General features: G+C 43.3%; 1 long non-coding RNA gene across 1 annotated transcript; it reads right to left on the bottom strand.

The window, feature by feature from the left end:
- Window positions 1-15,548: 15,548 nt before the first annotated feature.
- Window positions 15,549-67,111, bottom strand: LOC117368160. The gene is made up of 3 exons (XR_004540912.1): window positions 66,948-67,111; window positions 63,909-64,010; window positions 15,549-15,724 (listed from the first exon to the last, which is right to left on the bottom strand). It is a non-coding gene; the product is annotated as an uncharacterized LOC117368160 (long non-coding RNA).
- Window positions 67,112-72,089: the final 4,978 nt, after the last annotated feature.

Below are 72,089 nucleotides of genomic sequence, written 5' to 3'. Positions count from 1 at the left end.
AATCAAACAGAAGCTGTTCCGATTTTCCCCAGGATGTTCCCTTGGGCATTTGCTTACTGTAATTCTTCCCACCTTGCAGTTCCAGTAACATTATAGCTGAGGTTTTCCTGGCTATCTTCAAAGGATGCCAGGCCTGGAGCTCCTCGGTAAGAATAGGATGTTTCCACGCACCACTCCGTGTATATAGACTCTTGTTCAGCTTCTCTAAGCTTTCATTTGATGGCATTCACATTGTTGCTTTGAAGCCAAGTGCAAATAAGCCCGCCCTGCTGTAAGGAAATTTAAAAAGGAATCCTTTTTGATTCATTTTGCAAACTGTTTATGGGTTGCTTGCTCTCTCTCTACAAGACAGCAGAGACTGTTCCCTTCCTGGCTCAGCTGCATCTCAGTGTGTTAACTTTGCACCATGTCCAAGACATTTGGTTGAAAGATCTCATCCCTAAAGCATATTTTCCCTTGAGAGGAGGAAAGGCTTTGACCATTTTTGGGTCAATCTTTTTCTGTCCCTTAGGCACAATTAATACCTACTGTTTTAAGAGCTTCTCCAGAAGGGTGAAGTCAGACTGTTCATTTGTATGTATTTACATTATTACTAAACTATTACTACTATTCATTTTTTTCTATAGCGCTACCAAATGTACGTAGCGCTGAACATTAAACACACAAGAGACGGTTCCTGCTCGATAGAGCTTACAATCTAATTATGACAGACACACTGGACAAAAACGGTGAATCAATATATTGTAATTTGTTGGCTTTTATACCGCCACTCATGACTGGGATGTCAATTCAGAGCGGTTTGCATGAGCTTCTATAAAAGGTGTTACAATACAGAGTTGCAAAGAGCTTCTGCGAGGTGTTACAATACATGAGCTCTATAGAGTTACAGGGGCTTCTGTAGCAGTGTTACAATGCAGAGTTATTAAGACTGGCATAAATATGGCATAATCAGTCAATCATCTTACTTATGTTACCGGCACATCGATCGTCCTACTTATATTGCGGCAGTGGCGGTGAAAAGGGTGAACAGAATGCTAGGAATGATAAAGAAGGGGATCACGAACAGATCGGAGAAAGTTATCATGCCGCTGTATCGGGCCATGGTGCGCCCTCACCTGGAGTACTGCATCCAGCACTGGTCGCCGTACATGAAGAAGGACACGGTACTACTCGAAAGGGTCCAGAGAAGAGCGACTACAATGGTTAAGGGGCTGGAAGAGTTGCCATACAGTGAGAGATTGGAGAGGCTGGGCCTCTTCTCCCTCGAACAGAGGAGATTGAGAGGGGACATGATTGAAACGTTCAAGGTACTGAAGGGGATAGACTTAGTAGATAAGGACAGGTTGTTCACCCTCTCCAAGGTAGAGAGAACGAGAGGGCACTCTCTAAAGTTGAAAGGGGACAGATTCCGTACAAACGTAAGGAAGTTCTTCTTCACCCAGACAGTGGTGGAAAACTGGAACGCACTTCCGGAGTCTGTTATAGGGGAAAACACCCTCCGGGGATTCAAGACAAAGTTGGACAAGTTCCTGCTAAACTGGAACGTGCGCAGGTGAGGCTGGACTCATTTAGAGCACTGGTCTTTGACCTGGGGGCTGCCGCGTGAGCGGACTGCTGGACAGGATGGACCACTGGTCTGACCCAGCAGCGGCAATTCTTATGTTCTTATACAAATGTTCATACCAAATCCATTGTCCTACCTATCTTCACATCTAATATTAGGTTTATTATTGCAGCTAAGTACACAATAGAGGCACTGCTGTTACACATAGAATAACGTTTAAAATCATATTACTAATATTTAAAATTCAACAATCGCACAAGCCGATATTCTTGGATCGACTCTTAATACCTTATTCTCCATTTAGAACACTCAGATCAACACAACAAAACTTACTAACTATTCCTTCTTTGAAAATAATTGGGACCAGAAGAGCAACCATTTTTTCAGTACTAGCTCCCCAACAGTGGAATAATTTGCCAATTTACTTACGCGGCGAACCATCATTAGACAAATTTAAGTGTGCCTTAAAAGGCTTTCTTTATAAAGATGCATTCAATATGTAGATAGAATATTCAAGTAAACACAATATCTTGACCCCAATGAATTAAACGAATAGGTCATCAAATTAAAACTGTAAGCGCTTTTTAAAAACTTTTTTTCTTTTAAAAAAAAAGGCTGTTAATATATAGACTGTTCAATTAATCTAAACAATATCCTCATATTCTGACTGAATTCATTACAAATGATTAAAGCATCTTCAGTCAATTCGTTTTATACTTCTTCTTAAATGATCCCATCCTTTGTGTTCAAACCTTATATAATAATAATAATTTATTTCTTATATACCGCTATACCATGAAGTTCGAAGCGGTTTACAATAAAGATACATTTAGTCAGTACATGGGATGCAAGTGGGTTACAATAAAGATACAAAATATATGTTTCTTTTTTTTTTTTTTTTATAAATTGTAGTTCTTCCCATTACCCATTTGTACCAGTTTGTACTAATTTGTAATAGAACAAAATGATTTGTATGTAATGTCTTATCTTATTTTATTTTGTCCACCCTGCTCTCTTTTTATGTATTGGAAACATGTAATACGCATTGAAATATATGATATTGCATAAAAATCAAAATCTATTAAACTTGAAACTTGAAACATCACATAAAGAGTGCCAGATGTACATCTAACCATAACCCCCTTATAATTTAGCTGAGACCTCCAAAACACCCCCCAAACCTACTATATCACCTGTCTACCACCTTAATAGCCCTTGTGGCTGTAGGTGGCACCTATAAGGCAGTATAGTAGGATTTTGGTGGGCTCATACTTTGCACCAATAGCTTATGGACCTGGCTCCTCCTCTCTATGGTTCACTAGTCCACCCAGTTAGGGGTCTTGACTGCTTTTCAAAACCCAGCACTTTGTGTGGATGCCGTCCCAACGCACAAACAGGTGAAGGGGGGTGGGGCTGGGGGCGGGACAGGAAGGAACAAAGGTGGAACTGGGCAGGCCTGGGGGCGTGGCCAAAGGTCCGGATTTTCCAACACCCAGTAAAGTACTTAAGCCACCTGTGTGAAGCTGTACTATGCTTTCCCATGCCAAGTGCTGCTGTTCGAGATACAGATATAAACTATTTCATTCAGATCTTTGTGAGGTGGGAGGGGATCAGTGGGGGAGTATGCAATAAAGTAGACACCCTGGATGGTGTGAATAGCATGAAGAAAGATCTGGCAAAGCTTGAAGAATGGTCTGAAATTTGGCAGCTAAAATTTAATGCTAAGAAAGGCAGGGTCATGCCTTTGGGCTGCAAAAACTGGAAGGGACGGTACAGTTTAGGGAGTGAAGAACTTATGTGCACGACGGATGAACGGGACTCGGGTGGGATTGTATGTGATGATCTTAAGGTGGCTAAACAGGTTGAAAAGTTGACGGCGAAAGCTAGAAGGATGCTAAGGTGCACAGGGAGAAGAACAGCCAGTAGGAAAAGGAGGTATTGATACCTCTGTATAAGACTGGTGAGATCTCATGTAGAATATTGTGTACAATTCTGGAGGCCGAACCTTCAAAAAGATATAAAATGGATGGAGTCTGTCCAGAGGAAGGTTACTAAAATGGTGCGTGGTCTTCATCATAAGGTGTATGGGGACAGACTTAAACATCTCAATCTATATACTTTGGAGGAAAGGAGGGAGAGGGGAGATACGATAGAGATATTTAAATACCTATGTGATGTAAATGCACGAGTCGAGTCTTTCATTTGAAAGGAAACTTTGTAATTAGAGGGCATAGGATGAAGTTAAGAGGTGATAGGTCTCAGGAGTAATCTAAAGAAATACTATTTTACAGAAAGGGTGGTAGATGTGTGGAACAGTCTCCCGGAAGAGGTGATGGCGACAGAGACTGTGTCTGATTTAAAGAAAGCCTAGGATAGGCACGTGAGATCTCTTAGCGAGAGGAAGAAATAATGGTTACTGTGGATGGGCAGAATGGAAGGGCCTTTTGGCCTTCACCTGCTATCATGTTATCATGTTTCTATAACCATAAAGTTCTATGACCTCACAACGCAAGTGTAAAGAGCCTTAGCCTATAAGAAGAAGAGATGCAAATGTTAAGAGCCTTAGCCAATAGGGAGAAGAGGAGATAGTGGATGCTCTGGATGGGCCATTTGGCCTTTATCTGCCATCATGTTTATATGTTTCTAGCATTAGGGTGGTCAGATCCAATAGTCAGTGACACTGGTCATTGAATATCAGTTTCTGGCTCACTCCTGCCACATAAACTTACCTTGAGCTTCCATTGAAAAAAGGCATACGCTAAGTATAGGGATGAGCTGACGGAAAACCCACATAAAGAACTGTACTTCTGAGATCAGCAGTAAAATAACACAACACCCCACTAAACAAAACATTTTGCATTTTGGGGCATTTTGAAGTGCTGCAAAAGTGTCCTGTTTGCACTCTCGTAACACTGGCCCTGGAAACTGAATTTGCCTTACAGCTGTATTATTTTAGGATAAAGCTAATTAGAGATAGCACTTTTTTAATTGCTGCAATCATCACAATTTTTGTTAAAAACATCAAATTGCCATAATGGAGCATTTCAAGGTCATGTTTTCCACGTAGTATGTTAACTTTTTTGATGCCTATAAAGCCCCAGGTCACACAGTCTAGCCCTTGTTCTGCTATTAGAGGAAAGTTTGTTTAAAGACGTGGGGGCAAACCTGGAAATGCAAAGAGCTGCTTGGGCACATCCTTTTAGAAAGGTTTTTCACTCATGTAAGCAGCAGACCCAGCTCCTCACCTAACTCCCTCTTGAATGTTCTCACTCTGCTGGTTTCAGTGCATGCCATGGCGAGGGAGATTATCAATAACCTGAACTGTGTGGGATTAAAGAGAACGACTTCCCTAATTCCTCTTGTAAAGCCCTGGCTGAAATGAGTCCCTTTACAAAATAACTTGGGCCCTATTTTACAAAGATAATAATAATAATAACAGTTTATATACCGCAGGACCGTGAAGTTCTATGCGGTTTACAATGATTAGAAAGATGCCACAAATGGAGTGGAACTTACATAGTTGGAGATTAGTGGCTAACAGTTTAAGGCAGGGGTAGGAAACTCCGGTCCTCGAGAGCCGTATTCCAGTCGGGTTTTCAGGATTTCCCCAATGAATATGCATGAGATCTATTTGCATGCACTGCTTTCAATGCATATTCATTGGGGAGATCCTGAAAACCCGACTGGAATACGGCTCTCGAGGACCGGAGTTCCCTACCCCTGGTTTAAGGAATCAGTTGTTATGGGAGAGATTGTATAGATTCGTTACCTAGGTACTTCAAGAACAGGTATGTTTTTAGGTGTTTCCTAAATTCACCATAGTTATTTGCGTGTATAATTAGTTTAGCCAGGTCTTTGCCCCATAAGGCTTCTTGATAAGATAGAAGATGTCGATGCTGTCTTTTAAATTTACATCCTCTAACCCACAGGTGTCAAAGTCGGTCCTCGAGGGCCGGAATCCAGTCGGGTTTTACCGATGGGGAGATGAACTTCAGGTGTGCACTTCTCTTATTTCTGTTGGTTGAGAAGGAGAAGAGGTCAGTTATATATTTAGGGGCTAGACCGGATAGTACCTTAAAGCAGATACATCCCAGCTTGAACTTCGCACGTGCCTCCATCGGCAACCAGTGTAGGAGTTGGCACTCACGTCTGGGATGTGCGTCTAAATTTAGGTGGGGGCCATTTCTCTTTAGCCCCGTCTTTTACTAACCGGAAGCGGCGGTAACTGCTCCAACGCTCACAAAATTCCTATGAACGTCGGAGCAGTTACCGCTGCTAAAACCTGCTCTATGCGTTCGTACAAGAGGGGGTAAGTAAGACCGAAAATAGGACAGGAGAGGTAGAAAAAGTGAAGCACTTTGTCTATATATTTCTCCTTAATCCCTGGTCACTTCACTGCTGGAATTCGGAACAGAAAAAATAAGGCTCTCTCAAACTCATATTCAACCAATTTCTGCAGACCTGCCATGAATACTGAGTGAAAAATGCACAACATACAAATTGTTCTCTGTTTTAGACTTGGATCCCTCTGGTAAATGCTTCAGACTGACTTTGTTAAATGACCAACTGCTCGCTTTGATTCGGGCCTAGCTAGTATCCAGCCTAAGCCTTCTGAGTTTTGAGAGGCACGGCTAGACGCTCTAGGAAGGCCGAGCATGAATAATGACCAGCCCATTTCATTTTGTAGAAATGATTAAAGACCTTGCGCCACACAAGTATAATATATTGGCTCGCTTTAGAACAAATTCTAACATCTTAAATGCTCTGAAATAGCAATTAACATCGGGCACATCGTCCCAGCAATGTGAACTGAAGCTCTCCTCAGAAATGGAATTCATTATAGTCGTGTATGATGAGTTATGGTTGACGATGTCGTCAACTTTTATTTTGAAAAATTTGGACCTAATCTTTTGTGGCCACATTTCATGAGGGTTTGTCCAGCTATATCTCTGCTTTATTTTGATTTAGAATGATCTGCTTTCCCCTAAAATGCTCCAGGCAAATTAACAAAATAAACAGATATAAAACATAGCTCAAATTTAAGAACAAATAAATCATAGAATTACGAAAGCAAAAACAACAAAATATAGCCGACATAGACAAAACAAAAGGGAACCATAAAATGAAACAAATAAACCAAGATAAAACTTGTACTGGAGTGTCTTGGTGCTTTGAGTAAAAAGATATTTTACAATATCGGCTCCAAATGTTTATTTACTTAAACCCCTGGAGCGGAGACAGCTTGTTAACCACCTTCACCCGGGGCACTTAATGGAAAATGGGGCACATAAACCTGAACTCAGGGACACGATGAGATCTCTTATTTACATTTGCTGTATGAGACACTATTAGGTATTCTGACATGTTATATTCAAGGGAATGCTGAAAATTTCTCAGTCCAACCAAGAAGAGAATGACGTGGATATGGTTCAATTAATGATCTGAAACAATGTCAACACATAGAATTTCTTTTCTGCAAATTGGCACTTAATGAAATCAGATAACCCTCTTTTCAGCTCCAGAGGCAAAATAACGCTCAGAATTGAGGAAGTTGGTTGGCTGGGCTGAGAACTCTTCAGCACCCCCTCATATGTAATAAAAGTGAGCCAAGTATAGGACAATCCAGCCATTGTGACATCACTGATGAGGTTGGCTCTTATTGGTGGAATGAGGCATTATGACATCACAACTCTGGTTACCAGAGACTGAAACTCTTCAAGCTTGGAGGGGATGCTGAAAAGTTCTCAGCCAAACAAGAAGAGAATGACGTGGATATGGTTCAATCAATGATCTGCAACAATGTTGAAACAGAGCATTTTTGTTTCTGCAAATTGGCACTTAACGAAATCAGATAACCCTCTTTTCAGCTCCAGTGGCAAAATAACGCTCAGAATTGAGGAAGTTGGTTGGCTGGGCTGAGAACTTTTCAGCACCCTCTCGTAGACTGCAAATTTGTAAGAGGTTTGATGGGCAGGAAAGTCTCATAGGCACTTGCTATGCCTATTTTCTAATAGATCGGAGAAGGTTATCATGCCGCTGTACCGGGCCATGGTGCGCCCTCACCTGGAGTACTACATCCATCACTTGTCGCCGTTCATGAAGAAGGACACGGTACTACTCGAAAGGGTCCAGAGAAGAGCGTCTAAAATGGTTAAGGGGCTGGAGGAGTTGCCGTACAGCCGAGAAATTAGAGAAACTGGGCCTCTTCTTCCTTGAAAAGAGGAGACTGAGAGGGGACATGATCGAAACATTCAAGATAATGAAGGGAATAGACTTAGTAGATAAAGATAGACTGTTCACACTCTCCAAGATAGGGAGAACGAGAGGACACTCTCTAAAGTTAAAAGGGGATAGATTCCGTACAAATGTAAGGAGGTTGTTCTTCACCCAGAGAGTGGTGGAAAACTGGAATGCTCTTCCAGAGTCTGTTGTAGGGGAAGACACCCTCCAGGGTTTCAAGACAAATTCCTGCTAAACTGGGATGTACGCAGGTGAGGCTGGACTCATTTAGAGCACTGGTCTTTGACCTGGGGGCCTCCGCGTGAGCGGACTGCTGGGGAGGATGGACCACTGGTCTGACCCAGCAGCGGCAGTTCTTATGTGCTTATGTTAAATGACTTTTTACCTATTTCTCTTTATCAAATGGTCTCCCCCAAAGCCCCACCAACTCCAAGACAGGAGTAACCGTTCTATGTGTTTTGTAAATTAATGTGTAGAAAGGCCAGTCCAACCCCTGTTGTATTTATTCTCAAAGGACATATGTTTTTCTGAGCACCTTTTTGAGAACATCAAGGAGGTAATTCTATGAAGTGGGGACTAGCATTTACCCCCCAATTATGCATATAAATAATTGGAATAATGACATGTATGCAGGCATATGTACACATAGGAATGTAACTGCCAATACTGCAGGTGTATTTTACTGGTAGGTCTACACATGGGTGGAATATAGGTAGGATTCATATATACATAAGCAACGTATAGAATTGTAAGGGTATGAGCCCCTGCCATAAATAATGGTGCCCGAGGTATTGTCAATTTTTATCGTCCCTTTTTGCTCCAATAGGAAGTCCTTTGCTATGAAGTGGAATTCGGCTGAGTCATGCTTTCACTTTCAGCAGCCGGACTCACTCAGTGCGTCAACTTAGAAGGAGAATTTTTTCGCATCAGTCTCGAAAATTTTGATGACCCTATTGCCGCGTTGTTTTCCGTATTACTCTCTACATGTGATACATTGGACATCTCGGACCCCTGAGGAAGGAGTGTTTCTCCAGAACACGGACCATGTAGGGTCTTCATGCCATGTATATGAGAGCCATTTTTAAAGGATTACAAATTTATATGGTTTTTTAAAATAAAGATTCCTGTCTTTGTACGTTTTCATCTGCATTTTTTTTTTTCTTGTTTGTTTTTCACTGCAGATTTGCTGGATTTTTCTTTGTTTTGCTCTAATTAAAACCATTTACATGTTTGAACATATCTAGGTCCTTATTAAGTAATCTGAGAAAGACTATAAAATATGTAAGGCTCTTGGCCACAATAACCCTCAAGACTAGTGGTCTCCAACGCAAACCCTTTGCAGGGCCACATTTTGGCTTTGTAGGTACTTGGAGGGCCTCTTTGTGATTATGATAAACATACCGAGGGCCTCAAAATAGTACCTGGCAGGCCACATGTGGCCCCTGGGCCACGAGTTTGAGACCACTGCTCAAGACTGTTGAGCACCAGAACTTGAGGAAAGAATAGAGAATGACATCAAAAGGTTTACCACTAGTCTTTTCGGAGCCCAGAAAAGTATCAAGACTGATGTTGAAAGATATTCTTGTGATTTTGCAAACCGTAACAGACAGGACCCAACCAATCATCTTGCACGGTGTTGTCAAGACATCAGCGACAAGGTGCATAATGATGATGTCACAATGATGTCAAGATTGTACATCATACGTGTCCACTTGCTCTGAGTCACAGCCACCGTGAGTAGAGTTTCTTTTCTTATTTTCTTAAACTTTAGGAATGTGGTTTAGTATGCAAAATATGTGCATTATTATTATTATTTTTTTAAATAATTTTTTTATTGGTATTTTCATAAACATACATCTTATACATATATAACACAATCCAACATACATAATATTATATCCAATACACTACAAAATATACTATGTAGCCATACAATCATCCAGAATAAAGGATAAAACATATATTATAACTCAAAAATTAATAATAAAGAATTAAAACATGACTCTAGAACAAAATGAAAGCTGCAGTTTCTGTTTACAGAAATAGAGGAGCCTGGAGTATTATAGGTGGTTCCTACAAAAGTCATTTAGCAATATTGTTATGTTTAAAAGCTATAATTTCTTCATATTTCCTAATTATACACAAGTTTCAAGTTTCAAGTTTATTTGTATTTGATTAATCGCCTATCACAGTTACTAAGCGATGTACATAAAATATAAATATAAGGCAAACGATAACAAAGATATATAAAAAATATAAAATCTTATAAAAATAGACAAATTACAACAGGAAACACTAGGATAGAAGGGAATGAAATACATTTTGTGATAGGAAAGGAAGAACAATTAAGGGTAATATACAAAGGGAAAGGGAAAACAAAATAGTTTATTGGGAGTATAATACATAGTTGAACAAAATGGACAACCACTATAAAGAGCAATTGGCATTTCAATTAAATATTGAAAGCGTCTTTCCGCCATTCATAAAAATTGAGATTAGAATTATCCTTCCAATTGCAGGCAATATGATAAATAGCCAGAGCCATCATAGTGTCAAAACATTTTGAAAATTTTGATGGGATCGAGAAACCTGGGTTAATTTTTAAAATGCGTTATTAAGCATCTTTTTCCATTATTAGCAAAGAGGAGTCCTCTTTACACCAAAAACCAGAAGGTTTAGTACGCAATACAGTACTCCCCCGAGATTTGCGGGGTTCCGTTCCAGGAACCCCCCCCCGAATCTAGAAAAACCGCGAATATGGTTTTTCATGGGGGAGCCTTAAGAGGGCAGCAGGGGAGCAGCCTGAGCGCCCGCGAGTGCAGGAAATCACTCACGGTACGCTCCGACCGCCTCCTCCTGCGCTAAGTCGGGCCTTATCCAATCAAGAGCTGCGTGTCAAAGCAGCTCCTGATTGGATAAGGCCCGACTTAGCGCAGGAAGAGGCGGTCGGAGCGTACCGCGAGTGATTTCCTGCACTCGCGGGCGCTCCGGCTGTTCTCTCCTGCCTCTCCCGCTGCTCTCTCCTTGTCAGCGGTACGCGGGTCAGAAAATACTACAAATGACCTGGACCGCGAACCGCCGACCGCGAACCACCGGGTGAACACTGTATATATATAATGTATATATATGTTTCATGTGCTTTGATTGAGGTACACAGATGCCAAAAGATTTTTTTGGAACTGAACATGTGTTGAAGATGCTGAGGCTGTAGCTTTAACCACTGTGCCATACTCTCCCTCAAATAAACTGAACCGAACTGTGCGCTAACCCCATATTTAAACCATCCGAAAAATAAGTCATTTTTGGTCTTTTTTTTATTTTTCCTCTTTTTTATTTAATAACAAAGACCAATGAGATAGGAGATGGGGATTGGCATTTCTCATATCCCTGCAAACAAATGTCCAGCCCTAGAATTATTTCACTTCATAGAACGTGCTCCAATCAGGTGACCAAAATTTATTTATGTTCTAATATATGTTTAGGCTCACAGTCACAGACGTGTCCTTCTTTAGAAACAAACACGCAAACTATTTGTGGCTGCGTTACTTTGTCTTTGGGTGGGGGTTGGAGACCAGTGAGGGATTCTTGGAGACGAATTATTCCAGGCTTTGAAACCTAGTTCTGTGCGAACGAGTTCATGCTCGAACCTCGGAACTCAGTGACCCAGAGAGATACCCAAAAGCCAACCTGAAGTTGTGGTTTTAAACGTTACCCTATCACGAGTGACTTTGTGCCATCAAAACAGGTCCATTCCTCATCTATTATTAGGTCCTGTTTATCTGTAGGTTAATGTGGTTGGCTTTTATGGGAGTAAATAAAATAAGATTATATTTAATGGATCCAATTTATGGTTTTCATTTCTCAGTTTCCTTGTACACTGGGAAGTTGTGTGTTTATGTTAAGATAAATATTAGCTGCAGCAAAAATGCAAAACATTCCAGGACCATGGCTGGCGTCTGCAAGCAGTGGTGCAGCGAAGGCGAGTAGTGGCTGGTGCCGCCCCCACCCCCGCTCCTTCCCAACATCCCCTGCCATGCGCGTGGCGGCCCCTTTCCCCCGCACCTTTTTAATTATCCAGGCGCGAGCAACCTCACGAACTTGCTGCCCGCGTCGTGTCGGCTATCCCTCTCACGTCACTTCCTGGGGGCGGGGAGCAGGAAGTGACGTCAGAGGGAGGCGGCAGCAACGCGGGCAGCAAGTTCGTAACGCTGCTCGCGCAGGGATAATTAAAGAGGTACGAGGGAAGGGAAGGGCCACTCGCGAGCGGCAAGGGGGTCAGAAAGGAGGAGGACGGTGTCGACGCTCCTACCATAATTGCGCCCAGAGGGGACCATACTCCCCCCCCCCCGCTCCCCTTACTATGCCACTATCTGCAAGCATAGTTGGCTACCTGTCCACTAATAATAATAACTTTATTTTACAGTGGTTTACAGAGGAAGAGATTGTACGCAGACAGCGATACTACAAAAAACTCTCGAAATTACATTAGCATGTTAAGATTAATCGGGTTTATCTAGGAATGCATCGAGGCAGAAGTGGAGTCAGAGGAATTTGTCAAAGAGGTAAGTTTTGATTGACTTCCTGAAAGTTTGATAAGAAAGCGCATTTGGAATAATAAAGGTGGTTAAACGTTTGTTCCATTTCCCTGCATGGAATGATAGTGTTCGGTCAAGGAATCTCTTGTAGGTGCATCCCTTTAAGGATGGAAAGACGAACAAGTAAGCACTACGTGTACTGGTTGTGCCTGGAAATTCGAAATGGTGAGACAGGTAGATTGCGGATGAACCTGTTATGGTTTTGAAGCAAAGGCAAGCAAACTTAAAGACGACCCTTTGCTTCCACAGGCAGCCAGTGTTCGTTTTTTTGTAATACGAGCTTGCATGATCCGATGTCTTGAGGCCAAAGGTGAGACGGACTGCGGCGTTCTGGACGATTCTCAGTCATTTGATGGCTTTCTTAAAAGATCCCAAATATATGATATGGCCTCTAGAAACAGATGGAGGGCAGTTAGATCTATGTCAGAAAGCTGGATTGCACAACGCTTCTGGTACGGAATGGCTTTGTATGCTCAAATTAGATTTTCTTTTCCTAACTAACCCCACCACGCTGCACTAGAGGTTTATAGTGCCAGCTGGCCAAGTGCTCCGACACTCGTAAGAATTCGATGAATGTCAGAGCATTGTAGTGCAGCTTCGTAAAAGGACATTATACATAAAATAGATTGTAAAAACTACATTAATTTCCCAAAAGAATGGTCAATCATAATGGTGCGTTGTTTGCGCAGGCCAAATAAATTAACTTTTGCTTTGTTTTCATGTCATTTTCATTGTATTTTTTTTATTTTTAGGGGTATTATTGTTAATAGTGAACACTATCACTCAATTTGCACTCTCTTGCTCTAATAGTGCACCTTCGCACACGAATGTGCCCTGTTGCTTAAATAGTGCACACTATTGCTCAGTTTGCTCTCTCTTGCTCTAATAGTGCACCCTTGCAAACGAATGTGCCCTGTTGCTTAAATAGTGCACACTATTGCTCGGTTTGCACTCTCTTGCTCTAATAGTGTACTCGCACACGAATGTGCCCTGTTGCTTAAATAGTGCACACTATTGCTCAGTTTACACTCTCTTGCTCTAATAGTGTACTCGCACACGAATGTGCTCTGTTGCTTAAATAGTGCACACTATTGCTCAGTTTACACTCTCTTGCTCTAATAGTGTACTCGCACACGAATGTGCCCTGTTGCTTAAATAGTGCACACTATCATTCAGTTTGCACTCTCTTGCTCTAATAGTGTACTCGCACACGAATGTGCCCTGTTGCTTAAATAGTGCACACTATTGCTCAGTTTACACTCTCTTGCTCTAATAGTGTACTCGCACACGAATGTGCCCTGTTGCTTAAATAGTGCACACTATCATTCAGTTTGCACTCTCTTGCTCTAATAGTGTACTCGCACACGAATGTGCCCTGTTGCTTAAATAGTGCACACTATTGCTCAGTTTACACTCTCTTGCTCTAATAGTGTACTCGCACACGAATGTGCCCTGTTGCTTAAATAGTGCATACTATTGCTCAGTTTGCACTTTTGCTCTAATAGTCCACTCTTGCACTCGAATGTGCCCTGTTGCTTAAATAGTGCACACTATCATTCAGTTTGCACTCTCTTGCTCTAATAATGCACTCTTGCACACGAATGTGCCCAGTTGCTTAAATAGTGCATACTATTGCTCAGTTTGCACTTTTGCTCTAATAGTCCACTCTCGCACTCGAATGTGCCCTGTTGCTTAAATAGTGCACACTATCATTCAGTTTGCACTCTCTTGCTCTAATAGTGTACTCGCACACGAATGTGTCCTGTTGCTTAAATAGTGCATACTATTGCTCAGTTTGCACTTTTGCTCTAATAGTCCACTCTCGCACTCGAATGTGCCCTGTTGCTTAAATAGTGCACACTATCATTCAGTTTGCACTCTCTTGCTCTAATAGTGCACTCTTGCACACGAATGTGCCCAGTTGCTTAAATAGTGCTCACTATTGCTCAGTTTGTACTCGCTTGCTCTAATAGTGCACTCTATTAATCATGAATGTGCCCTGTTGTTTAAAGAATGCACACTATTACTCAGTTTTGCGTAATATTCTTCAATAATGTGCACTATTTGAGCAACTGGTTGCACAATTTGATGACATAGGAAAGAGCCCCCAAACTTGAGTTTTCCTTGTCATTTGAGGCTGAAATCAACAATAAAATAACATGGCCAACAGTGCTATTTCTCATATCTTTCAAACAAATGCTTCTAGCCATCAATGGTGCAGCGGACAAAGTCATTCACATGTCTCTGCCCAAAGGAGTTCAGACTCTGTGTTTCAACCCACATTTTTTAACCTTTGGCTCTCAAAGTTCCTGTTTTTCAGGAAGTCAAGAACGAATATCCGACTTCTCTGCATCCACCTGGTCCAAGAACATGTTACTTGACGTGATTTGATTACTCTGAAAACTAGACTTGCACGTTGCCCTAGAGGTATAATCTGAGACCCCCGGGTCAATGGGCTCCCTCCTCCCAGGAAAACACTGAGTGGTGAATAATGGATATGAGGATTGATGTGGGACCTCCGTCATCCACGCAGGGATGCACTTCGGCTTGAAACAAAATGAACTGTCTCGTTTCATTTTGGCCTGAAAATTGAAACAAAAATTATCAAATAAAATTCCGCTCGTGTTTTGATTTCCTTTTTAGATGACCAGCCAGCAACGGAGCTCACCTCCTGTCAAAAAACATTCATAGTGGGCACTTAAAAAGTCCACCAGGTCCTCTCCCTATTGACTCCCTCCGTCGAAAAAGACTAGGGGACACTTGATGAAGTTACAGGGAAATACTTTTAAAACCAATAGAAGGAAATATTTTTTCACTCAGAGGATAGTTAACTCTGGAATGCGTTGCCAGAGCTGTGGTAAGAGCAGATAGCGTAGCTGGTTTTAAGAAAGGTTTGGACAAGTTCCTGGAGGAAAAATCCATAGTCTGTTATTGAGAAAGACATGGGGGAAGTCACTGCTTGCCCTGGATTGGTAGCATGAAATGTTGCTACTCCTTGAGTTTTGGCCAAGTACTAGTGGCCTGGATTAGCCACTGTGAGAACAGGCTACTGGGTTTGATGGACCATTGGTCTGACCCAGTAAGACTATTATTCTGGAAATTTGCACTCAGTGTTAAAATACCACAGATTCGCCTCCAAATTATGCCTGGTTCCATGCTTTCCTTTTGCCTAAAATTAGGCACGTCCTTAAGGCATTAATGCTTCAGATGAACTCATCCTCAGAACTTATCAGCATCTCACCTTAGAGTCATATCCTGGAAGTGAGAACTGGAAGTGTCTTGTCAAGTGTTCTCAGTCGCCGATGCATTAAAATTCAAGAAAGAGCTGTAAAAACAAAAATGAATGTTACATGATGTCTTACGTTTCCCTTCAGCACCGTGGATTCCAGCAATAATATATACAGAATAAATATGAGGCTTCTGGACTGGAAAATTAAACAATCAGTGGAGAATTTATAAGGATCTATTTTCAAGAATCGATGACTGACTGGAATACCCAGAAGGTGAGTGGTTAAAAGGAAAACAGGCTGCCAGTAGCAGGGACAGCAAGAGTGGACAGGAGACGTTGAGGCACCCTGCTGAGATTTAATCCTGGTTTTCTGTCATTGCATATTCCACCCTCCCACTCCCCCCCCCCCATCCCCATCCTGGAGCCAAAGTTACCTGCGGAAACAGAACTGCACCAACTTGCGCAGGCTGCGGTCTCCACAGTCACTACCGAGACAAGTGGAGCCAGAGGGTCGATCCCAAGGCCCCAGCACACAAGCTTCCTTTCACCACCTTCTGTTTATACAAAGACTGACTTATCCGACTTTTTTTTTTTACATTACACTGAAAAGCTCTTCCGCAAAGCCTAAAATATCCAACACACACACAGACATACGCACACACGCACATACACACACATAAACCTCACACACACATGGCCACATGCATGCGCACACACTCATGCACGCACATACGCACACACACATATGCACATACATGAATACACATGCACACACGCACATACACACACATAAACCCCACACACACATGGCCACATGCATGCGCACACACTCATGCACGCACATGCACACACACATGCATGAATACACACACACGCAAGAACATGCACAAACACATACATGCATGCGCACACACAAATGCATGCACATACACACACATGCATACACACACATAAACCTCACACACACATGGCCACATGCATGCACACACACTCATGCACACACATACGCACACACACATATGCACATACACGAATACACGTGCACACACGCACATACACACATAAACCCCACACACACATGGCCACATGCATGCGCGCACACTCATGCACACACACACATGCATGAATACACACACATGCAAGAACATGCACAAACACATACATGCATGCGCACACATAAATGCACGCACATACGCACACATGCACATATACACACATAAATCCCACACACATGGCCACATGCGCACGCACAAACACATGCACACACACTCAAGCACACACACGCACACACTCACACACACATGCACATGCATGCATGCACATGCACACACATGCATGAATACACGCGCAAGAACATGCACACACATGCATGCATGCACACACACAAATGCATGCACATACGCACACAAAACCTCACACACACATGGTCACATGCATGCGTACACATTCATGCACACACATACGCACACACACATATGCACATACACGAATACACGTGCACACACGCACATACACACACATAAACCCCCCACACATGGCCACATGCATGCACACACACTCATGCACGCACATGCACACACACACATGCATGAATACACACACACGCAAGGACATGCACAAACACATACATGCATGTGCACACAAAAATGCACACACATAAGCACACACGCACATACACACATAAACCCCACACACACATGGCCACATGCGCACGCGCACAAACTCATGCACACACAAGCACATGCACATACTCACACACATGCATGAATACACATTCACGCAAGAACATGCACATGCACACACACATAAACCTCACACACACATGGCCACATGCATGCACACACACTCATGCACGCACATGCACACACACATGCATGAATACACACGCACACACACAAACAGGCATGCGCACGCACATACGCACACACATATGCACATACAAGAATACACGTGCACACATGCACACACACAAATGCACAAGCATGAATGCACACAAACACATGCATGCGCACACACAGCTGCCAGAGATGTGAGCAGACCAGTACCCAACCTCGAATGCTGATAGCCTCTCATGATTCTACCACTCAGAGATAGAGAGCCCAAGCTGGACTAAGCCTGATTTTATGAACTGTGAAAATTGGTCTGTTGAAAGTCTTCAAATTAGATAGAAGTAGGACTGGAAAAGTCTGAGATTTTTTTTTTCTTTGTGATGATGTAAGAATTTGGATTTCAGTACACTGACATTTGTCCAGCTGTGGTTTGTCATATGGCTGCTGTTGACTGATTCTGTTGCTTTTTTTTTTTTTACAGTGTGGGTTCATTCCTATCCCATGCTGTGCTGACTGTGCTCTAAAAATGCCAACTTTCTGGGGTATAGTGGGTGTTTGATGAAATTTCCTGTTTTGTTCTCTTTTATTTTGAACAAAAAACAAAAACAGGACTGGCAGCCTATAACCAGATGTGGGTTGAGAACACCTTTCTGTTACCACTCTGGACCCTTCTCTAGTATGTTAATCTAGGCACCAGCTCAGACTGGGACAGGAATTATTCCCAGTTGCTTCTGCCCTGCTACTGCTATTTTTCATAATGGTGCTAGCTAACCCCAAACTGGAACCAATGTATCATCTAGACTAGGGTTACCAGACGTCTGTGCGTGCGTACGGACGACTTTGCAAAACCCAGCACTTTCCCTGGGTTTTGAAAAACTTCCACCTCGGAACCGCGTCAGGAGGGAATCTGCCCATGCATGGATGCAGCTTGGTGACATCACATGCATGCGCGCTTACATGTGGTGTCATCATGTCACACTTACGCATGTGCCCTCCCGATGTGGCTCCAAGCATGAGAATGGGTTGAGGGGGAGGGGCTGGGGGGGGCGAGGCTGGGGCAGAATGGGGCGTGACTGAGGCGGAACAGAGCAGGGCTGGGTGGGCCTGGGGGGTGGAGCTTTGGGTCCATATTTTACAATAGTAAAATCTGATAACCCTAGTCTAGACCAGTGTTCTTCAACCACCGGTCCACGGACCAGTGCTGGTCCACAGAAATTTCCTGCTGGTCCACAGGGCCAGCACGTGCATCAGGCCCAAAACAGTGTTCTTCAACCGCCGGTCCACAGTACGATCGATGCAGCGTTATCTTCGAGCCAGCTCCCTCTTCCTAACTGATTCAGTGCACAAAGCCACGGGCAGTGGCTTCTACGGGCATCCTGCGCCTGAACTGGAAGCCTTCTCTCTGACGTTGCAATGTCAGAGGGAAGGCTTCCAGATGAGGCACGGGACGTGCAAGGTGCAATTAGTACTATTATGAGGGCAGGGTCTTGGGTGGAGATTGGGTAGAGATGGGCGGGGTCTGGCTCATGACTTAGCCTAGTGTTCTTCAACCGCCGGTCCACGGACCGATGCCGGTCCACAGAATAATTCTTTTATTTCTACCGGTCCATAGGTGTAAAAATGTTGAAAAACACTGGTCTAGTCCATAGAGTGGAGAGGAACTCTGGGTGATTTGTATAAAATTTTCGGTGGAATCTGACAACACTTTTTCATGTGTGTGTGTTCAGGGCCGCCATCAGAAATTTCTGGGCCCCTTACTGAGCAATCCTATTGGGCCCCCCACGCACCCCTTCCCCCCCCCAACCCCCCCTTCTTCCATGGGCCGAATACACACATACTTATCTCTGTCGCCGCACTCTTTGACCAAAAGATTTGTAAGCCTGCAACCACGTCAAGGTAGACTCTTTCAGCAGGGCCCTAACCTAACCTAAACTAATCTATACCTATCTATTCTAAACTAACATATGTCTAATACTGAACTAATAACAAACTAACAAACGTCTGCATAATAAATAATAGTGCTAGTAGCTATAATTCACTTTTGAATGTAAAATCTCAGTTAAGGATTTCTTTTGACCTTTGTAGGCCAGAAGTAGATCACAATTGCACAATATTTTTTGTAACAAGTATTAAATGTGTTTTTATAAATACTGTAAGCTTAATAAATATATCAGAAAAAACTACACATCTGAGCGCATATCTGAACATACACATCTGTATGATCCCATCCTCCTCTGCTTGCCTATAGCTGCATCATGCATGTTAAAAATTTACGATATGTTGATATGTGCACCTTCCTTCCTTCCCATCCATCCTCCTCAGCCTGTCCTTACACATCCACAGCTGCATGTTAATGATGATGTATATGTTATGATGATAAATAAGTGCATATGAGCCCATCATTAACATGCAGCTATGGATGAATATAAAAAAGAAACAATATTCTGTACAATTGTCAATTTATAAATCAGCGTCTTCTCCCCATTCTCTCTTCCCCATTTCCCTTCAGCGTCCTCAGCCCACTCTCTCTCCACTTTCCTTTAGCACACGCACATAAAAACAAGCAAGTAATTTATATCATTTTCATTCTATTCATTCATAGAAATCAAAGTCTAAATAATGCCAGTCACATAACAAAACATGATTAAATTCCCTGCACAGTCAAGCCTTCAAAGATTACTAGATGTCTCGGGACTCAAAGACCTCCCGTATGAAGAAAGGCTGAATAAATTGCAGCTATATTCACTTGAAGAACGTAGAGAGAGAGGAGACATGATAGAGACGTTTAAATAGATCACCGGCCGTATTGAGGTGGAGGATGATATCTTCTTTTTTAAAGGCCCCTCTGCCACAAGAGGCCATCCGCTGAAAATCAGGGGTGGGAAATTTCATGGCGACACCAGGAAGTTCTTCTTCACCGAAAGGGTGGTCGATCGTTGGAATGAACTTCCACCTCAGGTGATTCAGGCCAGCAGCGTGAAGGATTTTAAAAGGAAATGGGATACACATGTGGGATCTCTAGGGGGGTAAATTCAAGGGGGTAGGGTTGTTGGAGTGGGCAGACTTGATGGGCTGTGGCCCTTTTCTGCCGTCATCTTCTATGTTTCTATGTCTTTCAGCAGTTCCCCTCCCTCCCCCTTACCTTTGTGGCCAAGTCAAAATGATCTACCAACAATAAAATTTTAAAAACACAAAGCACGCTGTACGCAGAGAAAATGTTAATTATCATTTATATTCCGCGGGTTTTCAAAGAGGTCAAGACAGATGACTTTATGCAATGTCACCTCAGTAACAACTATACAAAAATAGACAAATATTCCCCCTCCCTTTTTACTAAAACGCGATAGCGGTTTTTAGCGCAGGGAGCTGCGTTGAATGCCCCACGCTGCTCTCAACGCTCATAGGCTCCCTGCGCTAAAAAACGCTATTGCAGTTTAGTAAAAGGGGGCCATAGTGCAAAATATAGACAGCATATATAAATTCTCAAAGCAGACACATTTTGATCACTAAATTGAAAATAAAACCATTTTTCCTACCTTTGGTAATTTCATCAGTCTCTGGTTGCACTTTATTCTTCTGACTGTGCATCCAATATTTCTTCCCTTCTTTCAGCCTCCTGTATGCTTCCTCTCCTCCAGACCTCATTCCCTCCCCAAACTTTTTCTTTGTTTCACCCTGCCCCTTCTTTCTTTTTCTCTCTCTCCATACCCCCTTTCTTTCTGTATGTCTGTTTTTCTCTCTCTCACCCTGCCCCCTTCTTTCTCTCTCCACACCCTCTTTCGTTCTGTATGTCTGTCTTTCTCTCTCTCTCTTTCCGTGCCCCATTTTTCTTTGTTTCACCCTGCCCCCTTTCTTTCTTTCTGGCTTCCTGTCCCCCCTTTCTTTCTTTCTCCCTGCCCTCCCCTATGCCACCACCATTGGGAAAATGCTGCCACCGCCACTGGGGAATAGGCTGCCACTGCCGTCATCGGGAACAGGCCAGCGCCGAGTTCGCCCTGCTTCTCTTCCCCGCGGGGCCGACCAACTCTCGCCACCCGACGTCAATTCTAACGTCGGAGAGGATGTTCTAGGCCAGCCAGGCAGCAATTGGCTGGCCCAGAACGTCCTCTCCGACGTCAGAATTGACGCGAGTGGCGAGAGTTGGCCGGCCCCACAGGGAAAAGCAGGGAGAACTTGGCGCCGGCCTGTTCCCGATGGCGGCGGTGGCACTCAAGTGACTAAAGAGCCGCAGTTTGCCGGCCTAGGGAGAACACTGGAGGGTGGCCAGCTGTGCACCCCCTTGGGACGTAAACCCGGGGCAGGGCGGACCGCCCCCCTCCACCCTGGTATGCCACTTTCTGTACCTCACTCCCTCCCTATGACCAAAAATTCTCCTTTCTTCTATTCCCCGTGTACACAACCATCTCTTTCCCTCCCTTCCTCTCTCCCAAGTCCATGCCTTCTGTGTCCAAAAACCCATTCCCTCCCCCACCTCAGCATCTCTTTCCCTCCTTTTCTCTCTCCCAAGTCCATGCCTTCTGTGTCCAAAAACCCATTCCCTCCCCCACCTCAGCATCTCTTTCCCTCCCTTCCTCTCTCCCAAGTTCATGCCTTGTGTCCAAAACGCACTCCCTCCCCCCTTTTGTGTTCCGCGTTTGCCTCCCAGCCCATCTTTGCAACTTTCTCAGCAAAACGAAGCTCAAGCCGTGAGGCTTGTCTTCTGTTTCCTGCCCGGAGCTGACAGGGGGCCCGGGCTCCCCCAGGGTCCTAGGCCACAGTCTAGGTGGAGGGGCGGTCCGCCCCACGTGGACAGGAGAGAGCTGGACGGGGGACCCGCGGAGTTCAATACATCTCTAGCCGCGAGGCTCGTCTTCTGTTCCTGCCTGCCCTGCCGCGCACAAATAGCCGACCGGAAGTATTCTCCGACGTCAGCGCTGACGTCGGAGGGCAGGCTTTGCTTAAGCCCTCCCTCCGACGTCAGCGCTGACATCAGGGAACACTTGCGATCGGCTATATGTGAGCGGCAGGGCAGGCAGGAACAGAAGACGAGCCTCGCGGCTCGAGATGTATTGAACTCCGCGGGTCCCCCGTCCAGCTCTCTCCTGTCCACGTGGGGCGGACCTCCCCTCCCCCTAGACTGTGGCCTAGGATCCTGGGGAGCCCGGGCCCCCTGTCAGCTCCGGGCCCCTGAATGCAGGACTGGTGGTACTGCCCTGATGGCGGCCCTGTGTGTGTTTGCTTGTGTCCTCCTGCTTAATATACATGAGCCAATGGGTCTTAGCATGGATTGTTCTATATGCAGACATTGAAGGCAACTCTATAAGAGGGCGCCCTCTATAGGCGCTGGTTGGAGCTACATAGAAGAGATTATTACCAAGGTTTCTATTCAATCTGTACCTACAGCTGATGAGCTGGCAGTATTTTTTAGGAACAAAAAAGACTTGTGTGTAATGATGTCAGCTCCACTACATCTGTCCATTTCACCTTCCACATCTACAGTATAAACATTATGGACTTTATGCTATACCTAGAGATAGACTCTGGGAAAAATTAACTCTTGTTGACTCTTTATTTGGGAAATTCAATCTCTGATTTAAAAAAAAAAAAAAAATTGCAACATCTCACAGTTCTTTGGATCTATGCCCCATCAAACTTTTTAAAAATTTCCAGCGTTCTATTGCATGGTTGACACTGAGGGCAGGGAGAATTTTAATATAAGGATGTTTCAGCTTGGAAAAGAGATGGCTGAGAGGAGATTTGATTGAAGACTACAAAATCCTGAGTGGAGTAGAACGGGTACAAGTGGATCGATTTTTCACGCTGTCAAAAATTAGAAAGACTAGGGGACACTCGATGAAGTTACAGGGAAATAGTTTTCAAACCAATAGGAGGAAATATTTTTTCACTCAGAGAATAGTTAAGCTCTGGAACGCATTGCCAGAGGTTGTGGTAAGAGCGAATAGCGTAGCTGGTTTTAAGAAAGGTTTAGACAAGTTCCTGGAGGAAAAGTCCATAGTCTGTTATTGAGAAAGACCCTGGATCGGTGGCATGGAATGTTGCTACTCTTTGGGATTCTGGAATCTTGTTACTCTCTGGGATTCTGGAATGTTGCTATTCTTTGAGATTCTCTATGGAATATTGCTACTCCTTGGGTTTTGGGCAGGTACTAGGGACCTGGATTGGCCACCGTGAGAACGGGCTACTGGGCTTGATGGATCCAGCATTGGTCTGATCCAGTAAGGCTATTCTTATGTTCTTATGGGGCCTGTTGACTAAAGTGTGTTAAAAATGAGCTCAGCACAATTAATGTGGGACTTTACTGTGGCCCTTATGTTGTGGAATTCTCTTCTAGGGTTGAAACATCATTTAAAAACTTCAAGTTCCAATTAAAGGCCTACAAACCCTACCAGTGGCAGATCTGTGAAGTGGGCTGTGCCGGGAGTTGTATTAAGACCTGTTTGCTGTCAGGCCACTTCAGAGATTTTTCTATCTCTTCAATTTGTTTTATTTTATTTTTAATTTTCTATTTCTTTGATTTTTGATCTTGGAAATGTATTAAACCTTTTTAGTTTAATCAGGTACTTTAGCCTTCGGGACAGATCGGGTCGTTTTTCTCAATTACCTAATTTCATTTTAGTTTGATACTTTGAAAACTGCTTACCGTACCTCAGTAAAATGCAGGCGCGGTAGATCAAATCTTAAATAAACATAAACATACTTTTTTTTACAATGGCTTTTGAATCAACAACCTCATAATTTCAATTTTACTTAATCTGGAGCAAGCTTTCTTTCTTTCTTTTTTTAATAACCTTTTAACTTTTGTTGTTTTCCATTCCTTTTTATCTATAATATTTTGTAAATTTTCCCATACCTTTTTTCCTCTTGTGTCCATTTGTTTTTGGTTTTATTTTGTTATGTATCCACCCTTTCACTGCGCGTCTTATCTTCTACCAACCTCGCTACGCTCACGTCACCCATCTCCTTAAATCACTTCACTGGCTCCCTATCCGCCATCGCATTCAGTTCAAGATCTTATTCCTGACCTCCAAGTGTGTTCATTCTGCTGCCCCTCAATATCTCTCCTCTCTTCTCTCTCCTTACATACATCCCAGAGAACTTTGTTCCTCAGATAAGTCGCTCTTAGCTTTACCCTTCTCCTCCACTGCCAATTCCAGACTTCGTTCCTTTCATGTAGCTGTCCCCTAAGCCTGGAATAGATTACCCAAGTTTGTCCGCCAAGCCCCTTCCCTTCCCTTGTTTAAAAGCAGACTGAAAACCCACCTTTATGAAATAGCCTTCAATCTGTAACCCTACTCCTCTGCCCTCCATCCCAGCCAGCTGATTAACTGTTCCCCTTAACTGTATCCATGACATCCTGTTTGTCTGTCTTGTCTGTTTAGATTCTAAGCTCTTTGGAGCAGGAACTGTCTTCTTTGTGACTCTGTACAGTGCTGTGTGCTTCTGGTAGCCATATAGAAATAATTGTGTGAAGATCTTTGGGAAACAGAATTGAGCTTGTGATGTCATAATGCCTCATTCCACCAATAAGAGCCAACCTCATAAGTGATGTCACAATGGGTTGATTGTCCTGTACTCCCCTCTGCCCTTCAACCCAGCCAGCTGATTAACCCTTCCCCTTAACTGTATCAATCACATCCTGTTTGTCTGTTTAGATTGTAAGCTCTTTGGAGCAGGGACTGTCTTCTTCTTTGTGACTCTGTGCAGCGCTGCGTGCGTCTGGTAGCGCTATAGAAATAATTCATAGTAGTTTTTAGAAATGTCCTCTCCTGGTTAGATTTAACTCCTTTTGTTAATATTTGCGGTACCTCAAATAAACTCAACTGAACCGAACTGTGCGCTAACCCCATATTTAAACCATCAGAAAAATAAGTAACTTTTGGTCTTTTGTTTTATTTTAAAAAATAATGCATGCTAACACCCTAATTCTATGTAGGGCGCTCAAAATTGAGCGCTCTAATTGCTACATGAGCCAACCTGTGTCAATAATTATCGGAGCTAATTGGAATTGATGTAAATTTGCACATACATCTTTAGGTGCCAGGATCCACAAGTACATTTTACACATGGATCTGAAAAGGGGGCCCAGCCTTGGAAGGGGCCTGGCTGGATGATGGACGTACGTGGAATTTGCACGCCCAAAGTTAAGTGTGAAATGAACTCTGAGCTGGTAGGCATTCTGCGGAGGTCATTGTGTGCAGATCACCCTTGACAGAATGCTAGCTTAGTGCATCTCATTTCAGAACCTATCTTTGAGCATTATTTTATAAAATCTAGCCCTAAGGCCCGGATTCTTGAACCGGGGTCGATTTTCTCGGTGCCAGTAGGCGCCCATACCTCCATTAGAAAACATCGTCCAAATGGTATTTTTAACCAAGATTTGAGGTGCCTACAGGCATCGAGAAAATCGGCACCAGAATTGCATCTACAAAGGCGCTTTAGGCGTGACCAGCGCTGGAAGTGGCGTTCGGTGGCCTAAAGCGCCTATGTAGGCAGTGGCGTAGCGAGGGTTGGTGGCACCTGGGGTGGTGTTGCCCCTACCCTGCCCTCTTCTCCGCCCCACTCATTCCTTCCTGACCCCCCCTTCCCTCCCCAGTTTCTTTTAAATTTTCCAGGCGAGAACAATAGCACAGACGTGCTGCCCGCGTCGTGTTGGCTATCCCAGAAGTGGCGTCAGAGAGAGGCAACACCGTGCCCGGGGTGGACCGCACTCCCGCACCCCCTTTACTATGCCAGTGTATGTTGGCACAATTCACACAAAGATAGGCACCCTGGTCTACATTTCCAGCACCTGTCTTTCGCGTCAGCACAATTACAAAACCAGTGCCCATGCATGATTGGCAGCCGCTTTTAAGACAGCTGCCGATATCGGCGCTAGTTCTAGAATTCAGGCCTCATTGCGCATTAGGGTTGGACACCCTTTGTGTTAGGAAATATTCTGTCAACCCTTTTGTCAAAAAATCAAAATTCAAATGGCAATGATCTTGCTAACTCATACTAGAAGCCAGTATAGTGTTCTTTGCAAAGATTTTAGGAGCGGGGGCATTATCAAATGTGAGCTACCAATAGCGGCTCCATGGAAAATTAGCAGAGGTGGACTCGTGCTGATTCCAGGGTGCAGAAGATCTCCCCTGCCTTACTCAGCAAGCCCAGAACTAGGTGTTAACCCCAGACTTTAGAGATGCCCAGATCAAACTATAATCAAAGAGGATAAGTTGTATAGGGATAATTTCTAATATCCTTTTTTTTTTTTTTCCTTTTCAAACATTTTTTTTGCACCAAACATATTCACAACTCTGGATCACTGCACAGAATAAAGTGTATTTAAAATAACTTGAATTAGTCAAGGGATTACTTCAAACCATCCAGACTGCCTGGAGTTGCATTATTCCCCATACAATAGGTCTTTGCAATGGTGGAAAATGTTGGGTTGTTTTTTTTTTCCTCCTGCTGGAAGAAGATAAAGTTCAGCATATTTGGATGAAATCAGCCTTTTCAGCCCCGATGAGAGTCTGGCAAGGATGAATCAGGGGTCGGCATTTAGACAGTTGCATTGGGGCATGAAATTTTATAAGAAGTGATGCTTATACAGTCTTCCAAGCCACAAAATGATGTGGGGCCGAATTAGTCATGATTGACTCATACGATTCCTCCTCTGCGCACAGTACCAGTTCGGTCTCCTCAGTTGTACGGTCCTCCCCAAGCCGTACCAGTGCCAGCTTACTGGCACCAAGACTCTGTTGCTATGACAACATCTCCTTAAGCCCTATTGGCTCCCATCCTCTCGCCTTTGTACATTCCACCCTTTGCCTCCGCAGTTGCCCCGCTGGCTCCCTCGGTGTTCTGTTGCCTTTCTGTATTGCTTGTTAATTGCGGATTCTTTTCAGACCTATTTTATGAGCTCACTTTTTAAGATTCCAGTTGTCGGGGGGGGGGGGGGGGGGGGGTTCTTGCTGGTTTTCTTTCACGCTGGGATCCGACTAATTATCAGGAGGTCACAATATCCTGTTGCATCCTGCTTCAAAGATCACAGAAAGCAAAAGGGGCATTTTGTAAGTATTTGTATCAGCAGGCCAACACATAAAGCTATGTAATGTAGACACTGCGCGGACTCTCTGATCATACAGAGCTCACTTTTACATAGGAAATTATGAGGTGCAAAATGGTAATTCTGAATATATAATGGGAAAGTCATGTTGGCTCTATAATTCATGTCTTCCTAGCATTTCCTCGAAAAAAACCCTTTGTCGTTGACAAGATAGAAACATAACGATATCAAGACATGTGTCTGCATTTGTGGCTTACACTGGTCAACCAAAGAAAAGTTTTTCTTTGCTACCGAGAACTTAAGACGTGTTCTTAGTTAATTTAATGGCGCTGCTTTCAGATCTAAACTAAACTAAATCTTGGGTTTATATACCGCGCCATCTCCACATTTGTGGAGCTCGGCACGGTTTACAAGAATTGTAATGAGAAAGGAACTCCAAGGGAGGGATGGGTGAAGATCGGAGAGGGGAGAATGTTAGCGGGCTGGGATGTCAGAAGAGGAGGGAGTGTTAGGTTTTTGAGAAAAGCCAGGTTTTCAGATGTTTACGGAAGGGTTCGAGGGCACTCAGGTTCCAAAGAGGGGAGGTTCCAAAGATCTGTAATTGAAATTCAGCTAGCATGTCAGGTTTCTGAGATACACATTAGTGATTTTTTTTTTTTTTTAGACAATATTGCGAGTATGAGCTGTGTCCCACCAAACTTCTGTTAAGGAGTTTACTCTGAAAACAAACATGAAGACAATAAGGAGACATGTTACAGCATATATTTAAGCCTAACTCACACAAAAGTGATGTCAGCATGTTCAGAAATGTTTGAGGCACTTGCTTTTACGCTTGTACTGTACATTTGCCTCTCTTTGCAAGAACCGACAATAGTCTCCCATCATACTGGGATTGAATTTTCCCTATGTGCTTTCCATCACCTTGATATGTTGATGAAATCTTTCCCCAAGATTGGGTGGGAAGAAGTCGAGGTGAGAATATAAGAAGTGCATTTTAAGTGACATTCTGGCACCCATTAGCTGATATGCTGTCAGCATGTTCTCCACAAGCTCAGCATAATTCTCTGATCTGTGATTACCAAGAAAATTCTGAACAACCAGCACGAATGCTTCCCATGCTGCTGATTCAGCTTCTGTTTGAACGCATCATCCAGGATCAGTTTATGGATTTCGGGTCCAACAAAAACACCTTCTTTGATTTTGGCTTCACTTTTCTCAAAACCAAATGTACTTCTTAGGTGCTAAAACGCATCACCATTCCTGTCCATCGCCTTGACAAAATCTTTCAGCAGACTATGTTAATCCAGACTAGCAGACAGTGCAACACACATGAGGTACCCACGCTTTATCTTGGTTGCCAGTTTTACAGCCTAAATAATGCTTGTATGCACTTTGAAGTCTGCTGGACAGATTCTTTCGCTGATCTTGTGCAGTAAATTGTCCGCAGATATAACAGAAATTAACAGGATGGTTAACACAACCTCATCTGTCCATAATAATTATAATATCATAGGCAAAAATAAACAAAATATAAAAATTCATCACTTTTCAGTATAAACTTTCAAATTACTGGTAGTCAATGCCAACTGAAAACTATGTCCTTTTCATACACACAGAACAGATACACCCTCGCCCAATATGGAATAATCACAAACTAAAAATAGAAATATGTAGACAAAAGTTAAACTGAACCACCAAGAAACTAGACTCTGCATACAATGTAACACCACAACACCACAAAAACAGTGACACATGTCCCCTAATACTGTGCAAAATATAAAGACAGTAGATGTAAATTTGACAAAACTGATACATAACAATCACCACTTTACAAATTAACAAATAAAACTAAAACAAATAAAGAGAAATAAGAAAATATAATTTTATTGGACTAATCCATTTTTCAATTAGTTTTCAGAGGCCAAATCTTTCTTCAGAACAGTACAATATACTGCTGTTATGGTATCCTGTCCTGAGGAAAGGGGTTTAGTCCCAAAAATTGCATTATTTCCATTTCCTATTTATAAACTTTTATCAATTCAGTTACAATACTACTTGATTCTAAGTAAAGCAACAAAAAATCTTTCTACCTTTTGTCGTTTCTGCTTTAATCGTCTTCTCTTCGCTCTCTTCTTTATATACAGCATTTGTCCTCTCTTCTTTCCATGCAACATCTGCACCCCTCCCCTTTTGCCCCTTCCATCCAGCTTCTGCCCTCTCTCTCTACCCCCTTCCATCTACTGCCACACTCTCTCTGCCCCTTCCATCTAGCTTCTGCCATCTCTCTCTAACCCCTTCCATCTACTGCCAACACTCTCTCTGTCCCTTCCATCCACCGTCCACTCTCTCTCTTCCATATGGCATCTTCCTCTTTCTATGTCCCTTCAATATCCTGTGCCCCTTCTCTCCTTTGTACATGATTCCTTTCAACTTCACTCCCTCTCCATTTTTCTGTCTCTACCCCCTCCCCTATGCTTTGGCATCTCTCTGTCTTCTCCTTTCCTTCCTTCCCACGCCACACCATGGTCTGGCATCTCTCTCCTATCCTTCCAACTCCCCCTTCCCCTTCATTATCTGGCATCTCCTCTTCTTCCTTTCTCTCCCTCCCTTCTTCCTTTCTTTCCCAGGGTGTTGCATCTGTCTCCTTCCCTCTCTTCTCCCCATGCCCTGGCATCTCTCCCTCCCCCTCCTTTCCTTCTTTCCTTTCCCTCCTTCCCATGGACTTGGCATCTCTAGTTCCTCTCCCTTGTCTTCCTTCTCTCTCCTTCCCTTCCCTGTGCAGCAGTTGCATTTCTCCCCACCACTTTCCTGTGCAGCAGCAGCATTTCCCTTCCACCTTCCCTGAGCAGCATTTCTCCTCCCCCCTTGCCTGTGCAGCAGCATTTCTCTCCCCCTCCCTTTCCTGTGCAGCAGCAACATTTCTCTTCACTGCCCTGTGCAGCAACAGCGTTTCTGGCCGGTTCCTTGCTGCAGCCAGTTTTCAATTCAAAGCCACGGGCGTCGACACCTCGCACAATCCGCGGCAGCGTTTTGTCGTGACATCAGAGGGAACACTTCTGACGCAGCCGCAGATCGTGCGAGGAGTCGACGGCTGCGGCTTTAAACGAAAAAACCACTTCTGCAGGGGAGCCGGCCAGAAGCTAAACATCCGCTGGAGGGAGCACAAGTTGGGCCGCGGACGCCTCTGAGTTAAAGTTTACTGCTGCTGCTGCTGGTTAAGGAAAGCAGCAGTGGCAGAATAGGGAGGGTGGATGGCTGTGTACCCAATTGGGGCATGCACTCGGGGTGGACCGCCCCCCCAAGCCCCCCCTTGGTATGCCACTGCCTCTTCCTATAGGCTAAGGGGCTCATAATCGAAAGTGAAAAACATCCAACAAATGGCCTAAGTCGGCACTTGGATGAACATTGTCAAAATATGTCCAAGTGCCGATAATAAAATCGGGTTTTGGACATATTTAAAAATAACCTAGGTCTTCACAGTGCCACTGAATGACCAGAGCTAAACAGGGCGTTTCAGGAGGAATGTCGAGGGCAGGAATTAGGTGGGACATGGGCCGGCTTAAAACTTAGTCATACTGCATGTATAACCCAACGTTTTACAACACAGCATAGACGAAACTTGGACATTGTGACTTAGACCATTTAAAACATGGTCTAAGTCACAAAAAACAACCTAAAGTGATCAGATAAGCACTGCAAACCCATAGTACAAACCCCCACACACTACCCCAGTGATCACCAACCTCCCCCCATAAAAATCGTAATCACAACTTTTAAATTCTGCCTCCAGAACATCAGCACCTGGCAGCCTGGCATAGGAAAGTCTAGTCGCGCTGCACAGAGGTGTCTTAAGTGGTCTTGAGGGTGGGTTAGTGACCCATGGAGAGGAGGACCCATGCCCATAAGTTACTGTAATGACTGCATTGATGGTGAAACATGTGCACTCCCCTAAAAAACAAAAACCCTTTTGTACTGCCCTATAAGTGGCTCCTGCAGCCATAAGGGCTATAGGGGTGGTAGATAGGTGGGTCTAGGAGATTCTGGAGGTGGTTTGGGGGACTCACCATTACCTATAAGGGAGCTGTAGTTAGATAATTACGTGGCACCCTTTTTGTGAAGTTCACAGCAGTGCCCTGTACGGTAAGCCCACTGTACGGTAAGCCTTGTGTGGGTGTCCTGTCCATCACTTTGCAGACCCCTCCCACGTCCAAAAGGTCTGTTTCTAGGTGTTTTGGACTTGGATGAAAAGTTGGACGAAAATGTGGTATAAAGATGGACAATTTAGCGATCTGGACAATCAGGCGGCTGGACATATAGATAGACGATTTCCAAAAACAAATATTTTTTGGACATATTTTTCGAAAATGTGTCCTACGCTGTTTTTTACTTTGGACGACTTGCGACTTAGATGAAAACAGACATAGACGTTCCTTTCGATTATGCCCTTCCACGGCTCTTTACACCTGCATTGTGGGGTCATAGAGCTTTTTGGTTATAAAAACCTAGAAACACGATGGCAGATAAAGGCCAAATGGCCCATCCGCAGCATCCACTATCTCCTCCTCTCCCTATTGGCTAAGGCTCTTAACATTTGCATCTCCTCTTCCTATAGGCTAAGGCTCTTTACACCTGCATTGTGATGTCATAAAGCTTTATGGTTATAGAAACATGATGACAGATAAAGGCCAAATGGCCCATCCGCAGCATCCACTATCTCCTCCTCTCCCTATTGGCTAAGGCTCTTAACATTTGCATCTCTTCTTCCTATAGGCTAAAGCTCTTTACACCTGCATTCTGAGGTCATAGAGCTTTATGATTACAGAAACATAGAAACATGATGGCAGATAAAGGCCAAACGGCCCATCCAGTCTGTCCATCTGCAGCATCCACTATCTCCTCCTCTCCCTATTGGCTAAGGCTCTTAACATTTGCATCTCCTCTCCCTATTGGCTAAGGCTCTTAACATTGGCATCTCTTCTTCCTATTATACTTTTGGAACTTTGGAATTTTCAATAAAGTCCATTTCATTAACATCGTCACTCTACAGTGTTTTTTAGTTTCTCTTGGTTTTTCTACTTCTAAGACCTGTGTAAAATGGGGTTGCACATGAAGATACGAAGACTTCAGAAAGACATGCCGCTGTGAGCATACAGGACAAATAACTTGTGCTGGGAAGGAGCAGTACAAATGATTTTCTGTAATAACTGCTGCTTTCCTATTAACCTTCAGTTTGTTTTCTTTTGCACATTCATACTAATTTAGACCACAGGCCTGATAACCTGACACATGTCTCCCACACTGAGGGGGGTTTATGTGCCAGAAAAGAATGAATAGAAACGCTCTCTGTTTCACCTTCCCCTTCCATCATCACCTGCCTTAACGCTGAAATTCTGCTGAAAAACCCACACATGGGGCTCTGTTTCCCCAGGATCCAAAACAAAATGCATGACCCACTCGCCCGTCGGTGCAATCAGCAGTGGCCGAGGGCACCGACTGCATCAGTATATCCACCCATATCACTTCAGAGATTGCAGGGCTTATCAAAAAGAAGACTGCGTTATCTGCTTGATACAGAAATCACTGCGTGTTAACAGAGAGCAGTGATTTCTGTATTTATTTGGGTTTATTAACTATGAAGAGATTTACCCAAGGCGGTGGACAGCAAGCAGAATTCACCATAAAACTTACAATTTTGATAAACAAATACGACTGAGGTAAACTCAAAATCAGCAAATTGAAACATCATAGGACTAATCTAATCTAATCTAATCTAATCTAAGGCTTGGCTTTATATACCGAGACATCAATCCAAGAAAGCTCGATTCGGTTTACAATAGTTAACTTAACAAAAAAAAAAAACCCATAAAAAATAAGACTAAGTTTCAGAAGATTAATTTTCAAAGTGTTTAGCAAATAAAATAGTTTTTAAAGATTTACGAAAAAGTTGAAGTGAACCAGAATTCCTTAAAAGGAGTGGAAGATCATTCCAAAGTTGAGAAAGCTTAAAAATCAGAGATTGAGTAAAAATCTTGACTCCTTTTATCCCTTTCTTGGAAGGAAGAGATAATTTAAATTGTTGATTACCTCTTGCAAAGTTTCAAAAACACTGTATACTTTATTGCCAGCACTGAAATTCAAATAAGAGAGAGATAATATGATGTCAGCATAATATGTTTATTTAAAATGTTTATTAAAAATATGATATACTGCTATCGCATTTTCATGACCTAAGCGGTTTACAGTGTAACAATTAAAAACAGAAAGGAACTCCATAGAACGTATTCAGATAGGAAAGGTAAAGATAAGGAAAGATACATGATATATATACATATTCTAACAACTATTCCCTACAAAAACAAAAATTACTTTAAAAAATAAAAATATAGTAAATTTAAGCAAATGAATATTACGATCCCCTCAGAAATTTTCCTGGCTCTGTATCGAAGTACAGTAAAACCAGTTGGTATGAAGTGAAAGAGATCTTCAAGCAAGGCCTAGGAGGGTAGCGTTCTCAGAGATCCTGGGCTGACGAGAAGAGGCAGATAGAGCTGCAAGCAGTGAAAGCATGGATGAGGCGCTGGTGTGAGGAAGAAGGATTCCACTTTGTGCGCAACTGGATGACGTTCTGGGAGAAGAGTAAGCTATATAGGAAGGATGGACTCTACCTCAGCGGAGATGGAACGAGGCTACTTGCAAGCAACATCAAGAGAGAAATTGAGAAGTTTTTAAACTAGGAAGAAGGGGAAAGCCGACAGTCGACCATGAGTTGATGGTTCGGGAAACGGTATACCCAGAGGATACCGTACAGGAAGATAGCGGGGAAGAATCACCGGATCATAGGCATGACAGAAATCCTGATGGATTGAAAGGGACACAAGAGGGAAGGAAATGCAAGAAAGTAACAGGCCGCAAACTCAAGTGTATGTACAAGAACGCAAGGAGCCTAAGGAATAAGATGGGGGAATTGGCATCACGGAAACAAGGTGGAATGAGGAAAACGTCTGGGACACTGTGCTACCGGGATACAAGCTATACCACAGAGAAAGAGTGGGTCAAAAAAGTGGGGGTATTTCCCTATACATCAAAGCCGGAATTGAGTCTACCGGAGAGAACACGCCGGAAATGAAATATAAGTTAGAGTCTCTATGGGACAAAATTCTGGGAACAAATGGAATGGAAACGAAGATCGGCATCTACTACCGACCCCCAGGGCAGTCTGAAGAAGCTGATGGAGAAATGAAGGACGAGATTAAACCCAACTGCAAGGGAGGCAACGCAGTTATCATGGGCGATTTCAATTATCCGGGGATAGACTGGAACCTAGGCACCTCTGGCTGCAGTAGAGAGACCGAGTTCCTGGATGCTGTAGGCAATTGCTTCCTGGAACAACTTGTCAAGGAAAATACGAGAGGAAATGCGATTCTGGACTTAATTCTAAATGGACTACGAGCACCTGCGCAAGGTGTAGAAATAGAAGGGATGCTGGGAAGTAGTGATCATAATATGGTCCACTTCAATCTGTACACAGGGGCAAAACATCGATCCAGAACGACAGCCAGGGCACCGAACTTCCAAAAACGGAATTACAAAGGGATGAGATTCCTGGTGGGGAAGAAGATTAAGAAGAGGATAAACACTGTAAAAACGCTAGAGCAAGCACGGTCCCCTTTTAATGACACAGTCCCTGAGGCGCAAAATCTATATATACCGCGTATCAACAAGGGATTCAAGAGGAAAAAACAAGGAACCAGCATGACTCACTGTAGTGGTGAAGGAAGCGATCAGACACAAGAAGACTTTGTTTAAGGAATGGAAAAAGTAAAAAACAGACGAAAACTGAAAAAAGCACAAACAACATCAAAGCAGGTGCCATAAGGCGGTAAAAGGGACCAAAAGAGACTACGAGGAAAAAATAGCCAAGGAGGCAAAAAACTTCAAGCCGTTTTTTCGATATATTAAGTGGAAACGACTAGTGAAGGAAGCGGTGCGGCTATTGGATAACCATGAAATAAAAGGAACGCTAAAGGAGGACAAAGCCATCTCCAACAAACTGAACACATTTTTTGCATCTGTGTTTACCTGGACCCCTAGACCCACCCCCAAGCCCACCTAGTTCCACCCATCTCTGCCCCATTACGCCTTAGTACCACCCCAATCCTACCCTAACCCTGCCCGACAGTGATTTCTTCCAAGCTTTTCAAACCTGTACAAAGTGCTGGGTTTTGAAAAGCCGTCCGGACCCCCAGACATGTCCTCATTCTATGTATGGCCCTATGAGTTATACACGCAAATTTGTGTGGATGCCCAATCTGAATAACGAAGAGGGAGTGGAAAATATGAAAAAGGATCTGCAAAAGTTAGAGGAATGCCTGGCAACTAAAATTCAATGCAAAGAAATGCAGTTTAATGCATTTGGGAATTAATAATCGGAAGGAACCGTATATGCTGAGAGGTGAGAAGCTAATATGCACGGACAGGAAGAGGGACCTTGGGGTAATAGTGTCCGAAGGTCTAAAGGCGAAAAAACTGTAACAAGGCGATGGCTGCTGCCGGAAAGATGCTGGGCTGTATAAATAGAGGCGTAGCCAGTAGAAGGAAGGTGTTGATGCCTCTGTACAGGTCGTTGGTGAGGCCCCACTTGGAGTATTGTGTTCAGTTTTGGAGACCGTATCTGGCGAAGGACATAAGAAGACTTGAAAAGGTCCAGAGAAAGGTGACGAAAATGATAGGAGGCTTGCGCTAGAAGACATATGGAGAGACTGGAAGCCCTGAATATGTATACCCTAGAGCAGTGGTTCCCAACCCTGTCCTGGAGGAACACCAGGCCAATTGGGTTTTCAGGCTAGCCCTAATGAATATGCATGAAGCAAATTTGCATGCCTATCACTTCCATCATATGCAAATCTCTCTCATGCATATTCATTAGGGCTAGCCTGAAAACCCGATTGGCCTGGTGTTCCTCCAGGACAGGGTTGGGAATCACTGCCCTAGAGGAAAGGAGAGACAAGGGAGATATGATTCAGACGTTCAAATACTTGAAAACAAAATCTTTTCCAGAGAAAGGAAAATGGTAAAACCAGAGGACATAATTTGAGGTTGAGGGGTGGTAGATTCAGGGGCAATGTTAGGAAATTCTACTTTACGGAGAGGGTGGTGGATGCCTGGAATGCGCTCCCGAGAGAGGTGGTGGAGAGGAAAATGGTGAGGGAGTTCAAAGAAGCGTGGGATGAACACAGAGGATTTAGAATCAGAAAATAATATTAAATATTGAACTAAGGCCAGTACTGGGCAGACTTGCACGGTCTGTGTCTGTGTATGGCCGTTTGGGGAAGGATGGGCTGGAGAGGACTTCAATGGCTGGAAGGGTGTAGATGGGCTGGGGTAGGTTTTGACGGAGATTTTGGCACTTGGAACCCAAGCACAGTACCGGATAGAGCTTTGGATTCTTGTCCAGAAATAGCTAAGAAGAAAAAATTTAAAAAATTTAAATTGAATCAGGAAGGATGGACCATTCGGGTCTTTATCTGCCGTCATCTACTATGTTGCAATTAGCGCTGATAACTGACTTCTTAACAAGCAATTATTAGTGGTGATTGGTTGTAGTTTAAACTTATGCACATAAATTTAAATCACACTATAGCGTAGGGTTAGGCAATTCCGGTCCTCGAGAGCCGGAGCCAGGTCAGGTTTTCAGGATATCCCCAATAAATATGCATGAGATAGATTTGCATCTCAAGGAGGCAGTGCATGCAAATCCATCTCATACATATTCATTGTGGAGATCCTGAGAGCCAGAGCCAGGTTAGGTTTTCAAGATATCCACAATAAATATGCATGAGATAGATTTGCATCTCAAGGAGGCAGTGCATGCAAATCCATCTCATACATATTCATGGTGGATATCCTGAAAACCTGACCTGGCCCTGGCTCTCGAGGACCGGAATGCCTACCCCTGCTATAGCTCCTTGCTATCTAGGGCAGGTCACTTCATAAAATGCATATACCCTGGTCAGCATGCCTGTGTCACAGAAAACCACACTGGCTGGAAGTGATTTTTCTTTTTGAATCCTAAACCCCTTCCTTAGGGGCCCAAGTTCTGGAAAATAGGTCTGATCTAGGCCTCTCCAATGGTACAGCGGTTTAACTTTGCTGAACGCTTTCGAATTCTTCATTTTCGTCTGAGTCACCATCATGATTTATACCAGTGGCTGCCTGAAGCAATATTCCTGTAACTGACTGTGTTCCAGTTCTCCTTTTCTGCAAATTAAGACACTCTCTCGCTCCTTCTTCCCCCTCTCACGTCAACCTCTCTCCAGTACCAGATTTACCTATAAGCTAAAGCTTCGGGCCTCACAAAAGTTCAGAATTTTTTTTTTTTAGGGCTCTGAAAAGTTTTATGCGGAGTTTTATCAAACTTGTTCAGATGCTCGAGGGGTGGAATTACTTTCATCTGTACTTTTTAAAAATGGCTTCATACCTAATGAATATAGGCGGTATTTTAAGCTTAGATGTTCTGCTTTCAGGCTTATCAGATTTCTGATTTTGCAAACAGGTTCATTATTACTTATGTTAATAAAAGTGATCCAAATTACTAATTTTGTCAGCATTTTATTAATACGAGTGTAAATCAAAAAGTAAAGTCAAAACGGCATTACCAGAAGTAACTGTGAGCAGTTGAATGTATCCCTTTTCAATTAATTAGCCTGCGGCAGTCAGTGTTTTTAAATGTTGACTGCTGCAGGCTTCTTATATCCTATCGTTCAGTCCTGGGCTGTACCAAGATATCGACGCTCAATTCTGCCCCACCAGTAGTTATCCGAGTTTGAGTTCAACAATATTCAGACTGGTACCAGGAATACCATCTAGATCAGGGGTCTCAAAGTCCCTCCTTGAGGGCCACAATCCAGTCGGATTTTCAGGATTTCCCCAATGAATATGCATGAGATCTATGTGCATGCACTGCTTTCAATGGCATATTCATTGGGGAAATGCTGAAAACCCGACTGGATTGCGGCCCTCAAGGAGGGACTTTAAGATCCCTGATCTAGATAAAGTTAGGGCAGCCTTTTGCTGTTCTAACTTTATCAGGATAGTTACATTACATTAGTGATTTCTATTCCGCCGTTACCTTGCGGTTCAAGGCGGATTACACTGTTAAATCTTGCTTTTATAGGCTACGAATGATTCGCTCGATTTCCAAATTTCTAGAGCCAAAATCACTAAATATACTTATTCACTCTTTAATTATCGCTAAACTCGACTACTGTAATTCCTTGTTAATAATCTAATCTAATCTAATCCTTAGGTTTGTATACCGCATCATCTCCACGTTCGTAGAGCTCGACACGGTTTACAGTAGGGGAAATAGGAAGGAACTACAACAGAGGGTTAGAGGTAGAAGTGTGAAGAAAATTTAGAGGACTTGGGATGTCAAGATATAAGAGTTTCCTTGATTCCTAAGTTGGAGGGAGACTTACATTTTTTGAGAAAAGCCAGGTTTTCAGATGTTTGCGGAAAACTTGGAGAGAGCTCAAGTTCCGAAGAGGGGAGGTAAGGTTGTTCCAGAGCTCAGTGATTTTGAAGTGGAGGGAGGTCCCTAGCTTTCCTGTGTGGGAAATGCCTTTTAGCGAGGGGAAGGATAGTTTTAATTTCTGGGAGGATCTGGTGGTATTAGGGTTTGAGGAATTCCAAGAAAGAGGGATAAAGGGAGGGAGGATGCCATATAGGATTTTGAAAGTTAAACAGACGCATTTATAGTGGACCCTGGCGATTATCGGAAGCCAGTGGACCTTGGCCAGGAGCGGGGAGACATGGTCAAATTTACTTTTAGCGAAGATGAACTTGGCCGCGGCATTCTGAATCCGTTGGAGTCTGTGGAGGTTTTTCTTAGTTAGGCTTAAGTAGATAGAGTTGCAATAGTCCAATCTGGAGAGGATGATGGATTGGACAAGGAGGGTAAAATGTTTTTGATGGAAGCAGGATCTAACTTTCCTCAGCATGTGAAGGCTGAAAAAGCATTTTTTTTACTAAGGATTGGAGGTGGTCATTGAAGGAATTTGTGGAATCAATGATGATGCCCAAGACCTTGCTCGAGAACTCAAATATTACATAAAAAGAAAAGAAACGTCTTTAAATAATTGAAAATACTGCTGTTAAATTGATTCATAGTGGCAAAATAATATGATCATGCGACAGTATCACTTTCAAAATTCTGCTTTTAGTATTCAAAACCCTCTCATCTAACGAACCTCAATTTATTAATAAATTACTTATCCCTCATAGTACACCACGTCGTCTTCGATCTACTAATCAAAATCTCATAGTAGTTCCTTCCCTAAAAGTTATTGGAACTCGACAAAATGATATGATCTCCGTAATGGTCCCGTAACTATGGAATACTTTACCACAATATATGAGAGAGAACATAAGAACATAAGCAATGCCTCCACTGGGTCAGACCCGAGATCCATCGTGCCCAGCAGTCCGCTCACGCGGCGGCCCAACAGATCCATGACCTGTGCAGTAGCCCACTATCTATACCCCTCTATCCCTTTTTCCAGCAGGAAATTGTCCAATCCTTTCTTGAACTCCAGTACCGTACTCTGTCCTATTACGTCCTCTGGAAGTGCATTCCAGGTGTCCACCACACGCTGGGTAAAGAAAAACTTCCTAGCATTCGTTCTGAATCTGTCCCCTTCCAACTTTCCCGAATGCCCTCTTGTTCTCATATGCTTTGAAAGTTTGAAGAATCTATCCCTCTCTACTCTCTCTATGCCCTTCATGATCTTGTAGGTCTCTATCATGTCTCCTCTGAGTCTCCGCTTTTCCAGGGAGAAGAGCCCCAGTCTCTCCAATCTTTCAGAGGGAAATAATTTGAGCCGTTTTAAAAATAATTTAAAGAGTTTTCTTTTTAAAGATGCTTATGACCTTTAAACTAAAGTCAATCTTAGCTCTTTCTTACTTTTACTTCCTCTTCCCCAGCGTTTCTTTCCTTTTATGGTTCTCTTCTCTATTCTAAAATTATTGAATTGTAGTTCTTTCCTTTTTTTTACCTTGTGTATCCATTAGTCTGTAAGTCTGTTGGTCTAACCCATTATTTTAATATGTAAATAATGTTTAACTATATATATATATTTTTTTTTTACCAAAGTTGTATCTCGCTTAGTAAATTTAAATAAGCGATTTATCAAATCGAAAATAATCTTGAAACTTGAGAGATCTGGCCATTTCCAGAGGAATTAGAGAGTAAAGAAAGTTGATACAGAAAGTTGAGATGGTTCCTGTGGCGTTAGATTGATTTCAGGGGTTTGTTCAATAGTAGGGTTTTTATTTCTTTTCTGAATATCTTGTCGTCTGAGGTCGTGATCAGTAAATTGGAGAGTTGGTGGTTTAGTTTTGCTGCTTGTGTGGCCAGGAGGCCATCGTACAGGTTCTTCCGTTTGACGTCTCTGATTGGAGGGTACGTGAATGGAGTGTGGGTTCTCCTTTGTCTGGTGGTGGTGCTAACCAGGTAACTCACAGCTGCACCCAAACACTACTACTATTAATTCTATAGCACTACCAGACGCACGCAATGCTGTACAGAGTCACACAGAAGAAAACAGTCCCTGCTGGAAAGAGCTTACAAACTAAGCAGACAAGACAGACAAACAGGATGTCATGGATACAATTAAGGGGAAGGGTTAATCTGCTGGCTGGGTTGGAGGGCGGAGGGGAGTACAGGACAATCAAGCCATTGTGACATCACTGAGGAGGTTGGCTCTTATTGGTGGAATGAGGCATTATGACATCACAAGCTCAGCTCTAAATACAGTTAAGGGGAACGGTTAATCTGCTGGCTGGGTTGGAGGGTAGAGGGGAGTACAGGACAATCAAGCCATTGTGACATCACTGACGAGGTTGGCTCTTATTGGTGGAATGAGGCATTATGACATCACAAGCTCAACTCTGCTTCCCAAAGACTGAAACTCTTCACACTACTATTAATTCTTTCTATAGCGCTACCAGACGCATGCAGCGCTGTACAGTCATAAAGAAAACAGTCCCTGCTCAAAGAGCTTACAATCTAAACAGACAAGACAGATAAACTGTCATGGATACAGTTAAGGGGAACGGTTAATCTGCTGGTTGGGTTGGTGGGCAGAGGAGTAGAGTTAAGGATTGAAGGCTATATCAAAAAGGTGGGTTTTCAGTCTGCTTTTAAACAAGGGAAGGAAAGGGGCTTGGCAGACAAACTCAGGTAATTTATTCTGGGCATAGGGGGCAGCTAGATGATAGGAACGAAGTCTGAAATTGGCAGTGGAGGAAAAGGGTACAGCTAAGATCAGCTGATCTGAGGCACGGAGTTCTCTGGGAGGTGGATAAGGAGAGAGGAGAGAGACTGGGGGGCAGCTTTCCAGGCTCTTCCCAAGATGGGATTTTCAGAGGTACTGTCTAGGTAAGTGTGGATGACAATCCAGGTATAACCCGGTGAGTGGGATTTCTCCAAGCGGGAACTGTTCTTACCCAATAAATTCCATGAAATATCAGCCCAACACTGTGAACGCAACTCTATCCCAACAGGTCATGCTGAAAGATGGCTAACATTGCTTTTTCCAAGAATTACTGGCATCCTCAGCATAAACCTTTATCAGACTCAGTTTTGCATTCACACATAGGCCGGGTAAATCGAATCGAAGACCTGGCTCCATAGAATTTTGCATAATCAGAGACAACTTTGATTTACCGTAACTTGATTTCGTCTCTGCAAATACTTGAAATATATTTGTAGGTCTCTGCCAACCACATTCGAAGAGATCAGAGGTGGGTATTTATGGGCATGCAAACTGACGAACACTAAGGGCTCATTTTACTAAGGGGGCTAGCGTTTTTAGCGCACGCGGGGAATTACCGCGTGATACGCTTCTAGAACTAACGCCAGCTTGATGCTGGCGTTAAGGTCTAGCGCGGGGGGGGCAATGTAGCAGGCGCTATTCCGTGGGTTAAAGCTCTAGCGCTCCTTCGTAAAAGGAGCCCTATGTCTGGAATTATTTTGATTCACGTCATGATCAGCCGTGATCCAAATGTGTGAGCTTTACCGACAGTGGCCCGATCCTCGGGGCAGCCGGCGGGGATGCTTTTAGCAGTCCGGACAGCTTCAGGAGCAGTCTGCCTTGCCGTTGCTGATCGTTTTCAGGCTGCAGGTGAGTCGGGTCTGCGGCTGGGAGTCCCGGGGAAGCTCTTGCTGGAGTCGGGTGGGCCGGAGGGGTTCTTGTAGTTTGCTGGGTTTTTTTCCTTCTTCCGTTGGTCTTCTCCCGAGTTCTGTAGGGAATGGAGCCGGTTTCTTCGAGCCCTCGGGGACATTTTTAGGCATTGAGGGCAGGCAGTCATGAGGTGAGCTTCCCCAAGGCAACGGACACACACCTCGTGGGGGTCCGTGGAGCTCATTTTTCTTTTGCAGTCCGGGCATTTCTTGAATCCAGGTTTTGCTGCTGGTTTTTCTGTTCTTTCTGCCATCGTTTTCTCTTCTTTTGTTTCTCTTTTCTTTCTATTCCTTTCCTTTTCTTTTTCTTTTGAATGGAGAGCGTGATCCGCCCGTTTGGGAGGGCGGATAAACTAATTTGGATTAATGAGGGTTAGCACAGGTATATATAGGGCTACCTGCACATGCTCAGATGAGGCTCCGAAAAGCCTCACCTGAGCTCTGGGTAAGCAAGTCCGAATTGGGGACGTAGATGATGTCACCAAAAGTGTGGCTGACTTATCCTGCTGTCCACGGAGAACTCCCGTTACAGGTAAGTAACTTCACTTTCAATTCTCTAAAATTTCGGGATCAGATAATTCAAACGAATAGAAGCCTTCTCATCATTTTGCATTTAGAGGATAGAAAATCTCAAGCCTCTTTTTATTAGCCTTCTGAGGTCAGCTTAGGCAAAGCCCATCACTTTGTCGATCTTTCTTGCAAGCGGCTTCAAAGTGACTCGTGCCCAGAAGCCGTCCCTGAGGTTAGGGCTTTTTCTCGATTGGATTCCAAGTTCTAATCAATGAGATGGTACAGCATCTGCCTCTGACAGAGGAAACACCATGCAGCCACCAGCCAGTCTGGAATCAGCTGTTTCCTTGCCTTTGATCTGCACGAAACTGGCTGAGGAAACCCCCAGGGGGCTCGTCCTCCGTCTCTGAGAGAACCTGAATCATGCTGATAACTGTTCCAAAGTCTTTTTTAAGCCATTGTGTTATCAGACTAGGAGCACATGTCAAAGTGAATATTTACAGCCTTTTCCATCTGCAGGGGACCTTTTTATATGGCTGTGATGGTAATTAGAGTCTAATTGAATGACTAAAAGGCATAGTAGCTTGGGTCCCTATTGACATGTCGATATTAGACCCTAAATCAGGGGTGTCCAACCTTTTGGCTTCACTGGGCCGCATTGGCCGAAAAAAATGTTTCTGGGGCCGCACAAACTTTCAAACCCTGCAGCAAGACACAAGAGGGAGCCGGCAAGATGGTAAACACCCTGGGGCAGCAGAAGAAAACACTGCATCGCCCTCGACCAGGGCCGCACAAAATACTTCACGGGGCCGCTGCGGCCCTCGGGCCGCAGATTGGACACTCCTGCCCTAAATTATCCATGGATTTATTGGAAAGTATCAATTAAAGGCCTTTCAGCAAGTATGCCCAGCAAGCTCCCAAACATGGCTTTTTAAAAGTATTTTTTATTGAATACACTACTGCATGTGTCATTTTTATAAACATGCAGAGATTTGAAATAATTTACAATAAATAAGCAACATTTCTAATGGTTGTGTAATCTGTCCTAGGGTATAATTAACTTATTTGTTAAGGTGACTCATGGTGATCTCCCCAGGCACTTGAAGCGTTTTTGTTTTTTTTAAAAAACATATTAAGCTTTATTGACTATCTTGAGAGAACTTGTTGGCAATCAAAGCATGTACTATTTGCATATGGCGTGCATTTTTCTTAAAGAATGCACATAGGTGGCATTCCATGCATGGCGCCGATATCTTGGCACCCCCTACAATTCATAGAGCACTACAGTGTTCCCCCTGTCATTCGCAGTCCCGGTCATTCGTGGTATTTTCTGACTGCGAACCGCCGACAAGGAGAGGGCAGCAGGAGAGAGCAGCCGGAGCGCTGCGAGTGCAGGAAATCACTCGCAGTATGCTCCGACCGCCTCTTCCTGCACTAAGTCAGGCCTTATCCAATCAGGAGCTGCTCTCCGGCTGCCCTCTCCCACTGCCCTCTTCAGGCTCCCCCATGAAAACCCGTATTCGCAGTTTTTCAAGATTCGTGGGGGCTCCTGGAACGGAACCCCCACAAATATCAGGGGAGTACTGTATTCTAAAAACAGCACTCCAGGTTGAATAAAGTTTATTGCAGGAGAGTGTGGCATAGTAGAGCTAAAGCCTCAGCACCCTGAAGTTGTGGGTTCAAACCCCACACTGCTCCCCGTGACCCTGGGCAAGTCTCTTAATCTTCCACTGCCCCAGGTACATTAGATAGGTTGTGAGCCCACTGGGACAGAAAGAGAAAATGCTTAAGTACCTGTATGTATAACTATAAACTGCATTGAGTGTGGTTATAAAGCTACAAAAAGGTGGTATACAAGTCCCAATCCCTTTCCCTGATGTCATAATGCCTCATTCCACCAATAAGAGCCAACCTCATCAGTGATGTCACAATGGCTCCCCTCTGCCCTCCAACCCAGCCAGCAGATTAACCGTTCCCCTTAACTGTATCCGTGTCTGTCTTGCCTGTTTACATTGTAAGCTCTTTGAACAGGGACTGTCTTCTTTGTGACTCTGTACAGTGCTGTGTACGTCTAGTGGTGCTATAGAAATCATTAATAGTAGTAGAAGACAGTAACTGAGTATTGCTACTGGCAACATAAATTTTGACCCAGCCCATAGGACACACCTGGACCCCCCTCTCAACTTATATCCATATATCTTGGCCATCTTTTGACTTATGCACATAAAATGTGTCCATTTCCTGGCAGCAAACGTTTTGTAAGCGAATTACGTTCCCAGTTGGCGCTTGACTCCTACTAATAGGACGCTCATATTTTAAATTCACGCAGCTTAAGCAACTGATGGCTCCAAAGATTCTTTTCTTAGTAATTTAATTTACTCTGGTTTTTTAAAGCACATATTCACGTATTTATTTGCATATCTTGGAAAATGTGTATTTTGCCAATCCAAGCAGAACTTGCTCTTGGCAGATTATAACTTTAACCGCAATACATCCAGCACATCAAAACAAAACCAATACAGAGCTCAACAAACAAGAAAAAAATAAATAAAACCTAAAAACTGAATGGTAAATGTCCCAAATGCTTAAATGACGAAATAAAGCGAGGTGAGGCGCCAGTGCTGCCGAACTGCCCTTGTTCTTCAATTCACCTTTTGTTTCCCAGAGGTTTATGCTGGAAGGACCTAAGTGATGGACTGGAAAGATTGACTATTAGCCAGCCTCGTGGCCTGACTCTTCCCGGCCAGAAAATGTAGCTGGGGAGGGCTTCAATGGCTGGGAGGGTGTAGATGGGTTGAAGTAGGTTTTAACGGAGATTTCGGCAGTTGGAACCCAAGCACAGTACCGGGTAGAGCTTTGGATTTATAATAATAATAATAATGTATTTCTTATATACCGCCAAAGCCGTAGAAGTTCGAGTTGGTTTACAATAAAGAAGGGCTGGACAATCAGCGAATGGGTACAATCAGAGAAGGGGTACAATCAGAAAATACAATCGGTGAATGGGATCAATCAGCAAAATAGATACAATTAATAGATGTAAGCAGGGGAGCTGGTACAATATAAGGGGTCAAGAGTAAGGTGAGTGGAAAGGAGGAGAAAGGAGATCTAGGGGACAAGGGTAGGGTAGGGGTCTTGGGCTACAAATTGGTTAAATAGATTAGTTTTTAATAATTTTCTGCAGTTTAGGTAGGATGAGGAGGGCGAGATAATATTGCTCAGCCAATCATTTAGGTGACCTGCTTGGAAGGCAAGTGTTCTGTTCAGGTGTCTTTTGTAACGGCAGGCCTTTAGAGTCAGATGGCTGAAGAGATGAGCTCTGCGAGTGGGTCTGGATGGATGATCCATGGTAAAGTGGGGGACCATGTATAAGGGGGCCGAACCATGGATGGATTTGTAACAGAGGCAGGCAAACTTGAACAGCACTCTCGCCTCCAGGGGCAGCCAGTGGAGTTTTTGGTAGTAGGGAGTTATGTGTTCCCATTTTTTCAGCCCAAAGATTAGTCGAATTGCTGAATTTTGGATGATACGTAGTCTTTGAATAGTTTTTTTGAAGGAACCCAGGTAGATAATGTTGCAGTAGTCGAGTAAGCTCAGGATGGAGGATTGGACCAGTAAGCGGAATGAGGGTGCGTCGAAGTATTTTCTGATGGTTCTTAATTTCCATAGGGTGGAGAAGCATTTTCTGACTAGTAGGTTGGTGTGAGTTTCAAAGGTGAGGTTGCGGTCTAGAGTCACTCCTAGAATTTTTATGGAATCTGTGATGGGAAAGATTTGACCGTTCAGAGAGATTGATGAGTCTTTGATTTTGTCGTTTGATTTAAATTGAATCAGGTTGGGCAGACTGAATGGACCATTCGGGTCTTTATCTGCCGTCATCTACTCTGTTACTATGTAGGAGCTGTTTTCTAAAGCGTGGCAAGCCAAGGGCTGTGTAAGGGCTTGCGAGGGGGCAAGAAAAGAAGGTGAGAGCACGAAAATTGCTACCCGCACGTTGTTTCCTCTTCTTGGCTGCAGTGCGGCGAACGGCACGGGAGCACAAGGGGACACATTGCATAGGATGCGATATCGGCTTGGTACGGTCCTGTAAACAAGTACGACAAAGTTGTGTAATCACTACCCCTCTCTTTTACTAAGGTGCGCGAACCGATTAGCGCGCGCTAAATGCTAACGCGTGCATATTAGTCTTTGGACGCATTAGCACGCGCTAATTTGATTAGCGCACCTTAGTAAAAGAGAGGGGTGCATGTTAGCCGTCAAAATCAATGCATGCTAGCTACAAAAATTGATTGGTAACTGCTGGGGACTTGGACAGCATCTGACATTTTTTAATTTATTGGGATTTATTAACTGCCTTGGATAGCACGAGATAGAATCCTACTGCCGCCACTACATAGAAAGCTAGGCCTGATGAAACAATTTGTAAAGGCTTTGAATAAAGAAGGTTTGTGCATTGAATACAGAGCGCATATGTTACTTGGACTTACCACGGAAAAACTGAAGGCAGGAATTTTCGATGGTCCACAGATCAGACAACGTATAAATGGCCCACTTTTCAAAGCATCAATGAATGAAATCGAATCATGTGCCTGGTCTTCATTTGTTCTTGTTGTGAAAAACTTTCTTGGCAACAAGGAAGCAGACAACTACACACAATTAGTAGAGGATATGCTCTTTCATTTCAACAGGCTTAAAGTCCATTAACTGCACCGTCACTTAGATCGCTTTCCAGAGAACCTGGGTGACTTAAGCGACGAGTATAGTGAAAGATTTCACCAGGACGTTGAAAGGTCACTTGGACACACAAAGTCAGAGGCGTGAAGAAAGTACAAGAGGTTTATTCACAGCATGCCGGACTCTAGTGCAGTTAACAGCCTGCCTACTAGAGTGTCAGAAACAGGAAATACGTGGACTTTTATGCCCTTTTCGCAAACTAATATATGCAAAAACTACAATTTTCATTTGTTACTTCTATAACTTTTCTACAATTATTATTGATCCTAAGCCAGCACTTATTATAGGTTCAGGGATACCAGGCTACAATTTACTTCGCCGGGACAGGGAGGGCAAAATGGGAGGAGGTGTAGCACTATATACTAAAGATGACATTAAAGTCACCAGAATTGCAGATGTCAGGTACACAGGGGAATCCCTTTGGGTAAATTTGGCCAGGGGGAAAGACAAATGCCTGTATCTTGGCGTAATATACAGACCCCCAAATCAACAGGAGGACCTGGATATGGAATTGATCGGAGACATAGAGAATATCACCTTGCGTGGGGATACAGTACTGTTAGGTGACTTCAATATGCCTGGTGTGGATTGGAACACACTTTCCTCTGCATCCAGCAGCAGCAGGAGGCTATTGAACTCTATAAAGGGAGCAAGACTGAAACAACTGGTACTGGAGCCAACAAGGAAGCAGGCAATACTGGACCTGTTACTTACAAATGGCGAGAGTGTCACAGAGGTCTCAGTGGGCGAGGCATTGGCCTCCAGTGACCACAATATGGTATGGTTCAATCTCAAAAAGGGGTTCGCCAAAGCTAACACATTGACCAAGGTCCTAAGCTTCAAGGACGCCAACTTCGAGGACATGGGGGAATTCATCCATCAAGCGCTACAAAACCAAGCGGTAACAGATAACGTAGAAGAAATGTGGTCAGCTCTGAAAAATACCATACAGGAGGCAACCAACCGATATATAAAATCAGTAAGTAAACGGCGAAGGAACAATAGGCCACAGTGGTTCTCTGTGGAGATCTCGGGCCTCATAAAAGAAAAGAAAAGAGCGTTCATTTCTTACAAACAATCAGGGAACCAGGACTCAAGAGAAGACTACCTGGTCAAGGCAAGAGCCGTCAAAACAGCAGTTAGAGAGGCCAAATTCCGAAACGAGGAGACGTTAGCAAAGAACATCAAGAAGGGCGATAAATCCTTCTTCAGGTATATTAGCGACAGAAACAGAAACACAGGCGGGATAGTACGCCTTAGGAAACCAGACGGGAACTATGTAGAAGAGGACTCGGAAAAGGCTAAACTTTTAAACGAATACTTCTGCTCGGTCTTCACCTGCGAGGAGCCGGGATCTGGCCCTCTGCTACAGACGAGGGATTGTTCAGTAGACCCGTTTAGTAGCTTCGAGTTTACGCCAGGCAGTGTCTACTGTGAGCTGTCTAAACTCAAGGTTAACAAAGCGATGGGGCCAGACAACCTGCACCCCAGGGTGCTCAGGGAATTGAGTGATGTCTTGGCGGAACCACTATCCGCACTCTTCAATCTCTCCCTTAGTACAGGTATAGTCCCGTTGGACTGGAAAACGGCTAACGTCATTCCACTTCATAAAAAAGGTTGCAAAATGGAGGCTGCAAACTATAGACCGGTGAGTCTCACATCAATAGTGAGCAAGCTGATGGAAACTCTAATCAAACATCAATTGGATACGATCATGAACGAGGAGAATCTACGGGATCCCCGTCAACATGGATTTACTATGGGGAGATCCTGCCAATCCAACCTGATCAGCTTCTTTGACTGGGTGACGAGGAAGCTGGATGTTGGGGAGCCCCTGGACATCGTATACTTAGACTTCAGCAAAGCTTTCGATAGCGTACCACACCGCAGGCTGTTGAACAAAATGAGTTCTATAGGATTGGGTGACACTTTGACAAAATGGGTTGAGAACTGGCTTGGAGGCAGGCTTCAGCGAGTGGTGGTGAATGGCACCCCCTCTGAAATGACAGAGGTGATCAGTGGAGTGCCGCAGGGATCGGTCTTGGGCCCGATCCTGTTCAATATCTTTATAAGAGACTTAGCAGAAGGGCTTCGAGGTAAAATAACGTTATTTGCAGATGACGCCAAGCTATGCAATGTAGTAGAAAGGAGTGTAACGATCAAAAACTCAATGTCCGACAATATGACGCACGACCTACTCCTATTGGAGCGCTGGTCTAGGATCTGGCAACTAGGTTTCAATGCCAAAAAATGCAAGGTCATGCACCTTGGCAACCAAAACCCATGCAGAAGTTACACCCTTAATGGCGAGATCCTAGCAAGGACTGTAGCAGAACGGGACTTAGGGGTGATCATCAGTGAAGACATGAAGACTGCCAATCAAGTGGAGCAGGCTTCATCTAAGGCTAGACAAATCATAGGGTGTATACGTAGGGGTTTCGTCAACCATAAGCCTGAAGTCATTATGCCATTGTATAGATCCATGGTGAGACCCCATCTGGAATACTGTGTACAATTCTGGAGGCCTCATTACCGGAAAGATGTGCTGAGACTAGAGTCGGTCCAGCGAATGGCCACCCGGATGGTCTCAGGACTCAAGGACCTCCCATACGAGGAACGGCTGGATAAGTTGCGGCTATACTCACTCGAGGAACGCAGAGAGAGGGGAGACATGATCGAGACGTTCAAATATCTCACGGGCCGCATCAAGGTGGAAGAAGATATCTTCTTTTTCAAAGGTCCCACGACTACAAGAGGGCATCCGTGGAAAATCAGAGGAGGGAAGCTGCACGGTGACACCAGAAAATACTTTTTCACTGAAAGAGTGGTGGATCGCTGGAATGGTCTTCCACTTCAGGTGATTGAGGCCAGCTGCGTGCCGGATTTTAAGACCAAATGGGATCGTCACGTGGGTTCTCTTCACAGAGAAAGGTAGGGGTGGGTCATTAAGGTGGGCAGACTAGATGGGCCGTGGCCCTTATCTGCCGTCTATTTCTATGTTTCTATGTTTCTAACTTATAGTCCTATAGGAAACTAGCTCATTTCTCTGCTTATCTAAATCTTACATGTCTAAATGTTACATGTACAGAAGGGCAGGGCACATCATGGCTCAAACTCTTATCTATTCAGCTTACAATGTGGTAAGGCAGGGACATACATTTCAGGCAGATGAAGTCAATAGATTGAACACTGTTTTCAGCTATGTAGGCCAGAGCAATATTTTAAACAACAGTTAACCATTTCATGACCCTACAACGTAAAACCAATGGAAGCCAGATACCAAGAAAATGGGATGCACACATGATGGCAGACTATTGTTGGAATCTTATGCGGGATTGTCCTGGCGGTTCCCACTCTCAGAAGTCTTACAAAAGGAGCTTCTTGGGTGTCGAATGACTGGAAAGTTTGTATCATAAATTTGTATTTTTGCCATGAAATATGTAGATTTTCATGTTGTTCACTTTTCTTTAAATTTTAATATGTTTCTTTCTCGCCTACTTTGGCATTCCATGACCTATAGCGGCTACCTAGCCGCGATTCCAGCGGCCATTTCAGCCGCCTTTTATGCAGGCGTCGGTAGGCGCTTCAACCCTGCCATTTCTGACTGCGTTTATCAAGTGCTTAGGCATCAGCAGGGCACCTGTTAATGCCTAAATTTAGGTGCTGGTTATAGAATTTCTCCCTGTAAGTTTAAAAAAATCAAATTGTTCCTACGAAATTTTCATTTTTTTTTTTTTTTTTTTTTGCAATCTAGTTTTAAAACGACTTATTATTTATGTCATAAAAATATCAGACCTGATGAACTCACTAAACCTTGCTGCACTTACGGTCTGGCAGAAGCCTCAGCAAAGACCTTTCTCTTTCCTTTCCCACTGCCTCTTGCTCTAACTGTGAAACTGTGAATCAACGAAGAGCTTATTTTGGAGACTGAGACGTGTGGTCTTCTCCGAGCTAAAAGGCTGGTAAACAGGCATATAATAACCAAACCCGCAAGCCTTTCCTTACATAGATCAAAACACATGGAATTCCTTGCTAAATATACTGTGTTTAGTGTTAGTTCAGATCTCAATATAAGTGGTGCAAGGAGAGCCTCCGTATAATCCGGATTTAGAACGAGATCTAATGAAAGTCAACAGCATCGGCCTCTGAGGAAACTGGGTAGCCGTCGGGCTATAAGCTAAGGGCTCCTTTTACAAAGGTGCGCTAGCGTTTTTGCACCGGATCAGCGCGCGCTAGCCGAAAAATTAAAAGGAGACGGCAGCGGAATAGAATCTGCAATCGTTTGTTCATAACCATTTGCCCGTTGAATTAGAAGTTGATCCAACTGTTTTTCCATTGACAGTCTGGCTTCCATGGATCGAAACACGTGGGATTCCTTGCTAAATAGATTTGCCCACTCTTTTACTAAGGGGCGCTAACCGATTAGTCTATGGACGCGTTAGTGTTTAGCGTGTGCTAATTTGATTAGTGCACGCTAATCGGTTAGCGCACCTTAGTAAAAGAGGGCCTCAGAGGCAACGCACCTACGCCGCCTACTCTCGCCAGATGCTGCTTGGTGTATATGTTCATTATCATGTCTAATTCGTAAATTATGTTTCTGTCCTGTCTCGATTATATCGTGGATGTACTTTGCAGCCCGTTCTGGGCTCCTTTGGGAGGACGGGCTAAATAATTGACTATATAAATAAATTAAAATAAATAATAGACCGGACTGTTCCTTCTACTCAGCTCCTCATAACTCTTTTTCTGGTCCACTTTGGGGAAAAAAAAAAGAAAAAAGCACGGCAAAATCAAATTGCCCGGGTTAAATACAGACTTAAAAACAAAACCGTGGTCCATCTATATCAGTGGTCTCAAACACGAGGCCCGGGGGCCACATGCGGCCCGCCAGGTACTATTTTGAGGCCCTCGGTATGTTCATCATAATCACAAAAGTAAAACAAAACAGTTTCTTGATCATATATCTCTTTAGCTATAAATTACAATATTATTATTAAGACTTAGCCAAAAGGAAAGATTTATAAACTATACAGAGTTTGACCTCATGCAAAATTGTCATTTCTTTAATAAGACATTAACTATTTTTTTTTCTGAGGCCCTCCAAGCACCTACAAATCCAAAATGTGGCCCTGCAAAGGGTTTGAGTTTGAGACCACTGATCTATATAGTCAGAAGGGGATTTTTGCTAAGGGAAGAGGAGGAGGGTCTTCCACTTGACAGGGAAGTATCTATCTAATGAGTAATGTGACACTGAGGTGCCAGTTCTTGGGTAGAGGGATGACAGTAAACAGACACACGCTTTGAACTTATGGGTTTTATCGTATGTCCTGCTGTGACCACGGAAAAACAACATACTATAGTGGAGTTCTTCCCTGTTAACCCAAAACACAAACTAACCATGGAAACAACCAGTGAAAGCCCCCTGTATTACGGTTTAACTGGAAACTTAACAGCTAGTCAGATATTTCCATTATAACAAAACAACTACAAACTATCCAAACACAGCACTAAGACTCATCTATTTATTTATTTATTTATTCGATTTTTTTTAGCCCGTCCTCCCAAAAGAGCCCAGAACGGGTTACAAAGAATATATTGGTGCATTAAAATTATAAGTAAAATAGGTACTTAGAAATTCCCTTACTGTCCCGAAGGCTCACAATCTAACTAAAGTACCTGGAAAAATGACAATTAGTAGAGTAATAAAGAAAGAAAATAGAGATAGAGGAGAAAAATAAGAAAATAAACATACTAATAAGATTACAATGATCTAAAGGAATTTGAAAAAAAAGAGGGGAGATAAGAATAGGTGCAGAGGGAGAACCGTTGAAGCAATAGAATTCTGGGGAAATTTAAATGAAATTTGAATGATAAAATAAAACAAAATAAGTGGTAAAACAATAAGTGAGATTAAAAAATATATCATAAACTAAAAAGAATTGAAAATAAAATCAAAACAGTCAAAACTGAAGTCCAGCTTGAACGGGCCCCCGAGCCAACCGTTGGTCCGATGGCCGGACTGCAGCCCTCCTCCGTCGGCTCTCCCCTCATTGAAGAAACATGATCACATTACAGAAGCATATCTCCAATCGCACTGGCTTCCGATCCCAGCAAGAATACAATTTAAATTCTACTGCCTACTATTTAAGACTTTATACGGAGACAGTCCAAACTACCTGAATAACCGCCTCATCCACAACACCGCAACCAGACATAGGAAAACTCACACCCCATTCTCATACTCCCCAATTAAGGAGGTCAAATGGAAAAAACTATATGATGGCCTCCTGGCCACTCAAGCAGCCAAACTAGACAACCAAATCGCCAATCTACTGACGGCATCCCTCAACTACAAGACTTTTAGAAAAGAAGTAAAGACCATACTCTTCAAGAAAACTCTGAAAAAAGAAATAATAGCGCAAGTCTCAAACTCCACCTCTCACTAAAGCCAACTACCCCAAACAAATAACCTTACCCATTTCTCACTCTTTTTGAAAATGACCAATTTTTTGGGGGTAAGTTCTTGTTGTAATACATCTAGGATAATTCTTTTGTAATCCGCCTTGAACTGCAAGGTAATGGCGGAATAGAAATCCCTAATGTAATGTAATTATTGCCCAACAAGGAGTTAAAAATGTGTACTTACTTTATAAGGCAAGGAATGTATCATACTTATGGTAAAAAAAAAAAAAAAACAACAACAACCCACCATGGATTTTTGGGATCAGAAAGTGCCATTTAAACAGGGTTTCGACTTGGTCCCAGGTAATGCTGTGACACCGCTGTCTCTAGTACTGAAAGAGCCACTTCTTAGTCATATTATTGTCCCAGAATATTTTTGTATCTATATTGTCCTGAGTCTGAGTGGACTATTTTTCAGTCTCATTATGTCCTTGTATGTCTGATGGCATTTATCTTAAGAACATAAGAATAGCCTTACTGGGTCAGACCAATGGTCCATCAAGCCCACTATCCCATTCTCACGGGGACCAATCCAGGTCCCTGGTACCTGGCCAAAACCCAAAGAGTAGCAACATTCTATACAGAATCTCAAAGAATAGCAAGATTCCGGAATCCCAGAGAGTAACAAGATTCTAGAATCCCAAAGAGTAGCAACATTCTATGCTACCGATCCAGGGCAAGCAGAGGCTTCCCCCATGTCTTAATAACAGACTATGGACTTTTCCTCCAGGAATTTGTCCAAACCTTTCTTAAAACCAGCTACGCTATCTGCTTTTTCCCTGCAGTTTCATCTTCCTTGAACCTTGTTCCACAGCACAGCTGAAATGCCAAGTCAGAGATCCCGGAAACAGTGCTGGCACACTGGCATGCAAATGGTCTTCTGAAGTCTCTCTGTGGTGCTGAATATAAATTTATGTATTATTTAAGTATTTAAGCTATTTATTATCTGCCTAAAACCTAGACGGCTTACAATAAAATCTTCCAAAGTCAAAAAAGCATAAACAAATAAACATGTATGTATTCTATATACTAAATTCTAAATACAGTAACTCCACTTTTCATGCAAAAGCCTGGACAGGAGAGGCTCCTCCCAGTTAAGTCACACTGGCTGGCACATGTAAACCGTTCTGAGCTCTCCTGGGAGAATGGTATAGAAAATTGATTAAATAAATTAATTTAACTGTGGGACATCAATATTAGGCTTTTGGTAGAAGTGAATCGCTTGTTTACTCTTTCCAAAAATACAAAGATTAGGAGTCATTCGATGAAGCTTCTAAGTAATAAATTTAAAACAAATTGGAGAAAATATTTCTTCACTTGGGGTGTAATTAAGCTCTGAAATCTGTTGCCAGAGAATGTAGTAAAAGCAGTTAGCTTGCAGTAGCAGGGTTTAAAAAAAGATTTGAATAATTTCCTGAAAGTCTGTTTTTAAGATGGATTTAGGATGAGCAGCATAAAATCTGTTTTACTCCTATGGGATCTTGCCAAGTACTTGCGCCCTGGATTGGAAGCAGGATACTGGGCTTGATGGACACTTGCTCCCTCTTTTACTAAACGAAACTTCTCTGGCTCGGTCCAAAACTAGAACAGTTGCCCACCCTCTTCGCACTGCCCTCTGGTGCCACGCTGCAGTTTGAGTTCTCAAGCAAAGTTCTAGGCATCACCATCGACTCTTCTCTTTCCTTCAACGACCACCTCAACTCCCTGGTAAAATCATGCTTTTTCAGCCTCCACATGCTGAGGAAAGTGAGATCCTGCTTCCGCCAACAACATTTTGCCGCCCTTGTTCAATCCATCATCCTTTCCAAACTAGATTACTGTAATTCCATCTACCTAAGTCTAACCACAAAGAGTCTTCATAGACTTCAACTAATCTAATATAATCTAATCTAATCCTTAGGTTTGTATACCGTATCATCTCCACGTTCGTAGAGCTCGGCGCGGTTTACAGTAGATGAAATAGGAAGGAACTACAACAAAAGGTTAGAGGAAAAGTATGAAGAATATTTAGAGGACTTGGGATGCCAGATATGAAGAGTTTTTGAGGACTTGGGATACCAAGGTTGGAGAGAGGCTTAAATTTTTGAGAAAAGCCAGGTTTTTAGATGTTTGCGGAAAACTTGGAGAGAGCTCAAGTTCCGAAGAGAGGAGGTAAGGTTGTTCCAGAGCTCAGTGATTTTGAAGGGGAGGGAGGTCCCAAGCTTTCCTGTATGGGAAATGCCTTTTAGCGAGGGGAAGGATAGTTTTAATTTGTGGGAGGGTCTGGTGATATTAGGGTTTGAGGAATTCCAAGAAAGAGGGATAAAGGGAGGGAGGATACCGGGTAGGATTTTGAAAGCTAAACAGGCGCATTTAAAGTGGACCCTGGCGATTATCAGAAGCCAGTGAAACTTGGACAGGAGCGGGGAGACATGGTCAAATTTACTTTTAGCGAAGATGAGCTTGGCCGCGGCATTCTGAATCCGCTGAAGTCTGTGAAGGTTTTTTCTAGTTAGGCTTAAGTAGATAGAGTTACAATAGTCCTGTCTGGAAAGGATGATGGATTGGACAAGGAGGGTAAAATGTTTTTGATGGAAGCAGGAACTAACTTTCCTCAGCATGTGAAGGCTGAAAACGCATTTTTTTTTTACCAAGGATTAGAGGTGGTCATTGAAGGACAATGTGGAATAGGAGTGTGTGGCGCAGTGGTTGAAGCTACAGCTTCAGCACCCTGGGGTTGTGGGTTCAAACCCCGTGCTGCTCCTTGTGACCCTGGGCAAGTCACTTAATCCTCCAGAGCCCCAGGTACATTAGATAGATTGTGAGCCCACCGGGACAGGTACCTGATTGTAATACCGCTTAGATAACCTTGATTGGCGGTTTATAAAATCCTAATAAACTTGGAATCGATGAGGTCAGGCTGGCGCTAACTAATTCAGAACACTGCGGCCAAGTTGATCTTCGCAAAATGTAAATTTGACCATTGTCTCCCCACTTTTGTCCAAACTCCACTGGCTCCCAATCAATGTTCCTGTCTAGCTTTTAAAATCCTCCCTCCTCTAATCCCTCTATCTTGGAACTCCCCAAGTCCCAACAACACCAGGCCCACCCAAAATAATAATAATAATAATTTTATTTCTTATATACCGCTGTACCGTGAGGTTCTAAGCGGTTTACAGTAGAAACAGAAGAAATGCAATTAAGTAAGATTAATTAAGATGAAGAGAAAGTACTTAGAGTTCCCTGACTGTCCCAAAGGCTCACATTCTTGCTAAAGTACTTGAGAAAAATAAATTAGTTAGGTTATAAACATAGAGTAGAAGAAGGTAGGAAAACAGTTCATAGGAAAATTAATTTTGAATACATTATACAGGATGTATTTTTTTATTTATTTATTTTTTTTCAAATACGATATAAGGGAGGGATTTAACATAATAAACATAATAACATATATATAATAATAATATATAACACTTATTGTCATTTTGAAAATGAATAAAGAGTTAAACTTGGGAATATAAAGAGGAGATATAAAGAGAAGAATTTAGGTAGATTGTATATGCTTAGTGAATAGATGAGTTTTGATTTCTTTTTGGAAGGCTTAGATGTTGTAATCAGCAATTTAGAGATAAAAGTGTGTCGGTTTAAGCAAATATTACATTACATTACATTATTAGTGATTTCTGTTTCGCCTATGCCTTGTTGTTCAAGGCGGATTACAAATTATAGGAGATTTGGACATTACCAAAAGAATTGCGTAATAACGATTATCTAGATAAAAACTTAAACTTTCCTTCCCCTCACTAAAAGGTATTTTCTATTGGGAAAATCTCTCTTCTTCGGAATCACAGGGCTTTGGAATAACCTTACTACCCCATTACGGAATCCGGGCTCCTTCCAACTATTCCGTAAGCACCTGAAAACCAGTCTTTTCACAAAAACGTAACGCTCTCCTCCCCTCCCTATATTCAAACCATCAAACTCAATGTGTTATTCTTTTCCTTTATTAAGCTCTCGTAAACCATGCCGAGCTCTATATTTATGGAGAGGATGCGGTATATAAACTTAAGGTTTAGTTTAGTGCTATTCGAATTAGCGTGCATTAAATGCTAACACGTCCATAGATTAACATGCACACATCAACGTTTAGCGCATGATAATTGGTTATCGCACTTTAGTACAAGAGGGCCTAGGCGGCACATACTGGAGCAGGACTCGATTATCCACTCCTACCCTTGATGAGACCATCTTCAAGCACCAGCCTGACCTCATGCACAGCTTTCTTGAAAGTCGTCCCTTAATTTCGAACCTCGGTTCCTCTCTCTCTCTCCTATCTACATGCTCCTTCTATACTTACTTGCTGTCTGTTAAAATGTTTTATCACGCATTGCATTGACCTTGTAATGCAACGCACTTTGTATTGCAATCTGAATATTGTTTAACTGCTGTGATTATCTATTGCTTATGTTTGACTTACTCTTGCTGTTCACCACTTTGACTGAACTCCTTCAAAAAGGTGGTAAACACAGACAGTCCCCGAGTTACAGACGCCCAACTTAAGCATGACTTTTACTTAAGAACACGGTTGCAGCTTCATTTGATTTCACTGAGCAGTATTTCCAGTGGCATAGACTCGTCCTTACGCTTCTGGATCAGATTCAGGAATGACGCTTGGCCACATAAAGAGCAGTGTGTGGTTGTGCTTGCTGTACCTTAGAGGGAACACTGGAAGGGACAGTTGGCCCTTTTGTCAGCTGGGAGCAGAGGGAAGCAACAAGAATCTTAAAATCTACAAATTCTGAGTTACATACAAATCTGACTTAGGAACAGTTTTAAAAACATAACTTGTTCTTAACCTGGGGACTGCCTGTAAAGGAATAATCAAGCCATTATGACATCACTGATGAAGTTGGCTCTTAGGCTTTGGTGGAATGAGGCATTATGACATCACAATACAAGCTCTGGAATGTTGCTATTCCTTGGAATCTTGCCAGGCACTTACTTGTAACCTGGGTTGGCCACTGTTGTAAACAGGATACCGGGCTTGAGGGACCTTTGATCTGTCCCAGTATGGCAACTCTTATGTTCTAATGTGAGTCAAGTTACCGACACCTGACTTAAGTACGACTCGTACTTAAGAACGTGGTTGCGGCTTCATTTGATTTCCAGTGACATAGACTCGTCCTTACAGCTCTCCTGGATCAGATTCAGGAATGATGCGTGGCCCCATTAAGAACAGTGTGTGGCTGTGCATGCTGTACCTTAGAGGGAACACTGGAAGGGACAGTTGGCCCTTTTGTCATCTGGGAGCGGAGGGAAGAAGCAAGAATCTTAAATTCTACAAGTTCTGACTTACATACAAATCCGACTTAAGAACAGCTTTAAAAACGTAACTCGTTCTTAACCCGGGGACTACCTGTAAATCCTAATTAATAAATAAATAAATACTTATGTTTTTATATTCTTATAACAGAATCTGGCCACCCAGATGCCTTTATAGACTAGGCTTTTATCGTGTGTCCTCAGGGTATGTACATGGACGTACCCAGAATTGCCCCATAAGGGCCTAAGTCGTCAAAGCCCTTTTCCGCAGACATGGAATGGCAAATAAGCCTTTGGTGACATGACTCAGGGATCGGAGCACAACCGGAATTAGCTCGGACTTGCTTTCCGCCTCTCACTTTGGCAGGACCGTGTAGAGGGAAATTTTCGAGATGCCATAGGCAGACTCAAAGTCTGCAGGGCTTTTTCCCTGAGGGCTTTGCACCAGTTCTCGTGTTTGCAGATTACCAGGGCCTTAGTTAGCATGCATGCTAAAAAATTAGCACCTGGTACGAGGAAGGCGCTAAATTTTAAGTCCCAGCAGATGTGTGCTAAATAGAACCCGAAGAAGGGCATGCCATGCTATTTTGCATGCACTCACTAAAGTCTAATTTGGATTTGATTGTCTTCCATTTACATAGGTGCGGGCTAGCTTTAGTTTGGGATCCACTAACATCAGCAAGGACTGCTTTAATGTGCAGATCTTGTAGGAAGTCTAAGGGCTCCTTTTACGAAGGCGCTCTAGGGTTTTTAGCGCATGCACAAAATTTCCGCATGCTATAGCGCGCGGTAGCTGAAAATCTACTGTCTCCTAAAAAGGAGGCGGTAGCGCCTAGTGCGCTCAGGAATTTAATGCGCACTATTGCAGGCGTTAAGGCCCTGGTGCACCTTTGTAAAAGGAGCCCCAAGTATGATAAAGAAGGGAATCACGAGTAGGTCGGAGGACGTCATAATGCCGCTTTACAGAGCAAGGGTCAGACCACACTTGGAATACTGTGTCCAACACTGGTCTCCCTACCTAAAGAAGGACATAACCCTGCTGGAGAGAGTGCAGAGGCGAGTCATGAAGCTAGTAAAAAGTATCGAGAATTTGAGCTACAAAGAACGCCTCGGAAAACTGGGACTGTTCACCCTCGAGAAGAGAAGACTGCGAGGGGATATGATAGAGACTTTCAAAATACTAAAAGGATTCGACAAAATAGAGTAAGAAACATCGTTATTCACATTGTCAAATGTGACTCGGACAAGAGGTCATGGACTGAAACTGAGGGGCGGCAGACTCAGGACTAATGTCAGGAAGTTCTGCTTCACACAGCGAATGGTGGACGCTTGGAATGCTCTCCCGGAGGAGGTCGTGACGGAGACCACTATTCCGGGATTCAAGGGCAAGTTGGATGCACACCTTCTTGCAAAACACATTGAGGGATACGGTTGAACAAGGTCTTCAGCAGGGAACACCTGGATTGGCCTCCGCGAGTGCGGGTCGCCGGACTGGATGGACCTAAGGTCTGATCCGGTGAAGGCATTTCTTATGTTCTTATGTATCTTTATTCATTTTACATGAAAAAAAAGAGAAAAGAAAACAATTACAAACCTTTAATGGAGAACAGTGAATCTACGACAGTGTGGATATTCAGGAATTACGACGAACATGAGATGATCATATTGACCGTTTAACTTTAGATTAAAAAAACCAAACAATCAGATTTCTTAGCAATATGTATTTCAAAGCTATAGGTTGTACATACTAAGGGCTCCTTTTACTAAGGCAGGAAATTACCGCGTGCTACACCACACGCTACGCTTCTAGAACTAACGCCAGCTCAATGAGCTATTCCACGCGTTAAAGCCCTAGCGCACCTTAGTAAAAGGAGCCCTAAGTTCCACCACTGATTCTAATGTAGTTTTGTTCGATCTTTCCATGAGCTCAATATCATTTTAACGGGAAGGAGAGTAGAGAATCCAAAAGAGAGCCAACATGCTGCTGTTTTAAAGTAAACAGAACGCAGAATGACATATTGGTAAACAACGTTTGGCATGGCTAGCACTGTTCTATAAATGGCAATCAACCCGGAGTCCATAGTCTGTTATTGAGAAAAACACGGGGAAGCCATGGATCGGTAGCATGGAATGTTGCTACTCTTTAGGGTTCTAGACTCTTGTTACTTTTGGGATTCCGGAATCTTGTTATTCTTTGAGATTCTGTATGGAATGTTGTTACTCTTTGGGATTCTAGAATCTTGTTACTCTCTGGGATTCTGGAATCTTGCTATTCTTTGAGATTCTGTATGGAATGTTGTTACTCTTTGGGATTCTAGAATCTTGTTACTCTCTGGGATTCTGGAATCTTGCTATTCTTTGAGATTCTGTATGGAATGTTGTTATCTTTGGGATTCTAGAATCTTGTTACTCTCTGGGATTCTGGAATCTTGCTATTCTTTGAGATTCTGTATGGAATGTTGTTACTCTTTGGGATTCTAGAATCTTGTTACTGTCTGGGATTCTGGAATCTTGTTATTCTTTGAGATTCTATATGGAATGTTGCAACTCTTTGGGATTCTAGAATTTTCTTACTCTCTAGGATTCCGGAATCTTGTTATTCTTTGAGATTCTGTATGGAATGTTGTTACTCTTTGGGATTCTAGAATCTTGTTACTGTCTGGGATTCTGGAATCTTGCTATTCTTTGAGATTCTATATGGAATGTTGCAACTCTTTGGGATTCTAGAATTTTGTTACTCTCTAGGATTCCGGAATCTTGTTATTCTTTGAGATTCTGTATAGAATGTTGTTACTCTTTGGGTTTTGGCCAGGTACTAGTCCCAACGTCTGGGAAGCTGCATTATTCCATCCAAGACACAGTTTTTGTTCAATTGCTGAATGGCTCGGGTACCGGCGGAAGAAAGCTCTTCCAGAGATGCAAAATGATGTCCACGCATAGGTTGTTTCAATATGTCTGGACTGTAGGGAGCATTAGGTAACACCTCCCAGCCGTATTTGCGTAGTTCTTCAATGATGACATTCCCTATTTGCGGGCGAACGTTGTCGTGAAGAATGAGTGGCCCAGCCAAGAGCAACGGAGTTGAGTTTTGTGAAATTTTCTGCACATTTTTTGCAAAAAATCACGATAATACACTGCTGTAACACTTCTTCCACATGGAACTTTGTCTGTAATGATGACGCCTTCATGATCATAAGCAAAAATCATCATTTGTTTGTCTTTTGATTGAGCTCATCGAAATTTTTTAGGTCGTGGGGAAGATGGAGCTCTTCACTCATCATTGAAAAACTACGCGAATACGGCTGGGAGGTGTTACCTCATGCTCCCTACAGTCCAGACATGTTGAGACAACCTATGCGTGGACATCGTTTTGCATCTCTGGAAGAGATTTCTTCCGCCGGTACCTGAGCCATTCGGCAACTGAAAAAAACAGTGTCTTGGATGGAATAATGAAGCTTCCCGGACATTGGGACTCGATCATTGCAAAGCAGGGAGACTATATTGAAGGACTGTATAGAAATACTTGAAAAAAAATAGACATGTAAATTAAAAAAAAAAAAAAAAAATAGTGTGCATTATTTATGAAATGACCCTCATACAAGCATGACTAACCTAGTATGACACGTGGCATGATATAACCTAGCATGGTAGGCATGGCATGGCAAACATTGTGTAAAACTTTCCACTTTTGAATCCAACTGCGATTTACAAAACTGGACTAAGCCAACCCATTCTTCTAATTTATTGAGAAATTAGGTGACCTTCAGATGCAGGACTGAGGGCTTTTCAAGAGTGGTTTACAACACTGTTTCTCAACTTCTTCAAGCCATGTACCCCTAAGTCTAACAAATATCAACCGAGTACACCTGCCCAAGCTCTGCCCCAGACCCACCCAGGCTCCACCCCAAACCCACCCAAACTCCAACCCAGTGGAGGAGGCGGGCAGGAAGGAGGGATCCCGGCAGCAGCTTTGATGGAGGGTGAAGGGCAGGAAGGAGGGATCCCTGGTGGTGGTGGGCGGGCAGGCAATATCCTTGGCAGCGACCAGTGCCGAGTACCCCCAGTAAGCGGCTCGCGTATCCCGTGTACCCAAGTGTTGAAAAACACTGGTTTACAACACTGTGGTTAAGAAATATATGTATATATTTACAAGCCTACCTCATATTCCAAATGTAAACATCTCTTCAATAACTTTTTTAAATGTTGCAGGGTCTGCAGTCAACCTCACTTTCAAAGCAAGCTGGTTCCGGACCGTTGGACCTTCAATTGAAAACACGCCCTTATAGTTTTCTTCAAAATGAACTTTTCATAAAGCTGGAATATCCAAATTGTGATCTTAATGCAAAATTTGGCGCATATATTTATAGTACTGTAGATAATTAATATGCAAATTCCCTTTTCAATGCCTTATATTAAAAAAAAAGAAAAATAATTTTAAATATTAATCCTTTTGCCAGTTAACAATCAGGGCAGTTGTTTCAACACTGGTGTGATATATTGGAAACGCAAAAGATCTGTAGTATTTTGATTAACCAGCAAAGTTTGTATCTTAGCTACTGGTAGAAAGTGATCAGATAGAAAGTGATTAGCTTGTTTAGAGATCCTTTTATTAAGTGGTGTTAGAGCATTTTACCAAGGGCCGCCGAGGTAACTGCTCCTACACTCATTGAATTCCATGAGCGTTGGAGGCCTTGTCTCATCAGGCCCATGTTAAAATGCTCTAACGCCACTTAGCAAAAGCCAGCGTTTATTTAGTATTTCACATTCTGCCAATAAGCACCAGAATCCATGGTATACTAGGGAAAAATTAAGAGCATAAGAATAGCCTTACTGGGTCAAACCAATGGTCCATCAAGTCCAGTAGCCCGTTCTCACGGTGGCCAATCCAGGTCACTAGTACTTGGCCAAAACTCAAAGAGTAGCAATATTCCATGCTACCGATCCAGAGCAAGCAGTGGTTTCCCCCATGTCTTTCTCAAGAACAGACTATGGACTTTTCCTCCATGAATTTGTCCAAAACTTTCTTAAAACCAGCTACACTATCCACTTTACCGCAACCTCTGGCAACGCATTCCAGAGCTTTAACTATTCTCTGAGTGAAAAAATATTTCCTCCTATTGGTTTTAAAAGTATTTCCCTGCAGTTTCATCGACTGTCCCCTAGTCGTTGTAATTTTTGACAGTGAAAAATCGTTCCACTTGTACCCGTTCTACTCCACTCAGGACTTTGTAGACTTCAATCATGTTTCAAGTTTATTAGGTATCTATCAAGGTTATCTAAGCAGTTTTTCAATCAAGTACTGAAGCATTTTCCCTGTCTATCCCGGTGGGCTCATAATCTATCTAACGTACTTGGGACTATGGAGGACTCCTTTCAGCCACCTCTTTTTCAAAGCTGAAGAACCCTAACCTTTTTAGTCTTTCCTCGTATGAGAGGAGTTCCATCCCCTTCATCATCTTGGTCGCTCTTCTTTGAACCTTTTCTTGTGCTGCTTTATCTTTCTTGAGATAAGGAGACTAGAATTGAACGCAATACTCCAGATGAGGTCGCATCATGGAGCGATACCATCCCTTTTTAAAAATAATTATTAAAAAATTAGCTGCCAAGTGTTGTGTTTTAGCATCTAATTTTCGTCTAACTTTTCATCCAAGTCAAAAACGCCTAGAACAAGCCCTGTTGGACGTGGGAGAGTTCTGCAAAGTGATGGACTGAACATCCAGACATGCCACCTAAATAGTGGGGTACCTTACAGGGCACTGCTGTGAACTTCAAAAAAAGGGTTCCATGTCTTTTCCTCACTATAGCTCCCTTATAGGTCATGGTGAGCCCCCCAAACCACCTCCAGAATCCCCTAGACCCACTTATCTACCACCCTTGCCAGTAAAAAAGGGTTTGTGGGTGTATAGGGCAGTGCACATGTTTATGTATCAATGCAGTGATCACAGGGGCTTATGGGCATGGGTCCTCCTCTCCATGCCCTAATGCACCGCCAAGACGGCCTAAGCCGCTTCTGTGCTGGACGACTAGGCTTTCCTATGCCAGATTGCCAGGTGATGATGGTCTGGAGGCTGAATTTTAAAGGTGTGATTAATATTTTTATGGCGGTGGGGGGGTCGGTGATCACTGTGGTCGTGTGTGGAGGTCTGTTTTATGTGTTTGAAGTGCTTATCTGGTGATTTTAGGTGGTCTAAGTCACAACGTCCAAGTTCCGTCGATCCTGTGCTGTATAACTTTTGGTTATACATGCTGTACGACTAAGTCTAAGCCGGCCCACCTTCCGCCCTCAACACTCCTCCCGAAATGCCCCGTATAGCTTTGGTCGTTCAGCGGTACTATGAAGGCCTAGGTCATTTAGAAATACGTCCAAAACCCGTTTTTATTATCGGCACTTGGACTTATTTGGGAAATGTTCATCCAAGTGCCGACTTAGGCCGGTTTTTGGACATTTTTCTCTTTCGATTATGAGCGCCAAAGTGTTTAGTAAACAGAATAGTTTTCAAAACCTTATGAAAAAAAGAAAGGGAACCAGAACTTCTCAGGAAAGGTGTAAGATCATTCCAAAGTTGTGTGAACTTGAAGGACAGAGAGAGGCCAATGGGACATGGTATTTAGAGAGTTTAGTAGGTTGTAACAGGAGCTGAATTATTGTTCAATTCCTTCTTTCAGAGCTTGGTCCCCTCTGGCTATATTTCCTACCTATTTTTACAACTCAAACACTTCTGTGGGTTTGATGGACCTTTAGTCTGTCCCAGCATGGCAATGCTTATGTTTTTACGTTCTTATATCCAGTGATATCATCAATATGGCTCATGTCTCTCATCCAATTCCCTACTCTGCCATAAGGAACAGATCACCTACCAAGTTGCCGCAAGACTGTTTGTTATTGTACATCATTTAATTCATTCTGAAAATAAACAGCTTTCTGATAAATCAGAGCAGCCTCAGTGCCCTATGACCTCTCAGTCTGAAGACAACCCTTGATAATCTGATGTAAAATGTAATGGCAACCTCCTTGATTTCCCCCTTCCCTCCTCCCCATTCTCATCGCTGCACCCATTAAGAGTTCAGCTATACAAAAAAAAAACCTAACTCAATAAATTAACTGTTTCAGTGGAGATTTGCTGCACTATCTCACCAACCAAGATGCCTCCCAGTTGTGAAGTCAACATAGAGACCTAGATAGGCCAGGGGACTTACCAACAATGTGAGATTACTTGCCATCTTCCAAAAGAACTTGAGCTCAATAACCAAACAAAGACCTCGCTCCATGGGCGTGCTCCAGAGGCAGCATTTTTCAGCCCTCAAGGGAGGGAAGTCTTGGCCCTTCACTCAACAGCAACACCTGGCACCCAGATTCAAGGACCACAAAAAGCAGATCCTGAAAGGAACATTCCTCCGAGTTCTCCGACGAAAGACTGATGCCATGACGAGCAACTTAAATTGAAAGGGAAAGATATAAAACGGATGAGTTGCAAATGAAAGTTCAGGGAACCAGTTTCCAACCCGGTTTTGGATGAGTTGAAAAAAATATAGGAAGAGAACGAGCAAACTACCAGGGCAGAATATGCAAAAGAGTAAGTATATTAGAGATCTATAGTTCTCGTAGGCTTCCACAACTAAACATTGATGTTGATAATTAATTGGATGATATTCAGTTGAAAGCACTTCATTGGGTGCCAATTCATCTTAGAATTACATTTAAGTGTGCTAGTATAATTTTCAAAATTATACATGGTATCTTTACATCGTTAGTAGCTCTCACATTTAATTCCTTACGACCTATAAGATCAAGATTGTCTCAAATGCTTAAACTCTCATTCCTTTCATTTAATGGTGTTAAAACTATGGGATATATCTCTCGATCTTTTGTTTACATTTTTTGTGATTATTTGGAACGAATTCCCTTACGAGATTAGATCACTTATCTCTCTTCATCTATTTAGGAAATCCCTGAAAACTTATCTTTTCCAACAGGCTTTAGATCAGGGGTGTCCAACCTGCTACCCCGTGAAGAATTTTGGGTGGCCCCGGTCGAGGGCGATGCAGTGTTTTCCTCTGCTGCCCCCGGGTGTTTACCGTCTTGCCGATTTCCTCCTCTGTCTTGCTGCAGCTTTTGCGCGTTTGTGCGGCCCCAGAAAAATTTTTTTCGGCCAATGTGGCCCAGGGAAGCCAAAAGGTTGGGCACCCCTGCTCTAAATGAACATAAAAATGGATTCTATTTAGTATCGTGATGGGCCAATTAATTTGGACTTCTCATCTCTATCTATTTACATAATGTAAACCGAGTCGAGCCAGACAAAGCCCACTGAACCCCTGCCAGATCACCCAGCCCAGCCCCCGAACCCCTCTTCTCCATCCCCACATGGACCCCTCCCCCCACCCCCCACCAGGACGCTCCTGCCCTACCTTACTGCATCACTGCCACACAGAACTCTTAATTGTTTTTAGGTTTTTTAAAATTAACTTTTAATGGTATTGTCAATTATCATGCTCATTAAGCATCAATTTTTGTGTTCTGCGTGGAACTTTGATAGGTGTCCTCAATTTAGAAGCCCCTTATAGAATCAGGCTTAAATTGCCAATAATCCTGTTTGTAAATCATGCCAGTGTAAATCATAAAGGAATGCAATCTCCACAGAATGGCGAGTGTGGCTCTGGCTGTCTTAATGGACAGATTAGATCAGGGGTCTCAAAGTCCCTCCTTGAGGGCCGCAATCCAGTCGGGTTTTCAGGATTTCCCCAATGAATATGCATGAGATCTATGTGCATGCACTGCTTTCAATGCATATTCATTGGGGAAATCCTGAAAACCCGACTGGATTCTGGCCCTCGAGGACCGGAGTTGCCCATCCATGACATACATACTCTAATCCAGGGGTCTCAAAGTCCCTCTTTGAGGGCCGCAATCCAGTCGGGTTTTCAGGATTTCCCCAATGAATATGCATGAGATCTATGTGCATGCACCGCTTTCAATGCATATTCATTGGGGAAATCCTGAAAACCCGACTGGATTGCGGCCCTCCAGGAGGGACTTCGAGACCCCTGGATTAGATGGACCTTGCAGGTCTTTAACTCCCATCATTGCTTGTATTTCTATGTTATTAATGATGAAACCAAACCCGAGTGTATGATTTAAAACTACACAGCGTTGGGCAAACCTCAGACAGTCATTTCTAACAGGCCAATTCCAAGTTTAAAGACAAACGGTCAGGACCGAAGGCGCAGGGTGGAAAATCTGCAGAAGGAAAAGGGTTAACACGCATGAAGAGATAATAGAGATAGCAGGGGCATGTAGACATCCGGAGATATGATAAGCCTCTTGGAGTTTTGCCAGGGAAGATGGAGATGTGGAGCCTTCAGGAAACTATTAGCCATGTCAGGTTGGTGAGTGCTTTTCGGCTTTAAAGCTGATTAGGGCCTCACACGGGGATCTGTTCAAAGTCTTCGCTGGGGCCGGCCGCTGCCATAAACCTGTCTTTCCTATATAAGCACACGTCTCCATTTATCATCTCATTAACCAGGACTGGCAATTGTTACATACATTATAGCTTGCGGGGGGGGGGGGGGGGGGGGGAGAGAGCCGAGTCTCAGCTGCAAGCAGTGTGCTGAAACACCGTTTGGGGATTTTGCTGGAATCAGATAGCATTCGTTAACCCAGGATACCGACGCACGGCCTTAATTTGTCTAATTAGCTTAGGCAGTTCATATCGAGACAGGGGAAATGGAGGGGCGGCCAGTGGTTAGAGCAGCTGCCTTGGCACCCTCAGGTTGTGAGTTCAATTCCCGCTGCAGCAGTTCCTTGAGACTCTGGGTGGGCAAGTGGGTGGGCAAGTCACTTGACACTTCGTTACCACAGGTACAGAATAAGTATGTCTCTAACCACTTTGTTTGCAGCCACACACCGAAAAAGCAGTTCATCGAGTCCCATCCCTATCAGTCATTTAAATACAGTAACTCTACCCAGAAATGCACGTTTTGTTTAAGAGTGCTAGATGTGTTTTATAGAAAGTTCAATGTTCGGAGAGCTTTTTATAAAATGTTGACGTTTTACATGCATAGAAGCCGATTCTCTAAAGTCACCGTGTATTTAACAATGTCGCTACACCATCGTTAAATGCATGTACATTAAAACCTTGGTTTGCGAGCATAATTTGTTCCAGAACAATGTTTGTAATCCAAAGCACTCGTATATCAAAGCAAATTTCCCCATAGGAAATAATGGAAAATCAGACGATTCGTTCCACAACCCAAAAACATTAATACAGAATACAGTAAAACCTTGGTTTACAAAAATAATTCATTCCGAAAACATACTTGCAATCCAAAACACTCGTATATCAAAGCGAATTTCCCCATAGGAAATAATGGGAACTCAGATGATTCATTCCACAACTCCAAAACTGTAACACAAAATACTATATGTATTTGTATTGCAAGACTTTGCTCGTTTAGAACAGTCGCTCCACTCCCGCAGCATCAGAGAGAAGAACTATCAGCTCAGTCGTGATGATGTGACGCGTGTATACTGTATGTACTCATATTTCAAGACCTCACGCGTTTAGAACAGTCACTAGACTCCCGCAGCGTCAGACAGAGAAGAACCATCGGCTCAGCTGTGATGATGTGACGCGTGTATACTGTATGTACTCGTATTGCAAGACCTCGCGCGTTTAGAACAGTCACTACACTCCCGCAGCGTCAGAGAGAGAAGAACCATCGGCTCAGCTGTGATGATGTGACACGTGTATACTGTATGTACTCGTATTGCAAGACCTCGCGCGTTTAGAACAGTCACTACACTCCCGCAGCATCAGAGAGAGAAGAATCATTGGCTCAATTGTGATGTGTGTATACTGTATATACTTGTATTGCAAGACATTGCTTGTATATCAAGTTAAAATTTAATAAAATGTTTTGCTTGTCTTGCAAAACACTTGCAAACCAAGTTACTTGGAATCCAAGGCTTTACTGTATTTTATTAAAAAAAAAAAAAAAATTTATATTCCACATATCCTAAAATTCTATGCGGATTACAAATTATTCAGGTAATCAAGCATTTTTCCCGAACTGTCCCAGCAGGCTCACACTCTATCTAATGTGTCTGGGGCAAAGGGGATTACTGTATTTTTCACTTCATAAGACGCACTGGACCATAAGACGCACCCTAGATTTAGAGTAGGAAAACAAGAAAAAATACCATTCTGAACCAAATTGTGCCCCCAGCCTCCCTCACTCCCTGCAAGGCTCTGCACCCAACCCCACACTCCTTGCCATGCTCTGCACCCAACCCCCACACTTCCTGCCAGGCTCTGCACCCTGTCCTCCCTCCCCACAAGGCTCTATACCCTGTCCCACCACCCTGCCCTGTACCCTCTCCCCATCTGCTCCTTGCACAGTCCGATCTTCCTTGTAGTTGCACTAATCCTCTCTTTCATCCCATCTTCAACCTGTACTTTCAACTCCATCACCCCACTGCCTTCCTGAATCCCTCCTTCACCATCCTATCCTTGTGCTACCCTATTCCTTGTTACGTCCTCTACACAACAGATGCATCCTATCTCCTTATTATACCATCTTCGCCCCATTACTGAACTGACCTAGCCCCGTTTTTGTGTTCCCACCTTTCATCTTCGTGCTGAGCCCGCCCCCTCCAGCACAGTGCAGCAACCACGAGCAGGCACACGGAGCCAACATCACACAGTGCTCCATGCTCATCCGGCTCTGTTTCCAACAGCTGCACTCTTCCAGAAAGGGCATTACAATAAAAGAAGCCCTTTAATTTCCCCAGTATAGGCGGTGTATATATGTGCTGCTGCCTGGGCCCGCACCGCTTTCTGAATGGCTGCAGTCAGTCCTCGCGAGTCCCACAAGAACTAACACAGCCATTCAGAGAGTGGGGAGTGCCCGGGTAGCAGTGCAGACGGCGCGCTCCTGCCAGCCCATACACCGCTGGACCACCAGGCTTCGGGGGTGTTTAAAAAGGTACTGCGGGGCGGGGGATGTTTTAAAGGAAGGGCGGAAGGGCGGGCGGGGGGTGTTATTAAAGTGTACCGGGAGGGGGGGTTTGTCTTTGCTCCATAAGACGTACCCACTTTTCCACCCCCTTTTTGGGAGTGGAAAAAGTGCGTCTTATGGACCGAAAAATACGGTAAGTGACTTGCCCAGGGTCACCAGGAGCGGTGCGGCTCACCATGGTCTTTTCTGTGCTTTCTAGCAGCCCCCGATTGTACTATGCAAATGTAGTACAATGAGGTCATGAATATTAAAATTGAAGTCCAACGAGGACAAGAATATTAAAATGACCTATTCAGGTGATTCTTAAAAAGGAACACCCCTCCA

This window comes from Geotrypetes seraphini, chromosome 10, assembly GCF_902459505.1.
Source record: "Geotrypetes seraphini chromosome 10, aGeoSer1.1, whole genome shotgun sequence".
NCBI classification, from domain to species: Eukaryota; Metazoa; Chordata; class Amphibia; order Gymnophiona; family Dermophiidae; genus Geotrypetes; species Geotrypetes seraphini.
Note: the sequence above shows the minus strand (reverse complement) of the source record. Positions and strands in the feature narration are given on the sequence as shown.